Consider the following 72089-nt stretch of genomic DNA (forward strand, 5'->3'; position numbering starts at 1 on the left):
CATCCGGTCCCGGCGATTTCCTCAGAGGAGATTTGCAGATGATTCTGTGGATATCTTCGTTAGTACACTCAACGAGAAGGTCTTCGTTTTCCTCGTCCGAGACCTGTGGAGCTATGGAACGAAGGAACTCATCGAAGGACTCTTCACATACCGGGTTGGCAGTGTATAGGTCTTCGTAATATTTGTGCACCGCATTGACGATGTCTCTCTGAGTCGTGAGTGTCTCGCCAGTTTCAGACTGAAGTCCATCAATGAAGGTGCGTCTCCTGTTTCTTTCGTGCTTCAGTAGATGGTACAAGGAAGCATGTTCATCCTCCACGACTGTCTTAGCCTTGGATTTTAATTTCAGACCCTCCATCTGCTGTCTTTTAAGACTGAGCAATTTGGCCTTAGTTTGCTTGATATCTGCCAGACGGACGTTGGAAGTGTTTGCCTGCTCATATAAATTTCGCAGCATGGTATAATAAAATTCTATGGAATTTTTCAAGTCTTTCGATCGTTGTACACTATACTGGATGAGAACTTTTCTCAGTTTAGGCTTTGCCCTGTTGCACCACCAGTCTAGTACTGAGACGTGTCTATCTGCAGAGCGGAGGCACAATGCCCACGCTTCTGTCAAACTTTCTTCTAATCCGTCGTCCTGCATCAGTGACGTATTAAGGTGCCATGAACTTCTAAAACGGCGAGTGGGTTGCGCAGTAAGGTTGATGGAAACTAGCACGGAGCTATGATCAGAAAAGTAAACTGGAATCGTCTCTGCTTTAATGAAGGAGCTAACTAGACTTTGCGATATGTAGAGTCTGTCGATCCTGCTACGTGAGTGAGGACCTAGGAATGTAAATGCCACAAATGTGGGATACATTATTTCCCAAGCATCTTTAAGCTGTAAAACAGTGACGAAACGCTTCAGTTCAATGCAGTTATTAAAATTCGGAACCTGGTCTTTCTTATTTATCACACAATTAAAATCACCGCCTATTATAAGATCTTTTGGGTTTTTCCGTAATAAATAAATGATTTCTTCTTTATAGAACTGTGCTCTTTCCATTCTATTGGATGTGCCAGAAGGGGCATACAGATTGATAAGGGTAGAACCAAAGACTTTTATACCTATCGCTCTGCCGGAGTCCAACCTCTCGATATCCGAGACAGGAATCCCCTCCCTGACTAAAATTGCTGTACCGACGTTGGTGTCAAGTGAGACATTTAAAATCGCCAAATATCCAGGCACTGTAAGATTAGTCAGCACTACTTCCTGTAGGAAAGCAATGTCCGTCCCTGACTCATATAAATAATCCTTGAGCGCTGTAACTTTAGTCACGGATGTAATCCTGTTAATATTGATAGTCGTAATTGTATATGCCTGGGACATTTAGTTTGCATAAAAAGTAAATAAGTGATTAAAAAGATAACAAAATATTAATAAAAAAAAAGAGATGTGCAGCTTCTAGAAGGGAGAAACGACTCTGCTTAAACAAACATCTAAAAGAATAGTCAGTATTTGAAGCTCGGTAAACACTTCATCTGGTTCCTCTGAAATATGACTAAGACAGTAGTACAATTAGAAATGAAACTGGTTCAACAAAATCCTTTTTTTTTTTCATCTTACAGCCTCATTTTGGTGCAGGATTCCGAACATCTCGGGTTTTAGTTTTACCGAGGGGCTTTGCATCACTAATGTCACTTGAAGGTACCTCCTTAGGTCTTTCCGTGATGATTTCATACAGGACGTTCTTGGCCGTCGCTTCCTCTTGTGCTGGTTGTTGTTTGCTTTGGTTACGGGAAGCTTTGAGATTAGGTTGCGGTTTGAGTCGGCGTCTTCGGACATCTTGGTTCAACGCGCCGTCATTCGGATTGTCTATCTTTACCACCGTTGTGACCGAAGCTGCCTCAACAGCGTCCTTTTTAAGAGTGCCATTTCCTTGTTCTTCCGTCACTAGCTCCAGAGCACTGACTGAGTCGGCGGTTTGTGGGTCTGTAAGTTCTTGAGTTGGGTTCCGCTCCGTCACCTCTTGTGCTTCGGAGTGCGCCTCTTCCGTCTCCGCGACAATCGTTACTGCGTCCCCTCCGTGGACCGTTTGTACCTGATCAGCCGCCGACAGCGGCCGGGTTGCCTCAGCGGCTGTCGTCACGTCAATACATGTACTGTTTGTTTCCTCGAGCACATCCGCATTACACTGCTTCTGCTTGCGGGTGGAAGGCGAATTACGGGCGGACTCGCCGTCCGAGCCGTCATCGGTCATTTCCAACGGTCGCTTCTTATTCTGGAGATCGCAATCGGGAACAGAAGGGTGTGATGTAATGACGCTCAGGGGAGGGAACTCCGTAGTAGTTATGGCGGGCACTGCAGAAGTACATGCACCACTGTCGTTAACCGAAAGAAGGGAAGTGCTATTTGGTAAGACATCGCTGAGGGTCAGTTTTTGACGCTGTGTTAGATTGTTCCGAAGAACAAAAACACGGCGCGGACAATCTTGTCGGAAATGACCTGTCTCATTGCAAATATTGCACGTGCGCTCCTGACCAGAATACACAACATGTGCTTTATGGCCTGCAACGGATATATGGGACGGAATGTTGGCTTTCACCTCCATTTCAACGGATCTAATGCCATTAAAACACTGTATCTTGTATAGCTTCGACCATCTTTCGTTATAGATAGATTTAACTTCGCCATATTTAGATAGAGCGTCCTTGATCAACTGATTATCAATTTCAATTGGAACATTCAAAATCCTGACATTGGTGTACATGATATCAGCTTTTCGTACAGAGACATTACTTTTTGAACCGTCTCGATGAACAAATTCGACGGAATTACCCCATTTTGCAAGCAACTTATCGACTGTCACTGAGTTCAGAAATTTAACAAAAACACAGTATTTTTCAGCATCTAATTGCGTGGTATGAACAGAGTCAGAATTTATACCGATTACCTCAGTCAGCCAATCGTGGATTTCCAGCGCAGTGGGTTGGACCGGCGGTGTTTCTTTCTCGAACGAGAAGACTAAAGTATTCTTCCTGACGGTGTCAGACATGGTCGTCGGTTCCGACGAAATTCCGGCAACAACCGAAATTGCGGCGAAGCACGAGACGTGGAACGGACGAAAGCACTATAAAAACACTTATCAGAGACACCACTCAAAAAATAACAGCGAAAATGTACAGCTAACTTCACGTAAACACCAAACACCGTCGAGAGCGCTAACGTACGCGGAGTAAACAACAAGCACGTCCGACCGCGGCGACGGCTAAAGCCAGAAATATCCATTCGGCCACACGGTCACTAGCGACCAAGTAAAACTTGTATACGGCTCATCTCGTAACGCTCACACCCCTGAGGAATAGTGTTTCCGTTCCACACAGCCGCTGCCCATTGCTCTTTCCCACCCAAACGTTACATTCAACCTCTTACGAGACCGACCAAATATAGACTGGGAAACAGGACCACACACTTTGTGCATTCGGAATCGAAGGCAGGGCGTCCCTCGCCGCATTTGCTACCATTGCCATTTGCTACTTCTGCAGAAGCGGCGGCGGCGACGACGACGACGACGACGACGACGACGACGACGACGACGACGACGACGACGACCGCGAGAGGCTCTGAGATATGTAAGAAATTCATCTATAAAATGTAATTCAGACTGCCTCGTCCCACCTTATGCTGTACCGCTTTGGCAAATGCTTTATCTGCGCCATTCGCCTTAATCACATCTGAGCGTAATTCTTAATAAAACGCTTGTCGCTAATTGTTCGTCATCACAGATACTGTTTGCTATACGGCCACGACGCGCAACTGATTTCCAAAACGCGTCTTCCTCCTCTGAGGATGGGAACTCACGACCCCTGGTTTACTAGACCAGTGCTCTACCACTGAGCTAAAGAGGCGCAGCCTAGCGGTACTCTTGCGTACTTCGTCCTTACGGTCGTCTGGATCATCAGACTTGAGCTGACAACACTTCATATTACCGACTACTATTTGCAGCTATGGCGATCCATTACTGCTTGACTACACATCTGACACGTAACCGATGTGCTCTCCAAACAACAACACTTGCATTTCAGAACATGTCTTTCACACATGTCTACAAAATCACCTTTACCTTCAAATACAGTTTTCTTGCGACTGACAGAGACGTAGGCAAAGTTAAAAGTTGCTATTTCCACTACATCACGTTAATCAGAAAAACGGTAATTTACATCTGCAGCAGAATAAAATTCCGTTCCGCCCAGCGTGGGGCTCGAACCCTCGACCCTGGGATTAAGAATATCATGCTCTACCGACTGAGCTAGCCGGCTGCCTGGGTGAATAAATGCCGGTCTAGCACGTCACACAGTACTCGTTTGGGTTGGGTGGTTCCATACAGAATCTCTCCATGCTGCCTAATGTTTTCCTAACGTCACACTCGTCACGTACTTCACTTTTATTTCATAATCATTTCTGAGAGGTAAAGGAACTGCATGACAACCTGCAGAGCTAGTGGCGTCAAAATTAACACACATACTTGATGTGACTCAAAAGCCGAACGAGTTACTTTCCGACGTTGTTTTAGATGTGCAAGTGCTAGTCAAAACTCGCGGTGACGGCACTCTGCCGACCATTTCGCTAGTTAACACCGGTCTTGTTGTGTGTGTTTCAAGCTCAAGAGCATCTCCAAGCAGAAAATGGTCAACAGCAACATTCAGACGGTTTCGTACTGCTCAATTGCTACATTAAAACGGTATGTTTCTTTTTCAGAACTGGAAAAGAAACCGAGCGTGACAGCATTCGAACCTGTAACATACAGATCCGAAGTCGGACGCCTTATCCATTCGGCCACACGGTCACTAGCGACCAAGTACAACTTGTATACGAGTCATCTCGTAACGCTCACACCCCTGAGGAATAGTGTTTTTGTTCCACACAGCCGCTGCCCATTGCTCTTTCCCACCCAAACGTTACATTCAACCTCTTACGAGACCGACCAAATATAGACTGGGAAACAGGACCACACACTTTGTGCATTCGGAATCGAAAGCAGGGCGTCCCTCGCCGCATTTGCTACCATTGCCATTTGCTACTTCTGCAGAAGCGACGACGACGACGACGACGACGACGACGACGACCGCAAGAGGCTCTGAGATATGTAAGAAATTCATCTATAAAATGTAATTCAGACTGCCTCGTCCCACCTTATGCTGTACCTCTTTGGCAAATGCTTTATCTGCGCCATTCGCCTTAATCACATCTGAGCGTAATTCTTAATAAAACGCTTGTCGCTAGTTGTTCGTCATCACAGATACTGTTTGCTATACGGCCACGACGCGCAACTGATTTCCAAAACGCGTCTTCCTCCTCTGAGGATGGGAACTCACGACCCCTGGTTTACTAGACCAGTGCTCTACCACTGAGCTAAAGAGGCGCAGCCTAGCGGTACTCTTGCGTACTTCGTCCTTACGGTCGTCTGGATCATCAGACTTGAGCTGACAACACTTCATATTACCGACTACTATTTGCAGCTATGGCGATCCATTACTGCTTGGCTACACATCTGACACGTAACCGATGTGCTCTCCAAACAACAACACTTGCATTTCAGAACATGTCTTTCACACATGTCTACAAAATCACCTTTACCTTCAAATACAGTTTTCTTGCGACTGACAGAGACGTAGGCAAAGTTAAAAGTTGCTATTTCCATTACATCACGTTAATCAGAAAAACGGTAATTTACATTTGCAGCGGAATAAAATTCGGTTCCGCCCAGCGTGGGGCTCGAACCCTCGACCCTGGGATTAAGAATATCACGCTCTACCGACTGAGCTAGCCGGCTGCCTCAGTGAATACCTGCCGGTCTAGCACGTCACACAGTACTCGTTTGGGTTGGGTGGTCCCATACAGAATCTCTCCATGCTGCCTAATGTTTTCCTAACGTCACACTCGTCACGTACTTCAATTTTATTTCATAATCATTTCTGAGAGGTAAAGGAACTGCATGACAACCTGCAGAGCTAGTGGCGTCAAAATTAACACACATACTTGATGTGACTCAAAAGCCGAACGAGTTACTTTCCGACGTTGTTTTAGATGTGCAAGTGCTAGTCAAAACTCGCGGTGATGGCACTCTGCCGACCATTTCGCTAGTTAACACCGGTCTTGTTGTGTGTGTTTCAAACTCAAGAGCATCTCCAAGCAGAAAATGGTCAACAGCAACATTCAGACGGTTTCGTACTGCTCAATTGCTACATTAAAACGGTATGTTTCTTTTTCAGAACTGGAAAAGAAACAGAGCGTGACAGCATTCGAACCTGTAATCTACAGATCGGAAGTCGGACGCCTTATCCATTCGGCCACACGGTCACTAGCGACCAAGTACAACTTGTATACGACTCATCTCGTAACGCTCACACCCCTGAGGAATAGTGTTTTCGTTCCACACAGCCGCTGCCCATTGGTCTTTCCCACCCAAACGTTACATTCAACCTCTTACGAGACCGACCAAATATAGACTGGGAAACAGGACCACACACTTTGTGCATTCGGAATCGAAGGCAGGGCGTCCCTCGCCGCATTTGCTACCATGGCCATTTGCTACTTCTGCAGAAGCGGTGGCGGCGGCGTCGACGACGACGACGGACGACGACGACGACGACGACGACGACGACCGCGAGAGGCTCTGAGATATGTAAGAAATTCATCTATAAAATGTAATTCAGACTGCCTCGTCCCACCTTATGCTGTACCGCTTTGGCAAATGCTTTATCTGCGCTTTTCGCCTTAATCACATCTGAGCGTAATTCTTAATAAAACGCTTGTCGCTAATTGTTCGTCATCACAGATACTGTTTGCTATACGGCCACGACTCACAACTGATTTCCAAAACGCGTCTTCCTCCTCTGAGGATGGGAACTCACAACCCCTGGTTTACTAGACCAGTGCTCTACCACTGAGCTAAAGAGGCGCAGCCTAGCGGTACTCTTGCGTACTTCGTCCTTACGGTCGTCTGGATCATCAGACTTGAGCTGACAACACTTCATATTACCGACTACTATTTGCAGCTATGGCGATCCATTACTGCTTGACTACACATCTGACACGTAACCGATGTGCTCTCCAAACAACAACACTTGCATTTCAGAACATGTCTTTCACACATGTCTACAAAATCACCTTTACCTTCAAATACAGTTTTCTTGCGACTGACAGAGACGTAGGCAAAGTTAAAAGTTGCTATTTCCATTACATCACTTTAATCAGAAAAACGGTAATTTACATCTGCAGCGGAATAAAATTCCGTTCCGCCCAGCGTGGGGCTCGAACCCTCGACCCTGGGATTAAGAATATCATGCTCTACCGACTGAGCTAGCCGGCTGCCTCGGTGAATGCCTGCCGGTCTAGCACGTCACACAGTACTCGTTTGGGTTGGGTGGTTCCATACAGAATCTCTCCATGCTGCCTAATGTTTTCCTAACGTCACACTCGTCACGTACTTCACTTTTATTTCATAATCATTTCTGAGAGGTAAAGGAACTGCATGACAACCTGCAGAGCTAGTGGCGTCAAAATTAACACACATACTTGATGTGACTCAAAAGCCGAACGAGTTACTTTCCGACGTTGTTTTAGATGTGCAAGTGCTAGTCAAAACTCGCGGTGACGGCACTCTGCCGACCATTTCGCTAGTTAACACCGGTCTTGTTGTGTGTGTTTCAAGCTCAAGAGCATCTCCAAGCAGAAAATGGTCAACAGCAACATTCAGACGGTTTCGTACTGCTCAATTGCTACATTAAAACGGTATGTTTCTTTTTCAGAACTGGAAAAGAAACCGAGCGTGACTGCATTCGAACCTGTAATCTTCAGATCCGAAGTCCGACGCCTTATCCATTCGGCCACACGGTCACTAGCGACCAAGTACAACTTGTATACGAGTCATCTCGTAACGCTCACACCCCTGAGGAATAGTGTTTTTGTTCCACACAGCCGCTGCCCATTGCTCTTTCCCACCCAAACGTTACATTCAACCTCTTACGAGACCGACCAAATATAGACTGGGAAACAGGACCACACACTTTGTGCATTCGGAATCGAAGGCAGGGCGTCCCTCGCCGCATTTGCTACCATGGCCATTTGCTACTTCTGCAGAAGCGGCGGCGGCGGCGTCGACGACGACGACGGACGACGACGACGACGACAGGCTCTGAGATATGTAAGAAATTCATCTATAAAATGTAATTCAGACTGCCTCGTCCCACCTTATGCTGTACCGCTTTGGCAAATGCTTTATCTGCGCCATTCGCCTTAATCACATCTGAGCGTAATTCTTAATAAAACGCTTGTCGCTAATTGTTCGTCATCACAGATACTGTTTGCTATACGGCCACGACTCACAACTGATTTCCAAAACGCGTTCCTCCTCTGAGGATGGGAACTCACGACCCCTGGTTTACTAGACCAGTGCTCTACCACTGAGCTAAAGAGGCGCAGCCTAGCGGTACTCTTGCGTACTTCGTCCTTACGGTCGTCTGGATCATCAGACTTGAGCTGACAACACTTCATATTACCGACTACTATTTGCAGCTATGGCGATCCATTACTGCTTGGCTACACATCTGACACGTAACCGATGTGCTCTCCAAACAACAACACTTGCATTTCAGAACATGTCTTTCACACATGTCTACAAAATCACCTTTACCTTCAAATACAGTTTTCTTGCGACTGACAGAGACGTAGGCAAAGTTAAAAGTTGCTATTTCCATTACATCACGTTAATCAGAAAAACGGTAATTTACATTTGCAGCGGAATAAAATTCCGTTCCGCCCAGCGTGGGGCTCGAACCCTCGACCCTGGGATTAAGAATATCATGCTCTACCGACTGAGCTAGCCGGCTGCCTCAGTGAATACCTGCCGGTCTAGCACGTCACACAGTACTCGTTTGGGTTGGGTGGTCCCATACAGAATCTCTCCATGCTGCCTAATGTTTTCCTAACGTCACACTCGTCACGTACTTCACTTTTATTTCATAATCATTTCTGAGAGGTAAAGGAACTGCATGACAACCTGCAGAGCTAGTGGCGTCAAAATTAACACACATACTTGATGTTACTCAAAAGCCGAACGAGTTACTTTCCGACGTTGTTTTAGATGTGCAAGTGCTAGTCAAAACTCGCGGTGACGGCACTCTGCCGACCATTTCGCTAGTTAACACCGGTCTTGTTGTGTGTGTTTCAAGCTCAAGAGCATCTCCAAGCAGAAAATGGTCAACAGCAACATTCAGACGGTTTCGTACTGCTCAATTGCTACATTAAAACGGTATGTTTCTTTTTCAGAACGGGAAAAGAAACAGAGCGTGACAGCATTCGAACCTGTAATCTACAGATCGGAAGTCGGACGCCTTATCCATTCGGCCACACGGTCACTAGCGACCAAGTACAACTTGTATAAGACTCATCTCGTAACGCTCACACCCCTGAGGAATAGTGTTTTCGTTCCACACAGCCGCTGCCCATTGCTCTTTCCCACCCAAACGTTACATTCAACCTCTTACGAGACCGACCAAATATAGACTGGGAAACAGGACCACACACTTTGTGCATTCGGAATCGAAGGCAGGGCGTCCCTCGCCGCATTTGCTACCATTGCCATTTGCTACTTCTGCAGAAGCGGCGGCGGCGACGACGACGACGACGACGACGACGACCGCGAGAGGCTCTGAGATATGTAAGAAATTCATCTATAAAATGTAATTCAGACTGCCTCGTCCCATCTTATGCTGTACCGCTTTGGCAAATGCTTTATCTGCGCCATTCGCCTTAATCACATCTGAGCGTAATTCTTAATAAAACGCTTGTCGCTAATTGTTCGTCATCACAGATACTGTTTGCTATACGGCCACGACGCGCAACTGATTTCCAAAACGCGTCTTCCTCCTCTGAGGATGGGAACTCACGACCCCTGGTTTACTAGACCAGTGCTCTACCACTGTGCTAAAGAGGCGCAGCCTAGCGGTACTCTTGCGTACTTCGTCCTTACGGTCGTTTGGATCATCAGACTTGAGCTGACAACACTTCATATTACCGACTACTATTTGCAGCTATGGCGATCCATTACTGCTTGACTACACATCTGACACGTAACCGATGTGCTCTCCAAACAACAACACTTGCATTTCAGAACATGTCTTTCACACATGTCTACAAAATCACCTTTACCTTCAAATACAGTTTTCTTGCGACTGACAGAGACGTAGGCAAAGTTAAAAGTTGCTATTTCCATTACATCACTTTAATCAGAAAAACGGTAATTTACATCTGCAGCGGAATAAAATTCCGTTCCGCCCAGCGTGGGCCTGAACCCTCGACCCTGGGATTAAGAATATCATGCTCTACCAACTGAGCTTGCCGGCTGCCTGGGTGAATACCAGCCGGTCTAGCACGTCACACAGCACTCGTTTGGGTTGGGTGGTTCCATACAGAATCTCTCCATGCTGCCTAATGTTTTCCTAACGTCACACTCGTATCATACTTCACTTTTATTTCATAATCATTTCTGAGAGGTAAAGGAACTGCATGACAACCTGCAGAGCTAGTGGCGTCAAAATTAACACACATACTTGATGTGACTCAAAAGCCGAACGAGTTACTTTCCGACGTTGTTTTAGATGTGCAAGTGCTAGTCAAAACTCGCGGTGACGGCACTCTGCCGACCATTTCGCTAGTTAACACCGGTCTTGTTGTGTGTGTTTCAAGCTCAAGAGCATCTCCAATCAGAAAATGGTCAACAGCAACATTCAGACGGTTTCGTACTGCTCAATTGCTACATTAAAACGGTATGTTTCTTTTTCAGAACTGGAAAAGAAACCGAGCGTGACAGCATTCGAACCTGTAATCTACAGATCCGAAGTCGGACGCCATATCCATTCGGCCACACGGTCACTAGCGACCAAGTACAACTTGTATACGACTCATCTCGTAACGCTCACACCCCTGAGGAATAGTGTTTTCGTTCCACACAGCCGCTGCCCATTGCTCTTTCCCACCCAAACGTTACATTCAACCTCTTACGAGACCGACCAAATATAGACTGGGAAACAGGACCACACACTTTGTGCATTCGGAATCGAAAGCAGGGCGTCCCTCGCCGCATTTGCTACCATTGCCATTTGCTACTTCTGCAGAAGCGGCGGCGGCGACGACGACGACGACTGCGAGAGGCTCTGAGATATGTGAGAAATTCATCTATAAAATGTAATTCACACTGCCTCGTCCCACCTTATGCTGTACCGCTTTGGCAAATGCTTTATCTGCGTCATTCGCCTTAATCACATCTGAGCGTAATTCTTAATAAAACGCTTGTCGCTAATTGTTCGTCATCACAGATACTGTTTGCTATACATCCACGACGCGCAACTGATTTCCAAAACGCGTCTTCCTCCTCTGAGGATGGGAACTCACGACCCCTGGTTTACTAGACCAGTGCTCTACCACTGAGCTAAAGAGGCGCAGCCTAGCGGTACTCTTGCGTACTTTGTCCTTACGGTCGTCTGTATCATCAGACTTGAGCTGACAACACTTCATATTACCGACTACTATTTGCAGCTATGGCGATCCATTACTGCTTGGCTACACATCTGACACGTAACCGATGTGCTCTCCAAACAACAACACTTGCATTTCAGAACATGTCTTTCACACATGTCTACAAAATCACCTTTACCTTCAAATACAGTTTTCTTGCGACTGACAGAGACGTAGGCAAAGTTAAAAGTTGCTATTTCCATTACATCACGTTAATCAGAAAAACGGTAATTTACATCTGCAGCGGAACAAAATTCCGTTCCTCCCAGCGTGGGGCTCGAACCCTCGTCCCTGGGATTAAGAATATCATGCTCTACCGACTGAGCTAGCCGGCTGCCTCGGTGAAAACCTGCCGGTCTAGCACGTCACACAGTACTCGTTTGGGTTGGGTGGTCCCATACAGAATCTCTCCATGCTGCCTAATGTTTTCCTAACGTCACACTCGTCACGTACTTCACTTTTATTTCATAATCATTTCTGAGAGGTAAAGGAACTGCATGACAACCTGCAGAGCTAGTGGCGTCAAAATTAACACACATACTTGATGTGACTCAAAAGCCGAACGAGTTACTTTCCGACGTTGTTTTAGATGTGCAAGTGCTAGTCAAAACTCGCGGTGACGGCACTCTGCCGACCATTTCGCTAGTTAACACCGGTCTTGTTGTGTGTGTTTCAAGCTCAAGAGCATCTCCAAGCAGAAAATGGTCAACAGCAACATTCAGACGGTTTCGTACTGCTCAATTGCTACATTAAAACGGTATGTTCCTTTTTCAGAACTGGAAGAAAACTGAGCGTGACAGCATTCGAACCCGTAATCTACAGATCCGAAGTCGGACGCCTTATCCATTGGGCCACACGGTCACTAGCGACCAAGTACAACTTGTATACGACTCATCTCGTAACGCTCACACCCCTGAGGAATAGTGTTTTTGTTCCACACAGCCGCTGCCCATTGCTCTTTCCCACCCAAACGTTACATTCAACCTCTTACGAGACCGACCAAATATAGACTGGGAAACAGGACCACACACTTTGTGCATTCGGAATCGAAAGCAGGGCGTCCCTCGCCGCATTTGCTACCATTGCCATTTGCTACTTCTGCAGAAGCGACGACTCATCTCGTAACGCTCACACCCCTGAGGTATAGTGTTTTCGTTCCACACAGCCGCTGCCCATTGCTCTTTCCCACCCAAACGTTACATTCAACCTCTTACGAGACCGACCAAATATAGACTGGGAAACAGGACCACACACTTTGTGCATTCGGAATCGAAGGCAGGGCGTCCCTCGCCGCATTTGCTACCATTGCCATTTGCTACTTCTGCAGAAGCGGCGGCGGCGGCGTCGACGACGACGGACGACGACGACGACGACGACGACGACGACGACGACCGCGAGAGGCTCTGAGATATGTAAGAAATTCATCTATAAAATGTAATTCAGACTGCCTCGTCCCACCTTATGCTGTACCGCTTTGGCAAATGCTTTATCTGCGCCATTCGCCTTAATCACATCTGAGCGTAATTCTTAATAAAACGCTTGTCGCTAATTGTTCGTCATCACAGATACTGTTTGCTATACGGCCACGACGCGCAACTGATTTCCAAAACGCGTCTTCCTCCTCTGAGGATGGGAACTCACGACCCCTGGTTTACTAGACCAGTGCTCTACCACTGAGCTAAAGAGGCGCAGCCTAGCGGTACTCTTGCGTACTTCGTCCTTACGGTCGTCTGGATCATCAGACTTGAGCTGACAACACTTCATATTACTGACTACTATTTGCAGCTATGGCGATCCATTACTGCTTGGCTACACATCTGACACGTAACCGATGTGCTCTCCAAACAACAACACTTGCATTTCAGAACATGTCTTTCACACATGTCTACAAAATCACCTTTACCTTCAAATACAGTTTTCTTGCGACTGCCAGAGACGTAGGCAAAGTTAAAACTTGCTGTTTCCATTACATCACGTTAATCAGAAGAACGGTAATTTACATCTGCAGCGGAACAAAATTCCGTTCCGCCCAGCGTGGGGCTCGAACCCTCGACCCTGGCATTAAGAATATCATGCTCTACCAACTGAGCTAGCCGGCTGCCTGGGTGAATACCTGCCGGTCTAGCACGTCACACAGTACTCGTTTGGGTTGGGTGGTTCCATACAGAATCTCTCCATGCTGCCTAATGTTTTCCTAACGTCACACTCGTCACGTACTTCACTTTTATTTCATAATCATTTCTGAGAGGTAAAGGAACTGCATGACAACCTGCAGAGCTAGTGGCGTCAAAATTAACACACATACTTGATGTGACTCAAAAGCCGAACGAGTTACTTTCCGACGTTGTTTTAGATGTGCAAGTGCCAGTCAAAACTCGCGGTGACGGCACTCTGCCGACCATTTCGCTAGTTAACACCGGTCTTGTTGTGTGTGTTTCAAGCTCAAGAGCATCTCCAAGCAGAAAATGGTCAACAGCAACATTCAGACGGTTTCGTACTGCTCAACTGCTACATTAAAACGGTATGTTTCTTTTTCAGATCTGGAAAAGAAACCGAGCGTGACAGCATTCGAACCTGTAATCTACAGATCCGAAGTCGGACGCCTTATCCATTCGGCCACACGGTCACTAGCGACCAAGTACAACTTGTATACGACTCATCTCGTAACGCTCACACCCCTGAGGAATAGTGTTTTCGTTCCACACAGCCGCTGCCCATTGCTCTTTCCCACCCAAACGTTACATTCAACCTCTTACGAGACCGACCAAATATAGACTGGGAAACAGGACCACACACTTTGTGCATTCGGAATCGAAAGCAGGGCGTCCCTCGCCGCATTTGCTACCATTGCCATTTGCTACTTCTGCAGAAGCGGCGGCGGCGGCGTCGACGACGACGACGACTGCGAGAGGCTCTGAGATATGTGAGAAATTCATCTATAAAATGTAATTCAGACTGCGTCGTCCCACCTTATGCTGTACCGCTTTGGCAAATGCTTTATCTGCGCCATTCGCCTTAATCACATCTGAGCGTAATTCTTAATAAAACGCTTGTCGCTAATTGTTCGTCATCACAGATACTGTTTGCTATACGGCCACAACGCGCAACTGATTTCCAAAACGCGTCTTCCTCCTCTGAGGATGGGAACTCACGACCCCTGGTTTACTAGACCAGTGCTCTACCACTGAGCTAAAGAGGCGCAGCCTAGCGGTACTCTTGCGTACTTCGTCCTTACGGTCGTCTGTATCATCAGACTTGAGCTGACAACACTTCATATTACCGACTACTATTTGCAGCTATGGCGATCCATTACTGCTTGGCTACACATCTGACACGTAACCGATGTGCTCTCCAAACAACAACACTTGCATTTCAGAACATGTCTTTCACACATGTCTACAAAATCACCTTTACCTTCAAATACAGTTTTCTTGCGACTGACAGAGACGTAGGCAAAGTTAAAAGTTGCTATTTCCATTACATCACGTTAATCAGAAAAACGGTAATTTACATCTGCAGCGGAACAAAATTCCGTTCCTCCCAGCGTGGGGCTCGAACCCTCGACCCTGGGATTAAGAATATCATGCTCTACCGACTGAGCTAGCCGGCTGCCTCGGTGAATACCTGCCGGTCTAGCACGTCACACAGTACTCGTTTGGGTTGGGTGGTTCCATACAGAATCTCTCCATGCTGCCTAATGTTTTCCTAACGTCACACTCGTCACGTACTTCACTTTTATTTCATAATCATTTCTGAGAGGTAAAGGAACTGCATGACAACCTGCAGAGCTAGTGGCGTCAAAATTAACACACATACTTGATGTGACTCAAAAGCCGAACGAGTTACTTTCCGACGTTGTTTTAGATGTGCAAGTGCCAGTCAAAACTCGCGGTGACGGCACTCTGCCGACCATTTCGCTAGTTAACACCGGTCTTGTTGTGTGTGTTTCAAGCTCAAGAGCATCTCCAAGCAGAAAATGGTCAACAGCAACATTCAGACGGTTTCGTACCGCTCAATTGCTACATTAAAACGGTATGTTTCTTTTTCAGAACTGGAAAAGAAACCGAGCGTGACAGCATTCGAACCTGTAATCTACAGATCCGAAGTCGGACGCCTTATCCATTCGGCCACACAGTCACTAGCGACCAAGTACAACTTGTATACGACTCATCTCGTAACGCTCACACCCCTGAGGAATAGTGTTTTCGTTCCACACAGCCGCTGCCCATTGCTCTTTCCCACCCAAACGTTACATTCAACCTCTTACGAGACCGACCAAATATAGACTGGGAAACAGGACCACACACTTTGTGCATTCGGAATCGAAAGCAGGGCGTCCCTCGCCGCATTTGCTACCATTGCCATTTGCTACTTCTGCAGAAGCGGCGGCGGCGGCGTCGACGACGACGACGACTGCGAGAGGCTCTGAGATATGTGAGAAATTCATCTATAAAATGTAATTCAGACTGCGTCGTTCCACCTTATGCTGTACCGCTTTGGCAAATGCTTTATCTGCGCCATTCGCCTTAATCACATCTGAGCGTAATTCTTAATAAAACGCTTGTCGCTAATTGTTCGTCATCACAGATACTGTTTGCTATACGGCCACGACGCGCAACTGATTTCCAAAACGCGTCTTCCTCCTCTGAGGATGGGAACTCACGACCCCTGGTTTACTAGACCAGTGCTCTACCACTGAGCTAAAGAGGCGCAGCCTAGCGGTACTCTTGCGTACTTCGTCCTTACGGTCGTCTGTATCATCAGACTTGAGCTGACAACACTTCATATTACCGACTACTATTTGCAGCTATGGCGATCCATTACTGCTTGGCTACACATCTGACACGTAACCGATGTGCTCTCCAAACAACAACACTTGCATTTCAGAACATGTCTTTCACACATGTCTACAAAATCACCTTTACCTTCAAATACAGTTTTCTTGCGACTGACAGAGACGTAGGCAAAGTTAAAAGTTGCTATTTCCATTACATCACGTTAATCAGAAAAACGGTAATTTACATCTGCAGCGGAACAAAATTCCGTTCCTCCCAGCGTGGGGCTCGAACCCTCGACCCTGGGATTAAGAATATCATGCTCTACCGACTGAGCTAGCCGGCTGCCTCGGTGAATACCTGCCGGTCTAGCACGTCACACAGTACTCGTTTGGGTTGGGTGGTCCCATACAGAATCTCTCCATGCTGCCTAATGTTTTCCTAACGTCACACTCGTATCATACTTCACTTTTATTTCATAATCATTTCTGAGAGGTAAAGGAACTGCATGACAACCTGCAGAGCTAGTGGCGTCAAAATTAACACACATACTTGATGTGACTCAAAAGCCGAACGAGTTACTTTCCGACGTTGTTTTAGATGTGCAAGTGCTAGTCAAAACTCGCGGTGACGGCACTCTGCCGACCATTTCGCTAGTTAACACCGGTCTTGTTGTGTGTGTTTCAAGCTCAAGAGCATCTCCAAGCAGAAAATGGTCAACAGCAACATTCAGACGGTTTCGTACTGCTCAATTGCTACATTAAAACGGTATGTTTCTTTTTCAGAACTGGAAAAGAAACAGAGCGTAACAGCATTCGAACCTGGAATCTACAGATCCGAAGTCCGACGCCTTATCCATTCGGCCACACGGTCACTAGCGACCAAGTACAACTTGTATACGACTCATCTCGTAACGCTCACACCCCTGAGGAATAGTGTTTTCGTTCCACACAGCCGCTGCCCATTGCTCTTTCCCACCCAAACGTTACATTCAACCTCTTACGAGACCGACCAAATATAGACTGGGAAACAGGACCACACACTTTGTGCATTCGGAATCGAAGGCAGGGCGTCCCTCGCCGCATTTGCTACCATTGCCATTTGCTACTTCTGCAGAAGCGGCGGCGGCGGCGGCGGCGGCGACGACGACGACGACGACGACGACGACGACCGCGAGAGGCTCTGAGATATGTGAGAAATTCATCTATAAAATGTAATTCAGACTGTCTCGTCCCACCTTATGCTGTACCGCTTTGGCAAATGCTTTATCTGCGCCATTCGCCTTAATCACATCTGAGCGTAATTCTTAATAAAACGCTTGTCGCTAATTGTTCGTCATCACAGATACTGTTTGCTATACGGCCAGGACGCGCAACTGATTTCCAGAATTCGTCTTCCTCCTCTGAGGATGGGAACTCACGACCCCTGGTTTACTAGACCAGTGCTCTACCACTGAGCTAAAGAGGCGCAGCCTAGCAGTACTCTTGCGTACTTCCTCCTTACGGTCGTCTGGATCATCAGACTTGAGCTGACAACACTTCATATTACCGACTACTATGTGCAGCTATGGCGATCCATTACTGCTTGGCTACACATCTGACACGTAACCGATGTGCTCTCCAAACAACAACACTTGCATTTCAGAACATGTCTTTCACACATGTCTACAAAATCACCTTTACCTTCAAATACAGTTTTCTTGCGACTGACAGAGACGTAGGCAAAGTTAAAACTTGCTATTTCCATTACATCACGTTAATCAGAAAACCGGTAATTACATCTGCAGCGGAACAAATTTCCGTTCCTCCCAGAGTGGGGCTCGAACCCCTCGACCCTGGCTTTAAGAATATCATGCTCTACCGACTGAGCTAGCCGGCTGCCTCAGTGAATACCTGCCGGTCTAGCACGTCACACAGTACTCGTTTGGGTTGTGTGGTCCCATACAGAATCTCTCCATGCTGCCTAATGTTTTCCTAACGTCACACTCGTCACGTACTTCACTTTTATTTCATAAACATTTCTGAGAGGTTAAGGAATTGCATGACAACCTGCAGAGCTAGTGGCGTCAAAATTAACACACATACTTGATGTGACTCAAAAGCCGAACGAGTTACTTTCCGACGTTGTTTTAGAGGTGCAAGTGCTACTCAAAACTCGCGGTGACGGCACTCTGCCGACTATTTCGCTAGTTAAAACCGGTCTTGTTGTGTGTGTTTCAAGCTCAAGAGCATCTCCAAGCAGAAAATGGTCAACAGCTACATTCAGACGGTTTCGTACTGCTCAATTGCTACATTAAAACGGTATGTTTCTTTTTCTGAACTGGAAAAAAAAACCGAGCGTGACAGAATTCGAACCTGTAATCTTCAGATCCGAAGTCCGACGCCTCATCCATTCGGCCACACGGTCAGTAGCGACCATGTATAACTTGTATACGACTCATCTCGTAACGCTCACACCCCTGAGGAATAGTGTTTTCGTTCCACACAGCCGCTGCCCCTTGCTCTTTCCCACCCAAACGTTACATTCAACCTCTTACGAGACCGACCAAATATAGACTGGGAAACAAGACAACACACTTTGTGCATTCGGAATCGAAGGCAGGGCGTCCCTCGCCGCATTTGCTACCATGGCCATTTGCTACTTCTGCAGAAGCCGCGGCGGCGGCGACGACGACGACGACGACGACGACGACGACCGCGAGAGGCTCTGAGATATGTAGAAATTCATCTGTAAAATGTAATTCAGACTGCCTCGTCCCACCTTATGCTGTACTGCTTTTGCAAATGCTTTATCTGCGCCATTCACCTTAATCACATCTGAGCGTAATTCTTAATAAAACGCTTGTCGCTAATTGTTCGTCATCACAGATACTGTTTGCTATATGGCCAGGACGCGCAACTGATTTCCAAAATTCGTCTTCCTCTTCGAGGATGGGAACTCACGACCCCTGGTTTACTAGACCAGTGCTCTACCACTGAGCTAAAGAGGCGCGGCCTAGCGGTACTCTTGCGTACTTCGTCCTTACGGTCGTCTGAGTCATCAGACTTGTGCTGACAACACTTCATATTACCGACTACTATTTGCAATTATGGCGACCCATTACTGCTTGGCTACACATCTGACACGTAACCGATGTGCTCTCCAAACAACAACACTTGCATTTCAGAACATGTCTTTCACACATGCCTACAAAATCACCTTTACCTTCAAATACAGTTTTCTTGCTACTGACAGAGACGTAGGCAAAGTTAAAAGTTGCTATTTCCATTACATCACGTTAATCAGAAAACCGGTAATTTACATCTGCAGCGGAACAAAATTCCATTCCGCCCAGCGTGGGGCCGAACCCTCGAACCTGGGATTAAGAATATCATGCTCTACCGACTGAGCTAGCCGGCTGCCTGGGTGAATACCTGCTGGTCTAGCACGTCACACGGTACTCGTTTGGGTTGGGTGGTCCCATACAGAATCTCTCCATGCTGCCTAATGTTTTCCTAACGTCACACTCGTCACGTACTTCACTTGTAATTCATAATCATTTCTGAGAGGTAAAGGAATTGCATGACAACCTGCAGAGGTAGTGGCGTCAAAATTAACACACATACTTGATGTGACTCAAAAGCCGAACGAGTTACTTTCCGACGTTGTTTTAGATGTGCAAGTGCCAGTCAAAACTCGCGGTGACGGCACTCTGCCGAACATTTCGCTAGTTAACACCGGTCTTGTTGTGTGTGTTTCAAGCTCAAGAGCATCTCCAAGCAGAAAATGGTCAACAGAAACATGCAGACGGTTTCGTACTGCTCAATTGCTACATTAAAACGGTATGTTTCTTTTTCAGAACTGGAAAAAAACCGAGAGTGACAGCAATCGAACCTGTAATCTTCAGATCTGAAGTCCGACGCCTTATCCATTCGGCCACACGGTCACTAGCGCCCAAGTATAACTTGTATACGACTCATCTCGTAACGCTCACACCCCTGAGGAATAGTGTTTTCGTTCCACACAGCCGCTGCCCCTTGCTCTTTCCCACCCAAACGTTACATTCAACCTCTTACGAGACCGACCAAATCTAGACTGGGAAACAAGACCACACACTTTGTGCATTCGGAATCGAAGGCAGGGCGTCCCTCGCCGCATTTGCTACCATGGCCATTTGCTACTTCTGCAGAAGCGGCGGCGGCGACGACGACGACGACGACGACGACGACGACCGCGAGAGGCTCTGAGATATGTGAGAAATTCATCTATAAAATGTAATTCAGACTGCCTCGTCCCACCTTATGCTGTACCGCTTTGCAAATGCTTTATCTGCGCCATTCGCCTTAATCAAATCTGAGCGTAATTCTTAATAAAACGCTTGTCGCTAATTGTTCGCTATCACAGATACTGTTTGCTATACGGCCACGACGCGCAACTGATTTCCAAAATTCGTCTTCCTCCTCTGAGGATGGGAACTCACGACCCCTGGTTTACTAGACCAGTGCTCTACCACTGAGCTAAAGAGGCGAGGCCTAGCGGTACTCTTGCTTACTTCGTCCTTACGGTCGTCTGGGTCATCAGACTTGAGCTGACAACACTTCATATTACCGACTACTTTTGCAGCTATGGCGATCCATTACTGCTTGGCTACACATCTGACACGTAACCGATGTGCCCTCCAAACAACAACACTTGCATTTCAGAACATGTCTTTCACACATGTCTACAAAATCACCTTTTCCTTCAAATACAGTTTTCTTGCGACTGACAGAGACGTAGGCAAAGTTAAAAGTTGCTATTTCCATTACATCACGTTAATCAGAAAAACGGTAATTTACATCTGCAGCGGAACAAAATTCCGTTCCGCCCAGCGTGGGGCTCGGACCCTCGACCCTGGGATTAAGAAAATCATTCTCTACCGACTGAGCTAGCCGGCTACCTCGGTGAATACCTGCGGGTTAGCACGTCACACAGTACTCGTTTGGGTTGGGTGGTCCCATACAGAATCTCTCCATGCTGCCTAATGTTTTCCTAACGTCACACTCGTCACGTACTTCACTATTATTTCATAATCATTTCTGAGAGGTAAAGGAATTGCAGGACAACCTGCAGAGCTAGTGGCGTCAAAATTAACACACATACTTGATGTGACTCAAAAGCCGAACGAGCTACTATCCGACGTTGTTTTAGATGTGCAAGTGCCAGTCAAAACTCTCGGTGACGGCACTCTGCCGACCATTTCGCTAGTTAACACCGGTCTTGTTGTGTGTGTTTCGAGCTCAAGAGCATCTCCAAGCAGAAAATGGTCAACAGAAACATTCAGACGGTTTCGTACTGCTCAATTGCTACATTAAAACGGTATGTTTCTTTTTCAGAACTGGAAAAAAACCGAGCGTGACAGCATTCGAACCTGTAATCTTCAGATCCGAAGTCGGACGCCTTATTCACTCGGCCACACGGTCACTAGCGACCAAGTATAACTTGTATACGACTCATCTCGTAACGCTCACACCCCTGAGGAATACTGTTTTCGTTCCACACAGCCGCTGCCTCTTGCTCTTTCCCACCCAAACCTTACATTCAACCTCTTACGAGACCGACCAAATATAGACTGGGAAACAAGACCACACACTTTGTGCATTCGGAATCGAAGGCAGGGCGTCCCTCGCCGCATTTGCTACCATGGCCATTTGCTACTTCTGCAGAAGCGGCGGCGACGACGACGACGACGACGACGACGACGACGACGACGACGACGACGACCGCGAGAGGCTCTGAGATATGTGAGAAATTCATCTATAAAATGTAATTCAGACTGCCTCGTCCCACCTTATGCTGTACCGCTTTGGCAAATGCTTTATCTGCGCCATTCGCCTTAATCACATCTGAGCGTAATTCTTAATAAAACGCTTGTCGCTAATTGTTCGTCATCACGGATACTGTTTGCTATACGGCCACGACGCGCAACTGATTTCCAAAATTCGTCTTCCTCCTCTGAGGATGGGAACTCACGACCCCTGGTTCACTAGACCAGTGCTCTACCACTGAGCTAAAGGGGCGCGGCCTAGCGGTACTCTTGCGTACTTCGTCCTTACGGTCGTCTGGGTCATCAGACTTGAGCTGACAACACTTCATATTACCAACTACTATTTGCAGCTATGGCGATCTATTACTGCTTGGCTACACATCTGACACGTAACCGATGTGCTCTCCAAACAACAACACTTGCATTTAAGAACATGTCTTTCACACATGTCTACAAAATCACCTTTACCTTCAAATACTGTTTTCTTGCGACTGACAGAGACGTAGGCAAAGTTAAAAGTTGCTATTTCCATTACATCACGTTAATCAGAAAACCGGTAATTATATCTGCAGCGGAACAAACTTCCGTTCCGCCCAGCGTGGGGCTCGAACCCTCGACCCTGGGATTAAGAATGTCATGCTCTACCGACTGAGCTAGCCGGCTGCCTCGGTGAATACCTGCGAGTTAGCACGTCACACAGTACTCGTTTGGGTTGGGTGATCCCATACTGAATCTCTCCATGCTGCCTAATGTTTTCCTAACGTCACACTCGTCACGTACTTCAGTTTTATTTCATAATCATTTCTGAGAGGTAAAGGAATTGCATGACAACCTGCAGAGCTAGTGGCGTCAATATTAACACACATATTTGATGTGACTCAAAAGCCGAACGAGTTACTTTCCGACGTTGTTTTAGATGTGCAAGTGCCAGTCAAAACTCGCGGTGACGGCACTCTGCCGACCATTTCGCTAGTTAACACCGGTCTTGTTGTGTGTGTTTCAAGCTCAAGAGCATCTCCATGCAGAAAACGGTCAACAGAAACATTCAGACGGTTTCGTACTGCTCAATTGCTACATTAAAACGGTATGTTTCTTTTTCAGAACTGGAAAAAAACCGAGCGTGACAGCATTCGAACCTGTAATCTTCAGATCCGAAGTCAGACGCCTTATCCATTCGGCCACACGGTCACTAGCGACCAAGTATAACTTGTATACGACTCATCTCGTAACGCTCACACCCCTGAGGAATTGTGTTTTCGTTCCACACAGCCGCTGCCCCTTGCTCTTTCCCACCCAAACGTTACATTCAACCTCTTACGAGACCGACCAAATATAGACTGGGAAACAAGACCACACACTTTGTGCATTCGGAATCGAAGGCAGGGCGTCCCTCGCCGCATTTGCTACCATGGCCATTTGCTACTTCTGCAGAAGCGGCGGCGGCGACGACGACGACGACGACGACGACCGCGAGAGGCTCTGAGATATGTGAGAAATTCATCTATAAAATGTAATTCAGCCTGCCTCGTCCCACCTTATGCTGTACCGCTTTGGCAAATGCTTTATCTGCGCCATTCGCCTTAATCACATCTGAGCTTAATTCTTAATAAAACGCTTGTCGCTAATTGTTCGTCATCACAGATACTGTTTGCTATACGGCCACGACGCGCAACTGATTTCCAAAATTCGTCTTCCTCCTCTGAGGATGGGAACTCACGACCCCTGGCTCACTAGACCAGTGCTCTACCACTGAGCTAAAGAGGCGCGGCCTAGCGGTACTCTTGCGTACTTCGTCCTTACGGTCGTCTGGGTCATCAGACTTGAGCTGACAACACTTCATATTACCAACTACTATTTGCAGCTATGGCGATCTATTACTGCTTGGCTACACATCTGACACGTAACCGATGTGCTCTCCAAACAACAACACTTGCATTTAAGAACACGTCTTTCACACATGTCTACAAAATCACCTTTACCTTCAAATACAGTTTTCTTGCGACTGACAGAGACGTAGGCAAAGTTAAAAGTTGCTATTTCCATTACATCACGTTAATCAGAATACCGGTAATTATATCTGCAGCGGAACAAACTTCCGTTCCGCCCAGCGTGGGGCTCGAACCCTCGACCCTGGGATTAAGAATGTCATGCTCTACCGACTGAGCTAGCCGGCTGCCTCGGTGAATACCTGCGAGTTAGCACGTCACACAGTACTCGTTTGGGTTGGGTGGTCCCATACTGAATCTCTCCATGCTGCCTAATGTTTTCCTAACGTCACACTCGTCACGTACTTCAGTTTTATTTCATAATCATTTCTGAGAGGTAAAGGAATTGCATGACAACCTGCAGAGCTAGTGGCGTCAATATTAACACACATATTTGATGTGACTCAAAAGCCGAACGAGTTACTTCCCGACGTTGTTTTAGATGTGCAAGTGCCAGTCAAAACTCGCGGTGACGGCACTCTGCCGACCATTTCGCTAGTTAACACCGGTCTTGTTGTGTGTGTTTCAAGCTCAAGAGCATCTCCATGCAGAAAATGGTCAACAGAAACATTCAGACGGTTTCGTACTGCTCAATTGCTACATTAAAACGGTATGTTTCTTTTTCAGAACTGGAAAAAAAACGAGCGTGACAGCATTCGAACCTGTAATCTTCAGATCCGAAGTCCGACGCCTTATCCATTGGGCCACACGGTCACTAGCGACCAAGTACAACTTGTATACGACTCATCTCGTAACGCTCACACCCCTGAGGAATTGTGTTTTCGTTCCACACAGCCGCTGCCCCTTGCTCTTTCCCACCCAAACGTTACATTCAACCTCTTACGAGACCGACCAAATATAGACTGGGAAACAAGACCACACACTTTGTGCATTCGGAATCGAAGGCAGGGCGTCCCTCGCCGCATTTGCTACCATGTCCATTTGCTACTTCTGCAGAAGCGGCGGCGGCGACGACGACTACGACCGCGAGAAGCTCAGAGATATGTGAGAAATTCATCTATAATATGTAATTCAGACTGCCTCGTCCCACCTTATGCTGTACCGCTTTGGCAAATGCTTTATCTGCGCCATTCGCCTTAATCACGTCTGAGCGTAATTCTTAATAAAACCCTTGTCGCTAATTGTTCGTCATCACAGATACTGTTTGCTATACGGCCACGACGCGCAACTGATTTCCAAAATTCGTCTTCCTCCTCTGAGGATGGGAACTAGCGACACCTGGTTTACTAGACCAGTGCTCTACCACTGAGCTAAAGAGGCGCGGCCTAGCGGTACTCTTGTGTACTTCGTCCTTACGGTCGTCTGGGTCATCAGACTTGAGCTGACAACACTTCATATTACCGACTACTATTTGCAGCTATGGCGATCCATTACTGCTTGGCTACACATCTGACACGTAACCGATGTGCTCTCCAAACAACAACACTTGCATTTCAGAACATGTCTTTCACACATGTCTACAAAATCACCTTTACCTTCAAATACAGTTTTCTTGCGACTGACAGAGACGTAGGCAAAGTTAAAACTTGCTATTTCCATTACATCACGTTAATCAGAAAAACGGTAATTTACATCTGCAGCGGAACAAAATTCCGTTCCGCCCAGCGTGGGGCTCGAACCCACGACCCTGAGATTAAGAATATCATACTCTACCGACTGAGCTAGCCGGCTGCCTCCGTGAATACCTGCGGGTTAGCACGTCACACAGTACTCGTTTGGGTTGGGTGGTCCCATACAGAATCTCTCCATGCTCCCTAATGTTTTCCTAACTTCACACTCGTCACGTACTTCACATTTATTTCATAATAATTTCTGAGAGGTAAAGGAATTGCATGACAACCTGCAGTGCTAGTGGCGTCAAAATTAACACACATACTTGATGTGACTCAAAAGCCGAACGAGTTACTTTCCGACGTTGTTTTAGATGTGCAAGTGCCAGTCAAAACTCGCGGTGACGGCACTCTGCCGACCATTTCGCTAGTTAACACCGGTCTTGTTGTGTGTGTTTCAAGCTCAAGAGCATCTCCAAGCAGAAAATGGTCAACAGAAACATTCAGACGGTTTCGTACTGCTCAATTGCTACATTAAAACAGTATGTTTCTTTTTCAGAACTGGAAAAAAACCGAGCGTGAAAGCATTCGAACCTGTAATCTTCAGATCCGAAGTCCGACGCCTTATCCATTGGGCCACACGGTCACTAGCGACCAAGTATAGCTTGTACACGACTCATCTCGTAACGCTCACACCCCCTGAGGAATAGTGTTTTCGTTCCACACAGCCGCTGCCCCTTGCTCTTTCCCACCCAAACGTTACATTCAACCTCTTACGAGACCGACCAAATCTAGACTGGCAAACAAGACCACACACTTTGTGCATTCGGAATCGAAGGCAGGGCGTCCCTCGCCGCATTTGCTACCATGTCCATTTGCTACTTCTGCAGAAGCGGCGGCGGCGACGACGACTACGACCGCGAGAAGCTCAGAGATATGTGAGAAATTCATCTATAATATGTAATTCAGACTGCCTCGTCCCACCTTATGCTGTACCGCTTTGGCAAATGCTTTATCTGCGCCATTCGCCTTAATCACGTCTGAGCGTAATTCTTAATAAAACCCTTGTCGCTAATTGTTCGTCATCACAGATACTGTTTGCTATACGGCCACGACGCGCAACTGATTTCCAAAATTCGTCTTCCTCCTCTGAGGATGGGAACTCGCGACACCTGGTTTACTAGACCAGTGCTCTACCACTGAGCTAAAGAGGCGCGGCCTAGCGGTACTCTTGTGTACTTCGTCCTTACGGTCGTCTGGGTCATCAGACTTGAGCTGACAACACTTCATATTACCGACTACTATTTGCAGCTATGGCGATCCATTACTGCTTGGCTACACATCTGACACGTAACCGATGTGCTCTCCAAACAACAACACTTGCATTTCAGAACATGTCTTTCACACATGTCTACAAAATCACCTTTACCTTCAAATACAGTTTTCTTGCGACTGACAGAGACGTAGGCAAAGTTAAAACTTGCTATTTCCATTACATCACGTTAATCAGAAAAACGGTAATTTACATCTGCAGCGGAACAAAATTCCGTTCCGCCCAGCGTGGGGCTCGAACCCACGACCCTGAGATTAAGAGTATCATACTCTACCGACTGAGCTAGCCGGCTGCCTCCGTGAATACCTGCGGGTTAGCACGTCACACAGTACTCGTTTGGGTTGGGTGGTCCCATACAGAATCTCTCCATGCTCCCTTATGTTTTCCTAACTTCACACTCGTCACGTACTTCACTTTTATTTCATAATCATTTCTGAGAGGTAAAGGAATTGCATGACAACCTGCAGTGCTAGTGGCGTCAAAATTAACACACATACTTGATGTGACTCAAAAGCCGAACGAGTTACATTCCGACGTTGTTTTAGATGTGCAAGTGCCAGTCAAAACTCGCGGTGACGGCACTCTGCCGACCATTTCGCTAGTTAACACCGGTCTTGTTGTGTGTGTTTCAAGCTCAAGAGCATCTCCAAGCAGAAAATGGTCAACAGAAACATTCAGACGGTTTCGTACTGCTCAATTGCTACATTAAAACAGTATGTTTCTTTTTCAGAACTGGAAAAAAACCGAGCGTGACAGCATTCGAACCTGTAATCTTCAGATCCGAAGTCCGACGCCTTATCCACTTTTTTTTTTTTTTTTTTTTTTTTTTAAATTCATTTTGTTCGCTTCATCTGCTCGGGGCGGACGTCGTAAGACATCCATTTATGTTCGTTTTTGATCGATTGACTCAGTTTTTTTATTACAGAGGGCGCGTAACCCTCTGACCGAACACGCTGAGCTACCGTGCCGGCTAAAATTCGTCTTCCTCCCCTGAGGATGGGAAGTCACGATCCCTGGATTACTAGACCAGTGCTCTACCACTGAGCTAAAGAGGCGCGGCCTAGCGGTACTCTTGCGTACTTCGTCCTTACGGTCGTCTGGGTCATCAGACTTGAGCTGACAACACTTCAAATTACCGACTACTATTTGCAGCTATGGCGATCCATTACTGCTTGGCTACACATCTGACACGTAACCGATGTGCTCTCCAAACAACAACACTTGCATTTCAGAACATGTCTTTCACACATGTCTACAAAATCACCTTTACCTTCAAATACAGTTTTCTTGCGACTGACAGAGACGTAGGCAAAGTTAAAACTTGCTATTTCCATTACATCACGTTAATCAGAAAAACGGTAATTTACATCTGCAGCGGAACAAAATTCCGTTCCGCCCAGCGTGGGGCTCGAACCCACGACCCTGAGATTAAGAATATCATACTCTAACGACTGAGCTAGCCGGCTGCCTCCGTGAATAGCTGCGGGTTAGCACGTCACACAGTACTCGTTTGGGTTGGGTGGTCCCATACAGAATCTCTCCATGCTCCCTAATGTTTTCCTAACTTCACACTCGTCACGTACTTCACTTTTATTTCATAATCATTTCTGAGAGGTAAAGGAATTGCATGACAACCTGCAGTGCTAGTGGCGTCAAAATTAACGAGTTACTTTCCGACGTTGTTTTAGATGTGCAAGTGCCAGTCAAAACTCGTGGTGACGGCACTCTGCCGACCATTTCGCTAGTTAACGCCGGTCTTGTTGTGTGTGTTTCAAGCTCAAGAGCATCTCCAAGCAGAAAATGGTCAACAGAAACATTCAGACGGTTTCGTACTGCTCAATTGCTACATTAAAACAGTATGTTTCTTTTTCAGAACTGGAAAAAAACCGAGCGTGACAGCATTCGAACCTGTAATGTTCAGATCCGAAGTCCGACGCCTTATCCATTGGGCCACACGGTCACTAGCGACCAAGTATAACTTGTATACGACTCATCTCGTAACGCTCACACCCCCTGAGGAATAGTGTTTTCGTTCCACACAGCCGCTGCCCCTTGCTCTTTCCCACCCAAACGTTACATTCAACCTCTTACGAGACCGACCAAATATAGACTGGGAAACAAGACCACACACTTTGTGCATTCGGAATCGAAGGCAGGGCGTCCCTCGCCGCATTTGCTACCATGGCCATTTGCTACTTCTGCAGAAGTGGCGGCGGCGACGACGACGACGACGACGACGACGACGACGACCGCGAGAGGCTCAGAGATATGTGAGAAATTCATCTATAATATGTAATTCAGACTGCCTCGTCCCACCTTATGCTGTACCGCTTTGGCAAATGCTTTATCTGCGCCATTCGCCTTAATCACGTCTGAGCGTAATTCTTAATAAAACGCTTGTCGCTAATTGTTCGTCATCACAGATACTGTTTGCTATACGGCCACGACGCGCTACTGATTTCCAAAATTCGTCTTCCTCCTCTGAGGATGGGAACTCGCGACGCCTGGTTTACTAGACCAGTGCTCTACCACTGAGCTAAAGAAGCGCGGCCTAGCGGTACTCTTGTGTACTTCGTCCTTTCGGTCGTCTGGGTCATCAGACTTGAGCTGACAACACTTCATATTACCGACTACTATTTGCAGCTATGGCGATCCATTACTGCTTGGCTACACATCTGACACGTAACCGATGTGCTCTCCAAACAACAACACTTGCATTTCAGAACATGTCTTTCACACATGTCTACAAAATCACCTTTACCTTCAAATACAGTTTTCTTGCGACTGACAGAGACGTAGGCAAAGTTAAAACTTGCTATTTCCATTACATCACGTTAATCAGAAAAACGGTAATTTACATCTGCAGCGGAACAAAATTCCGTTCCGCCCAGCGTGGGGCTCGAACCCACGACCCTGAGATTAAGAATATCATACTCTACCGACTGAGCTAGCCGGCTGCCTCCGTGAATACCTGCGGGTTAGCACGTCACACAGTACTCGTTTGGGTTGGGTGGTCCCATACAGAATCTCTCCATGCTCCCTAATGTTTTCCTAACTTCACACTCGTCACGTACTTCACTTTTATTTCATAAACATTTCTGAGAGGTAAAGGAATTGCATGACAACCTGCAGAGCTAGTGGCGTCAAAATTAACACACATACTTGATGTGACTCAAAAGCCGAACGAGTTACTTTCCGACGTTGTTTTAGATGTGCAAGTGCCAGTCAAAACTCGCGGTGACGGCACTCTGCCGACCATTTCGCTAGTTGACACCGGTCTTGTTGTGTGTGTTTCAAGCTCAAGAGCATCTCCAAGCAGAAAATGGTCAACAGAAACATTCAGACGGTTTCGTACTGCTCAATTGCTACATTAAAACAGTATGTTTCTTTTTCAGAACTGGAAAAAAACCGAGCGTGACAGCATTCGAACCTGTATTCTTCAGATCCGAAGTCCGACGCCTTATCCATTGGGCCACACGGTCACTAGCCACCAAGTGTAACTTGTATACGACTCATCTCGTAACGCTCACACCCCCTGAGGAATAGTGTTTTCGTTCCACACAGCCGCTGCCCCTTGCTCTTTCCCACCCAAACGTTACATTCAACCTCTTACGAGACCGACCAAATATAGACTGGGAAACAAGACCACACACTTTGTGCATTCGGAATCGAAGGCAGGGCGTCCCTCGCCGCATTTGCTACCATGTCCATTTGCTACTTCTGCAGAAGCGGCGGCGGCGACGACGACGACGACGACGACGACTACGACCGCGAGAAGCTCAGAGATATGTGAGAAATTCATCTATAATATGTAATTCAGACTGCCTCGTTCCACCTTATGCTGTACCGCTTTGGCAAATGCTTTATCTGCGCCATTCGCCTTAATCACGTCTGAGCGTAATTCTTAATAAAACGCTTGTCGCTAATTGTTCGTCATCACAGATACTGTTTGCTATACGGCCACGACGCGCAACTGATTTCCAAAATTCGTCTTCCTCCTCTGAGGATGGGAACTCGCGACGCCTGGTTTACTAGACCAGTGCTCTACCACTGAGCTAAAGAGGCGCGGCCTAGCGGTACTCTTGTGTACTTCGTCCTTACGGTCGTCTGGGTCATCAGACTTGAGCTGACAACACTTCATATTACCGACTACTATTTGCAGCTATGGCGATCCATTACTGCTTGGCTACACATCTGACACGTAACCGATGTGCTCTCCAAACAACAACACTTGCATTTCAGAACATGTCTTTCACACATGTCTACAAAATCACCTTTACCTTCAAATACAGTTTCCTTGCGACTGACAGAGACGTAGGCAAAGTTAAAACTTGCTATTTCCATTACATCACGTTAATCAGAAAAACGGTAATTTACATCTGCAGCGGAACAAAATTCCGTTCCGCCCAGCGTGGGGCTCGAACCCACGACCCTGAGATTAAGAATATCATACTCTACCGACTGAGCTAGCCGGCTGCCTCCGTGAATACCTGCGGGTTAGCACGTCACACAGTACTCGTTTGGGTTGGGTGGTCCCATACAGAATCTCTCCATGCTCCCTAATGTTTTCCTAACTTCACACTCGTCACGTACTTCACTTTTATATCCTAATCATTTCTGAGAGGTAAAGGAATTGCATGACAACCTGCAGTGCTAGTGGCGTCAAAATTAACACACATACTTGATGTGACTCAAAAGCCGAACGAGTTACTTTCCGACGTTGTTTTAGATGTGCAAGTGCCAGTCAAAACTCGTGGTGACGGCACTCTGCCGACCATTTCGCTAGTTAACGCCGGTCTTGTTGTGTGTGTTTCAAGCTCAAGAGCATCTCCAAGCAGAAAATGGTCAACAGAAACATTCAGACGGTTTCGTACTGCTCAATTGCTACATTAAAACAGTATGTTTCTTTTTCAGAACTGGAAAAAAACCGAGCGTGACAGCATTCGAACCTGTAATGTTCAGATCCGAAGTCCGACGCCTTATCCATTGGGCCACACGGTCACTAGCGACCAAGTATAACTTGTATACGACTCATCTCGTAACGCTCACACCCCCTGAGGAATAGTGTTTTCGTTCCACACAGCCGCTGCCCCTTGCTCTTTCCCACCCAAACGTTACATTCAACCTCTTACGAGACCGACCAAATATAGACTGGGAAACAAGACCACACACTTTGTGCATTCGGAATCGAAGGCAGGGCGTCCCTCGCCGCATTTGCTACCATGGCCATTTGCTACTTCTGCAGAAGTGGCGGCGGCGACGACGACGACGACGACGACGACGACGACGACGACCGCGAGAGGCTCAGAGATATGTGAGAAATTCATCTATAATATGTAATTCAGACTGCCTCGTCCCACCTTATGCTGTACCGCTTTGGCAAATGCTTTATCTGCGCCATTCGCCTTAATCACGTCTGAGCGTAATTCTTAATAAAACGCTTGTCGCTAATTGTTCGTCATCACAGATACTGTTTGCTATACGGCCACGACGCGCTACTGATTTCCAAAATTCGTCTTCCTCCTCAGAGGATGGGAACTCGCGACGCCTGGTTTACTAGACCAGTGCTCTACCACTGAGCTAAAGAGGCGCGGCCTAGCGGTACTCTTGTGTACTTCGTCCTTTCGGTCGTCTGGGTCATCAGACTTGAGCTGACAACACTTCATATTACCGACTACTATTTGCAGCTATGGCGATCCATTACTGCTTGGCTACACATCTGACACGTAACCGATGTGCTCTCCAAACAACAACACTTGCATTTCAGAACATGTCTTTCACACATGTCTACAAAATCACCTTTACCTTCAAATACAGTTTTCTTGCGACTGACAGAGACGTAGGCAAAGTTAAAACTTGCTATTTCCATTACATCACGTTAATCAGAAAAACGGTAATTTACATCTGCAGCGGAACAAAATTCCGTTCCGCCCAGCGTGGGGCTCGAACCCACGACCCTGAGATTAAGAATATCATACTCTACCGACTGAGCTAGCCGGCTGCCTCCGTGAATACCTGCGGGTTAGCACGTCACACAGTACTCGTTTGGGTTGGGTGGTCCCATACAGAATCTCTCCATGCTCCCTAATGTTTTCCTAACTTCACACTCGTCACGTACTTCACTTTTATTTCATAATCATTTCTGAGAGGTAAAGGAATTGCATGACAACCTGCAGTGCTAGTGGCGTCAAAATTAACACACGTACTTGATGTGACTCAAAAGCCGAACGAGTTACTTTCCGACGTTGTTTTAGATGTGCAAGTGCCAGTCAAAACTCGCGGTGACGGCACTCTGCCGACCATTTCGCTAGTTAACACCGGTCTTGTTGTGTGTGTTTGAAGCTCAAGAGCATCTCCAAGCAGAAAATGGTCAACAGAAACATTCAGACGGTTTCGTACTGCTCAATTGCTACATTAAAATAGTATGTTTCTTTTTCAGAACTGGAAAAAAACCGAGCGTGACAGCATTCGAACCTGTAATCTTCAGATCCGAAGTCCGACGCCTTATCCATTGGGCCACACGGTCACTTGCGACCAAGTATAACTTGTATACGTCTCATCTCGTAACGCTCACACCCCCTGAGGAATAGTGTTTTCGTTCCACACAGCCGCTGCCCCTTGCTCTTTCCCACCCAAACGTTACATTCAACCTCTTACGAGACCGACCAAATCTAGACTGGGAAACAAGACCACACACATTGTGCATTCGGAATCGAAGGCAGGGCGTCCCTCGCCGCATTTGCTACCATGGCCATTTGCTACTTCTGCAGAAGCGGCGACGGCGGCGACGACGACGCCGACGACGACGACGACGACCGCGAGAGGCTCTGAGATATGTGAGAAATTCATCTATAATATGTAATTCAGACTGCCTCGTCCCACATTATGCTGTACCGCTTTGGCAAATGCTTTATCTGCGCCATTCGCCTTAATCACGTCTGAGCGTAATTCTTAATAAAACGCTTGTCGCTAATTGTTCGTCATCACAGATACTGTTTGCTATACGGCCACGACGCGCAACTGAATTCCAAAATTCGTCTTCCTCCTCTGAGGATGGGAACTCGCGACGCCTGGTTTACTAGACCAGTGCTCTACCACTGAGCTAAAGAGGCGCGGCCTAGCGGTAATCTTGTGTACTTCGTCCTTACGGTCGTCTGGGTCATCAGACTTGAGCTGACAACACTTCAAATTACCGACTACTATTTGCAGCTATGGCGATCCATTACTGCTTGGCTACACATCTGACACGTAACCGATGTGCTCTCCAAACAACAACACTTGCATTTCAGAACATGTCTTTCACACATGTCTACAAAATCACCTTTACCTTCAAATACAGTTTTCTTGCGACTGCCAGAGACGTAGGCAAAGTTAAAACTTGCTGTTTCCATTACATCACGTTAATCAGAAGAACGGTAATTTACATCTGCAGCGGAACAAAATTCCGTTCCGCCCAGCGTGGGGCTCGAACCCACGACCCTGAGATTAAGAATATCATGCTCTACCGACTGAACTAGCCGGCTGCCTCCGTGAATACCTGCGGGTTAGCACGTCACACAGTACTCGTTTGGGTTGGGTGGTCCCATACAGAATCTCTCCATGCTCCCTAATGTTTTCCTAACTTCACACTCGTCACGTACTTCACTTTTATTTCATAATCATTTCTGAGAGGTAAAGGAATTGCATGACAACCTGCAGTGCTAGTGGCGTCAAAATTAACACACATACTTGATGTGACTCAAAAGCCGAACGAGTTACTTTCCGACGTTGTTTTAGATGTGCAAGTGCCAGTCAAAACTCGCGGTGACGGCACTCTGCCGACCATTTCGCTAGTTAACATCGGTCTTGTTGTGTGTGTTTCAAGCTCAAGAGCATCTCCAAGCAGAAAATGGTCAACAGAAACATTCAGACGGTTTCGTACTGCTCAATTGCTACATTAAAACAGTATGTTTCTTTTTCAGAACTGGAAACAAACCGAGCGTGACAGCATTCGAACCTGTAATCTTCAGATCCGAAGTCCGACGCCTTATCCTTTGGGCCACACGGTCACTAGCGACCAAGTATAACTTGTATACGACTCATCTCGTAACGCTCACACCCCCTGAGGAATAGTGTTTTCGTTCCACACAGCCGCTGCCCCTTGCTCTTTCCCACCCAAACGTTACATTCAACCTCTTACGAGACCGACCAAATATAGACTGGGAAACAAGACCACACACTTTGTGCATTCGGAATCGAAGGCAGGGCGTCCCTCGCCGCATTTGCTACCATGTCCATTTGCTACTTCTGCAGAAGCGGCGGCGGCGACGACGACGACTACGACCGCGAGAAGCTCAGAGATATGTGAGAAATTCATCTATAATATGTAATTCAGACTGCCTCGTCCCACCTTATGCTGTACCGCTTTGGCAAATGCTTTATCTGCGCCATTCGCCTTAATCACGTCTGAGCGTAATTCCTAATAAAACGCTTGTCGCTAATTGTTCGTCATCACAGATACTGTTTGCTATACGGCCACGACGCGCAACTGATTTCCAAAATTCGTCTTCCTCCTCTGAGGATGGGAACTCGCGACGCCTGGTTTACTAGACCAGTGCTCTACCACTGAGCTAAATAGGCGCGGCCTAGCGGTACTCTTGTGTACTTCGTCCTTACGGTCGTCTGGGTCATCAGACTTGAGCTGACAACACTTCATATTACCGACTACTATTTGCAGCTATGGCGATCCATTACTGCTTGGCTACACATCTGACACGTAACCGATGTGCTCTCCAAACAACAACACTTGCATTTCAGAACATGTCTTTCACACATGTCTACAAAATCACCTTTACCTTCAAATACAGATTTCTTGCGACTGACAGAGACGTAGGCAAAGTTAAAACTTGCTATTTCCATTACATCACGTTAATCAGAAAAACGGTAATTTACATCTGCAGCGGAACAAAATTCCGTTCCGGCCAGCGTGGGGCTCGAACCCACGACCCTGGGATTAAGAATATCGTACTCTACCGACTGAGCTAGCCGGCTTCCTCCGTGAATACCTGCGGGTTAGCACGTCACACAGTACTCGTTTGGGTTGGGTGGTCCCATACAGAATCTCTCCATGCTCCCTAATGTTTTCCTAACTTCACACTCGTCACGTACTTCACTTTTATTTCATAATCATTTCTGAGAGGTAAAGGAATTGCATGACAACCTGCAGAGCTAGTGGCGTCAAAATTAACACCCATACTTGATGTGACTCAAAAGCCGAACGAGTTACTTTCCGACGTTGTTTTAGATGTGCAAGTGCCAGTCAAAACTGGCGGTGACGGCACTCTGCCGACCATTTCGCTAGTTAACACCGGTCTTGTTGTGTGTGTTTCAAGCTCAAGATCATCTCCAAGCAGAAAATGGTCAACAGAAACATTCAGACGGTTTCGTACTGCTCAATTGCTACATTAAAACAGTATGTTTCTTTTTCAGAACTGGAAAAAAACCGAGCGTGACAGCATTCGAACCTGTAATCTTCAGATCCGAAGTCCGACGCCTTATCCATTGGGCCACACGGTCACTAGCGACCAAGTGTAACTTGTATACGACTCATCTCGTAACGCTCACACCCCTGAGGAATAGTGTTTTCGTTCCACACAGCCGCTGCCCCTTGCTCTTTCCCACCCAAACGTTACATTCAACCTCTTACGAGACCGACCAAATATAGACTGGGAAACAAGACCACACACTTTGTGCATTCGGAATCGAAGGCAGGGCGTCCCTCGCCGCATTTGCTACCATGGCCATTTGCTACTTCTGCAGAAGCGGCGGCGGCGACGACGACGACGACGACAACGACGAACGCGAGAGGCTCAGAGATATGTGAGAAATTCATCTATAATATGTAATTCAGACTGCCTCGTCCCACCTTATGCTGTACCGCTTTGGCAAATGCTTTATCTGCGCCATTTGCCTTAATCACGTCTGAGCGTAATTCTTAATAAAACGCTTGTCGCTAATTGTTCGTCATCACAGATACTGTTTGCTATACGGCCACGACGCGCAACTGATTTCCAAAATTCGTCTTCCTCCTCTGAGGATGGGAACTCGCGACGCCTGGTTTACTAGACCAGTGCTCTACCACTGAGCTAAAGAGGCGCGGCCTAGCGGTACTGTTGTGTACTTCGTCCTTACGGTCGTGTGGGTCATCAGACTTGAGCTGACAACACTTCATATTACCGACTACTATTTGCAGCTATGGCGATCCATTACTGCTTGGCTACACATCTGACACGTAACCGATGTGCTCTCCAAACAACAACACTTGCATTTAAGAACATGTCTTTCACACTTGTCTACAAAATCACCTTTACCTTCAAATACAGTTTTCTTGCGACTGACAGGGACGTAGGCAAAGTTATAAGTTGCTATTTCCATTACATCACGTTAATCAGAAAAACGGTAATTTACATCTGCAGCGGAACTAAATTCCGTTCCGCCCAGCGTGTGGCTCGAACCCTCAACCCTGGGATTAAGAATATCATGCTCTACCGGCTGAGCTAGCCGGCTGCCTCGAAGAATACCTGCGGGTTAGCACGTCACACAGTACTCGTTTGGTTTGGGTGGTCCCATACAGAATCTCTCCATGCTGCCTAATGTTTTCCTAACGTCACACTCGTCACGTACTACACTTTTATTTCATAATCATTTCTGAGAGGTAAAGGAATTCCATGACAACCGGCAGAGCTAGTGGCGTCAAAATTAACACACATACTTGATGTGACTCAAAAGCCGAACGAGTTACTTTCCGACGTTGTTTTAGATGTGCAAGTGCTTGTCAAAACTCGCGGTGACGGCACTCTGCCGACCATTTCGCTAGTTAACACCGGTCTTGTTGTGTGTGTTTCAAGCTCAAGAGCATCTCCAAGCAGAAAATGGTCAACAGAAACATTCAGACGGTTTCGTACTGCTCAATTGCTACATTAAAACAGTATGTTTCTTTTTCAGAACTGGAAAAAAACCGAGCGTGACAGCATTCGAACCTGTTATCTTCACATCCGAAGTCCGACGCCTTATCCATTCGGCCATACGGTCACTAGCGATCAAGTATAACTTGTATACGACTCATCTCGTAACGCTCACACCCCTCAGGAATAGTGTTTTCGTTCCACACAGCCGCTGCCCCTTGCTCTTTCCCACCCAAACCTTACATTCAACCTCTTACGAGACCGACCAAATATAGACTGGGAAACAAGACCACACACTTTGTGCATTCGGAATCGAAGGCAGGGCGGCCCTCGCCGCATTATCTACCATGGCCATTTGCTACTTCTGCAGAAGCGGCTGCGGCGGCGACGACGACGACGACGACGACGACGACGACGACGACGACCGCGAGAGGCTCTGAGATATGTGAGAAATTCATCTATAAAATGTATTTCAGACACCCTCGTCCCACCTTATGCTGTACCACTTTGGCAAATGCTTTATCTGCGCCATTCGCCTTAATCACATCTGAGCGTAATTCTTAATAAAACGCTTGTCGCTAATTGTTCGTCATCACAGATACTGTTTGCTATACGGCCACGACGCGCAACTGATTTCCAAAATTCGCCTTCCTCCTCTGAGGATGGGAACTCACGACCCCTGGTTTACTAGACCAGTGCTCCACCACTGAGCTAAAGAGGCGCGGCCTAGCGGTACTCTTGCTTACTTCGTCCTTAAGGTCGTCTGGATCATCAGACTTGAGCTGACAACACTTCATATTACCGACTACTATTTGCAGCTATGGCGATCCATTACTGCTTGGCTACACATCTGACACGTAACAGATGTGCTCTCCAAACAACAACACTTGCATTTCAGAACATGTCTTTCACACTTGTCTACAAAATCACCTTTACCTTCAAATACAGTTTTCTTGCGACTGACAGAGACGTAGGCAAAGGTAAAACTTGCTATTTCCATTACATCACGTTAATCAGAATAACGGTAATTTACATCTGCAGCGGAACAAAATTCCGTTCCGCCCAGCGTGGGGCTCGAACCATCGACCCTGGGATTAAGAATATCATGCTCTACCGACTGAGGTAGCCGGCTGCCACAGTGAATACCTCCGGTTTGGCACGTCACACAGTACTCGTTTGGGTTGGGTGGTCCCATACAGAATCTCTCCATGCTCCCTAATGTTTTCCTAACGTCACACTCGTCACGTACTTCACTTTTATTTCGTAATCATTTCTGAGAGGTAAAGGAATTGCTTGACAACCTGCAGAGCTAGTAGCGTTAAAATTAACACTCATACTTGTTGTGACTCAAAAGCCGAACGAGTTACTTTCCGACGTTGTTTTAGATGTGCAAGTGCCAGTCAAAACTCGCGGTGACGGCTCTCTGCCGACCATTTCGCTAGTTAACACAGGTCTTGTTGTGTGTGTTTCAAGCTCAAGAGCATCTCCAAGCAGAAAATGGTCTACAGAAACATTCAGACGGTTTCGTACTGCTCAATTGCTACATTAAAACGGTATGTTTCTTTTTCAGAACTGGAAAAAAACCGAGCATGACAGCATTCGAACCTGTAATCTTCAGATCTGAAGTCCGACGCCTTATCCATTCGGCCACACGGTCACGAGCGACCAACTGTAACTTGTATACGACTCATCTCGTAACGCTCACACCCCTGAGGAATAGTGTTTTCGTTCCACACAGCCGCTGCCCCTTGCTCTTTCCCACCCAAACGTTACATTCAACCTCTTACGAGACCGACCAAATATAGACTGGGAAACAAGACCACACACTTTGTGCATTCGGAATCGAAGGCAGGGCGTCCCTCGCCGCATTTGCTACCATGGCCATTTGCTACTTCTGGAGAAGCGGCTGCGGCGGCGACGACGACGACGACGACGACGACGACGACGACGACGACCGCAAGAGGCTCTGAGATATGTGAGAAATTCATCTATAAAATGTAATTCAGACTGCCTCGTCCCACCTTATGCTGTACCGCTTTGGCAAATGCTTTATCTGCGCCATTCGCCTTAATCACATCTGAGCGTAATTCTTAATAGAACGCTTGTCGCTAATTGTTCGTCATCACAGATACTGTTTGCTATACGGCCACGACGCGCAACTGATTTCCAAAATTCGTCTTCCTCAACTGAGGATGGGAACTCAAGACCCCTGGTTTACTAGACCAGTGCTCTACCACTGAGCTAAAGAGGCGCGGCCTAGCGGTACTCTTGCGTACTTCGTCCTTACGGTCGTCCGGATCATCAGACTTGAGCTGACAACACTTCATATTACCGACTACTATTTGCAGCTATGGCGATCCATTACTGCTTGGCTACACATCTGACACGTAACCGATGTGCTCTCCAAACAACAACACTTGCATTTCAGAACATGTCTTTCACACATGTCTACAAAATCACCTTTACCTTCATATACAGTTTTCTTGCGACTGCCAGAGACGTAGGCAAAGTTAAAAGTTGCTATTTCCATTACATCACGTTAATCAGAAAAACGGTAATTTACATCTGCAGCGGAACAAAATTCCGTTCCGCCCAGCGTGGGGCTCGAACCCTCGACCCTGGGATTAAGAATATCATGCTCTACTGACTGAGCTAGCCGGCTGCCTCGGTGAATACCTGCGGGTTAGCACGTCACACAGTACTCTTTTGGGTTGGGTGGTCCCATAAAGAATCTCTCCATGCTGCCTAATGTTTTCCTAACGTCACACTCGTCACGTACTTCACTTTTATTTCATAATCATTTCTGAGAGGTAAAGGAATTGCATGACAACCTGCAGAGCTAGTGGCGTCAAAATTAACACACATGCTTGATGTGACTCAAAAGCCGAACGAGTTACTTTCCGACGTTGTTTTAGATGTGCAAGTGCCAGTCAAAACTCGCGGTGACGGCACTCTGCCGACCATTTCGCTAGTTAACACCGGTCTTGTTCTGTGTGTTTCAAGCCCAAGAGCATCTCCAAGCAGAAAATGGACAACAGAAACATTCAGACGGTTTCGTACTGCTCAATTGCTACATTAAAACGGTATGTTTCTTTTTCAGAACTGGAAAAAAACCGAGCGTGACAGCATTCGAACCAGTAATCTATAGATCCGAAGTCCGACGCCTTATCCATTCGGCCACATGGTCACTAGCGACCAAGTGTAACTGGTATACGACTCATCTCGTAACGCTCACACCCCTGAGGAATAGTGTTTTCGTTCCACACAGCCGCTGCCCCTTGCTCTTTCCCACCCAAACGTTACATTCAACCTCTTACGAGACCGACCAAATATAGACTGGGAAACAATACCACACACTTTGTGCATTCGGAATCGAAGGCAGGGCGTCCCTCGCCGCATTTGCTACCATGGCCATTTGCTACTTCTGCAGAAGCGGCTGCGGCGGCGACGACGACGACGACGACGACGACCGCGAGAGGCTCTGAGATATGTGAGAAATTCATCTATAAAATGTAATTCAGACTGCCTCGTCCCACCTTATGCTGTACCGCTTTGGCAAATGCTTTATCTGCGCCATTCGCCTTAATCACATCTGAGCGTAATTCTTAATAAAACGCTTGTCGCCAATTGTTCGTCATCACAGATACTGTTTGCTATACGGCCACGACGCGCAACTGATTTCCAAAATTCGTCTTCATCCTCTGAAAATGGGAACTCACGACCCCTGGTTTACTAGACCAGTGCTCTACCACTGAGCTAAAGAGGCGCAGCCTAGCGGTACTCTTGCGTACTTCGTCCTTACGGTCGTCTGGGTCATCAGACTTGAGCTGACAACACTTCATATTACCTACTACTATTTGCAGCTATGGCGATCCATTACTGCTTGGCTACACATCTGACACGTAACCGATGTGCTCTCCAAACAACAACACTTGCATTTCAGAACATGTCTTTCACACATGTCTACAAAATCACCTTTACCTTCAAATACAGTTTTCTTGCGACTGACAGGGACGTAGGCAAGATAAAAGTTGCTATGTCCATTACATCACGTTAATCAGAAAAACGGTAATTTACATCTGCAGCGGAACAAAATTCCGTTCCGCCCAGCGTAGGGCTAGAAGCCACGACCCTGGGATTAAGAATATCATGCTCTACCGACTGTGCTAGCCGGCTGCCTTGGTGAATACCTGCCGGTCTAGCACGTCACACAGTAGTCGTTTGGGTTGGGTGGTCCCATACAGAATCTCTCCATGCTGCCTAATGTTTTCCTAACGTCACACTCGTCACGTACTTCACTTTTATTTCATAATCATTTCTGAGAGGTAAAGGAATTGCATGACAACCTGCAGAGCTAGTAACGTTAAAATTAACACTCATACTTGTTGTGACTCAAAAGCCGAACGAGTTACTTTCCGACGTTGTTTTAGATGTGCAAGTGCCAGTCAAAACTCGCGGTGACGGCTCTCTGCCGACCATTTCGCTAGTTAACACCGGTCTTGTTGTGTGTGTTTCAAGCTCAAGAGCATCTCCAAGCAGAAAATGGTCTACAGAAACATTCAGACGGTTTCGTACTGCACAATTGCTACATTAAAACGGTATGTTTCTTTTTCAGAACTGGAAAAAAACCGAGCATGACAGCATTCGAACCTGTAATCTTCAGATCTGAAGTCCGACGCCTTATCCATTCGGCCACACGGTCACGAGCGACCAACTGTAACTTGTATACGACTCATCTCGTAACGCTCACACCCCTGAGGAATAGTGTTTTCGTTCCACACAGCCGCTGCCCCTTGCTCTTTCCCACCCAAACGTTACATTCAACCTCTTACGAGACCGACCAAATATAGACTGGGAAACAAGACCACACACTTTGTGCATTCGGAATCGAAGGCAGGGCGTCCCTCGCCGCATTTGCTACCATGGCCATTTGCTACTTCTGGAGAAGCGGCTGCGGCGGCGACGACGACGACGACGACGACGACGACGACGACCGCAAGAGGCTCTGAGATATGTGAGAAATTCATCTATAAAATGTAATTCAGACTGCCTCGTCCCACCTTATGCTGTACCGCTTTGGCAAATGCTTTATCTGCGCCATTCGCCTTAATCACATCTGAGCGTAATTCTTAATAGAACGCTTGTCGCTAATTGTTCGTCATCACAGATACTGTTTGCTATACGGCCACGACGCGCAACTGATTTCCAAAATTCGTCTTCATCCTCTGAAAATGGGAACTCACGACCCCTGGTTTACTAGACCAGTGCTCTACCACTGAGCTAAAGAGGCGCAGCCTAGCGGTACTCTTGCGTACTTCGTCCTTACGGTCGTCTGGGTCATCAGACTTGAGCTGACAACACTTCATATTACCTACTACTATTTGCAGCTATGGCGATCCATTACTGCTTGGCTACACATCTGACACGTAACCGATGTGCTCTCCAAACAACAACACTTGCATTTCAGAACATGTCTTTCACACATGTCTACAAAATCACCTTTACCTTCAAATACAGTTTTCTTGCGACTGATAAGGACGTAGGCAAGATAAAAGTTGCTATGTCCATTACATCACGTTAATCAGAAAAACGGTAATTTACATCTGCAGCGGAACAAAATTCCGTTCCGCCCAGCGTAGGGCTAGAAGCCACGACCCTGGGATTAAGAATATCATGCTCTACCGACTGTGCTAGCCGGCTGCCTTGGTGAATACCTCCCGGTCTAGCACGTCACACAGTAGTCGTTTGGGTTGGGTGGTCCCATACAGAATCTCTCCATGCTGCCTAATGTTTTCCTAACGTCACACTCGTCACGTACTTCACTTTTATTTCATAATCATTTCTGAGAGGTAAAGGAATTGCATGACATCCTGCAGAGCTAGTAGCGTTAAAATTAACACTCATACTTGTTGTGACTCAAAAGCCGAACGAGTTACTGTCCGACGTTGTTTTAGATGTGCAAGTGCCAGTCAAAACTCGCGGTGACGGCTCTCTGCCGACCATTTCGCTAGTTAACACCGGTCTTGTTGTGTGTGTTTCAAGCTCAAGAGCATCTCCAAGCAGAAAATGGTCTACAGAAACATTCAGACGGTTTCGTACTGCTCAATTGCTACATTAAAACGGTATGTTTCTTTTTCAGAACTGGAAAAAAACCGAGCATGACAGCATTCGAACCTGTAATCTTCAGATCTGAAGTCCGACGCCTTATCCATTCGGCCACACGGTCACGAGCGACCAACTGTAACTTGTATACGACTCATCTCGTAACGCTCACACCCCTGAGGAATAGTGTTTTCGTTCCACACAGCCGCTGCCCCTTGCTCTTTCCCACCCAAACGTTACATTCAACCTCTTACGAGACCGACCAAATATAGACTGGGAAACAAGACCACACACTTTGTGCATTCGGAATCGAAGGCAGGGCGTCCCTCGCCGCATTTGCTACCATGGCCATTTGCTACTTCTGGAGAAGCGGCTGCGGCGGCGGCGACGACGACGACGACGACGACGACGACGACGACGACGACGACGACGACGACCGCAAGAGGCTCTGAGATATGTGAGAAATTCATCTATAAAATGTAATTCAGACTGCCTCGTCCCACCTTATGCTGTACCGCTTTGGCAAATGCTTTATCTGCGCCATTCGCCTTAATCACATCTGAGCGTAATTCTTAATAGAACGCTTGTCGCTAATTGTTCGTCATCACAGATACTGTTTGCTATACGGCCACGACGCGCAACTGATTTCCAAAATTCGTCTTCCTCAATTGAGGATGGGAACTCAAGACCCCTGGTTTACTAGACCAGTGCTCTACCACTGAGCTAAAGAGGCGCGGCCTAGCGGAACTCTTGCGTACTTCGTCCTTACGGTCGTCTGGATCATCAGACTTGAGCTGACAACACTTCATATTACCGACTACTATTTGCAGCTATGGCGATCCATTACTGCTTGGCTACACATCTGACACGTAACCGATGTGCTCTCCAAACAACAACACTTGCATTTCAGAACATGTCTTTCACACATGTCTACAAAATCACCATTACCTTCATATACAGTTTTCTTGCGACTGACAGAGACGTAGGCAAAGTTAAAAGTTGCTATTTCCATTACATCACGTTAATCAGAAAAACGGTAATTTACATCTGCAGCGGAACAAAATTCCGTTCCGCCCAGCGTGGGGCTCGAACCCTCGACCCTGGGATTAAGAATATCATGCTCTACTGACTGAGCTAGCCGGCTGCCTCGGTGAATACCTGCGGGTTAGCACGTCACACAGTACTCTTTTGGGTTGGGTGGTCCCATAAAGAATCTCTCCATGCTGCCTAATGTTTTCCTAACGTCACACTCGTCACGTACTTCACTTTTATTTCATAATCATTTCTGAGAGGTAAAGGAATTGCATGACAACCTGCAGAACTAGTGGCGTCAAAATTAACACACATACTTGATGTGACTCAAAAGCCGAACGAGTTACTTTCCGACTTTGTTTTAGATGTGCAAGTGCCAGTCAAAACTGGCGGTGACGGCACTCTGCCGACCATTTCGCTAGTTAACACCGGTCTTGTTCTGTGTGTTTCAAGCCCAAGAGCATCTCCAAGCAGAAAATGGACAACAGAAACATTCAGACGGTTTCGTACTGCTCAATTGCTACATTAAAACGGTATGTTTCTTTTTCAGAACTGGAAAAAAACCGAGCGTGACAGCATTCGAACCAGTAATCTATAGATCCGAAGTCCGACGCCTTATCCATTCGGCCACATGGTCACTAGCGACCAAGTGTAACTGGTATACGACTCATCTCGTAACGCTCACACCCCTGAGGAATAGTGTTTTCGTTCCACACAGCCGCTGCCCCTTGCTCTTTCCCACCCAAACGTTACATTCAACCTCTTACGAGACCGACCAAATATAGACTGGGAAACAAGACCACACACTTTGTGCATTCGGAATCGAAGGCAGGGCGTCCCTCGCCGCATTTGCTACCATGGCCATTTGCTACTTCTGCAGAAGCGGCTGCGGCGGCGACGACGACGACGACTACGACGACGACCGCGAGAGGCTCTGAGATATGTGAGAAATTCATCTATAAAATGTAATTCAGACTGCCTCGTCCCACCTTATGCTGTACCGCTTTGGCAAATGCTTTATCTGCGCCATTCGCCTTAATCACATCTGAGCGTAATTCTTAATAAAACGCTTGTCGCTAATTGTTCGTCATCACAGATACTGTTTGCTATACGGCCACGACGCGCAACTGATTTCCAAAATTCGTCTTCATCCTCTGAAAATGGGAACTCACGACCCCTGGTTTACTAGACCAGTGCTCTACCACTGAGCTAAAGAGGCGCAGCCTAGCGGTACTCTTGCGTACTTCGTCCTTACGGTCGTCTGGGTCATCAGACTTGAGCTGACAACACTTCATATTACCTACTACTATTTGCAGCTATGGCGATCCATTACTGCTTGGCTACACATCTGACACGTAACCGATGTGCTCTCCAAACAACAACACTTGCATTTCAGAACATGTCTTTCACACATGTCTACAAAATCACCTTTACCTTCAAATACAGTTTTCTTGCGACTGACAGGGACGTAGGCAAGATAAAAGTTGCTATGTCCATTACATCACGTTAATCAGAAAAACGGTAATTTACATCTGCAGCGGAACAAAATTCCGTTCCGCCCAGCGTAGGGCTAGAAGCCACGACCCTGGGATTAAGAATATCATGCTCTACCGACTGTGCTAGCCGGCTGCCTTGGTGAATACCTGCCGGTCTAGCACGTCACACAGTAGTCGTTTGGGTTGGGTGGTCCCATACAGAATCTCTCCATGCTGCCTAATGTTTTCCTAACGTCACACTCGTCACGTACTTCACTTTTATTTCATAATCATTTCTGAGAGGTAAAGGAATTGCATGACAACCTGCAGAGCTAGTGGCGTCAAAATAAACACACATACTTGATGTGACTCAAAAGCCGAACGAGTTTCTTTCCGACGTTGTTTTAGATGTGAAAGTGCCTGTCATAACTCGCAGTGACAGCACTCTGCCGACCACTTCGCTAGTTAACACCGGTCTTGTTGTGTGTGTTGCAAGCTCAAGAGCATCTCCAAGCAGAAAATGGTCTACAGAAACATTCAGACGGTTTCGTACTGCTCAATTGCTACATTAAAACGGTATGTTTCTTTTTCAGAACTGGAAAAAAACCGAGCATGACAGCATTCGAACCTGTAATCTTCAGATCCGAAGTCCGACGCCTTATCCATTCGGCCACACGGTCACTAGCGACCAAGTATAACTTGTATACGACTCATCTCGTAACGCTCACACCCCTGAGGAATAGTGTTTTCGTTCCACACAGCGGCTGCCCCTTGCTCTTTCCCACCCAAACGTTACATTCAACCTCTTACGAGACCGACCAAATATAGACTGGGAAACAAGACCACACACTTTGTGCATTCGGAATAAAAGGCACGGCGTCCCTCGCCGCATTAGCTACCATGGCCATTTGCTACTTCTGCAGAAGCGGCAGCGGCGACGAAATTCATCTATAAAATGTAATTCAGACTGCCTCGTCCCACCTTATGCTGTACCGCTTTATCAAATGCTTTATCTGTTCCATTCGCCTTAATCACATCTGAGCGTAATTCTTAATAAAACGCTTGTCGCTAATTGTTCGTCATCACAGATACTGTTTGCTATACGGCCACGACGCACAACTGATTTCCAAAATTCGTCTTCCTCCTCTGAGGATGGGAAGTCACGACCCCTGGTTTACTAGACCAGTGCTCTACCACTGAGCTAAAGAGGCGCGGCCTAGCGGTACTCTTGCGTACTTCGTCCTTACGGTCGTCCGGATCATCAGACTTGAGCTGACAACACTTCATATTACCGACTACTATTTGCAGCTATGGCGATCCATTACTGCTTGGCTACACATCAGACACGTAACCGATGTGCTCTCCAAACAACAACACTTGCATTTCAGAACATGTCTTTCACACATGTCTACAAAATCACCTTTACCTTCATATACAGTTTTCTTGCGACTGACAGAGACGTAGGCAAAGTTAAAGCTTGTTATTTCCATTACATCACGTTAATCAGAAAAACGGTAATTTACATCTGCAGCGGAACAAAATTCCGTTCCGCCCAGCGTGGGGCTCGAACCCTCGACCCTGGGATTAAGAATATCATGCTCTACTGACTGAGCTAGCCGGCTGTCTTGGTGATACCTGCGGGTTAGCACGTCACACGGTACTCGTTTGGGTTGGGAGGTCCCATACAGAATCTCTCCATGCTACCTAATGTTTTCCTAACGTCACACTCGTCACGTACTTCACTTTTATTTCGTAATCATTTCTGAGAGGTAAAGGAATTGCATGACAACCTGCAGAACTAGTGGCGTCAAAATTAACACACATACTTGATGTGACTCAAAAGCCGAACGAGTTACTTTCCGACGTTGTTTTAGATGTGCAAGTGCCAGTCAAAACTGGTGGTGACGGCACTCTGCCGACCATTTCGCTAGTTAACACCGGTCTTGTTGTGTGTGTTTCAAGATCAAGAGCATCTCTAAGCAGAAAATGGACAACAGAAACATTCAGACGGTTTCGTACTGCTCAATTGCTACATTAAAACGGTATGTTTCTTTTTCAGAACTGGAAAAAAACCGAGCGTGACAGCATTCGAACCTGTAATCTTAAGATACGAAGTCCGACGCCTTATCTATTCGGCCACACGGTCACAAGCGACCAAGTATAACTTGTATACGACTCATCTCGTAACGCTCACACCCCTGAGGAGTAGTGTTTTCGTTCCACATAGCCGCTGCCCCTTGCTCTTTCCCACCCAAACGTTACATTCAACCTCTTACGAGACCGACCAAATATAGACTGTGAAACAAGACCACACACTTTGTGCATTCGGAATCGAAGGCAGGGCGTCCCTCGCCGCATTTGCTACCATGGCCATTTGCTACTTCTGCAGAAGCGGCGACGACGACGACGACGACGACGACGACGACGACGACCGCGAGAGGCTCTGAGATATGTGAGAAATTCATCTATAAAATGTAATTCAGACTGCCTCGTCCCACCTTATGCTGTACCGCTTTGGCAAATGCTTTATCTGCGCCATTCGCCTTAATCACATCTGAGCGTAATTCTTAATAAAACGCTTGTCGCTAATTGTTCGTCATCACAGATACTGTTTGCTATACGGCCACGACGCGCAACTGATTTCCAAAATTCGTTTTCCTCCTCTGAGGATGGGAACTCACGACCCCTGGTTTACTAGACCAGTGCTCTACCACTGAGCTAAATAGGCGCAGCCTAGCGGTACTCTTGCGTACTTCGTCCTTACGGTCGTCTTGGTCATCAGACTTGAGCTGACAACACTTCATATTACCTACTACTATTTGCAGCTATGGCGATCCATTACTGTTTGGCTACACATCAACACGTAACCGATGTGCTCTCCAAACAACAACACTTGCATTTCAGAACATGTCTTTCACACATGTCTACAAAATCACCTTTACCTTCAAATACAGTTTTCTTGCGACTGACAGAGACGTAGGCAAAGTTAAAAGTTGCTATTTCCATTACACCACGTTAATCAGAAAAACGGTAATTTACATCTGCAGCGGAACAAAATTCCGTTCCGCCCAGCGTGGGGCTCGAACCCTCGACCCTGGGATTAAGAATATCATGCTCTACCGACTGAGCTAGCCGGCTGCCTTGGTGAATACCTGCCGGTTTAGCACGTCACACTGTACTCGTTTGGGTTGGGTGGTCCCATACAGAATCTCTCCATGCTGCCTAATGTTTTCTTAACGTCACACTCGTCACGTACTTCACTATTATTTCATAATCATTTCTGAGAGGTAAAGGAATTGCATGACAACCTGCAGAGCTAGTGGCGTCAAAATTAACACACATACTTGATGTGACTCAAAAGCCGAACGAGTTACTTTCCGACGTTGTTTTAGTTGTGCAAGTGCCAGTCATAACTCGCGGTGACGGCACTCTGCCGACCATTTCGCTAGTTAACACCGGTCTTGTTGTGTGTGTTTGAAGCTCAAGAGCATCTCCAAGCAGAAAATGGTCAACAGAAACATTCAGACGGTTTCGTACTGCTCAATTGCTACATTAAAACGGTATGTTTCTTTTTCAGAACTGGAAAAAAACCGAGCGTGACAGCATTCGAACCTGTAATCTTCAGATCCGAAGTCAGACGCCTTATCCATTCGGCCACACGGTCACTAGCGACCAAGTATAACTTGTATACGACACATCTCGTAACGCTCACACCCCTGAGGAATAGTGTTTTCGTTCCACACAGCGGCTGCCCCTTGCTCTTTCCCACCCAAACGTTACATTCAACCTCTTACGAGACCGACCAAATATAGACTGGGAAACAAGACCACACACTTTGTGCATTCGGAATCGAAGGCAGGGCGTCCCTCGCGGCCTTTGCTACCATGGCCATTTGCTACTTCTGCAGAAGCGGCGGCGACGACGACGACGACGACGACGACGACCGCGAGAGGCTCAGAGATATGTGAGAAATTCATCTATAAAATGTAATTCAGACTGCCTCGTCCCACCTTATGCTGTACCGCTTTGGCAAATGCTTTATCTGCGCCATTCGCCTTAATCACATCTGAGCGTAATTCTTAATAAAACGCTTGTCGCTAATTGTTCGTCATCACAGATACTGTTTGCTATACGGCCACGACGCGCAACTGATTTCCAAAATTCGTCTTCCTCCTCTGAGGATGGGAACTCACGACCCCTGGTTTACTAGACCAGTGCTCTACCACTGAGCTAAAGAGGCGCGGCCTAGCGGTACTCTTGCGTACTTCGTCCTTACGGTCGTCTGGATCATCAGACTTGAGCTGACAACGCTTCATATTACCGACTACTATTTGCAGCTATGGCGATCCATTACTGCTTGGCTACACATCTGACACGTAACCGATGTGCTCTCCAAACAACAACACTTGCATTTCAGAACATGTCTTTCACACATGTCTACAAAATCACCTTTACCTTCATATACAGTTTTCTTGCGACTGACAGAGACGTAGGCAAAGTTAAAAGTTGCTATTTCAATTACATCACGTTAATCAGAAAAACGGTAATTTACATCTGCAGCGGAACAAAATTCCATTCAGCCCAGCGTGGGGCTATATCCCTCGACCCTGGGATTAAGAATATCATGCTCTACTGACTGAGCTAGCGGCCTGCATCGGTGAATACCTGTGGGTTAGCACGTCACACAGTACTCGTTTGGGTTGGGTGGTCCCATACAGAATCTCTCCATGCTACCTAATGTTTTCCTAACGTCACACTCGTCACGTACTTCACTTTCATTTCATAATCATTTCTGAGAGGTAAAGGAATTGCATGACAACCTGCAGAACTAGTGGCGTCAAAATTAACACACATACTTGATGTGACTCAAAAGCCGAACGAGTTACTTTCCGACGTTGTTTTAGATGTGCAAGTGCCAGTCAAAACTCGCGGTGACGGCTCTCTGCCGACCATTTCGCTAGTTAACACCGGTCTTGTTGTGTGTGTTTCAAGCTCAAGAGCATCTCCAAGCAGAAAATGGTCTACAGAAACATTCAGACGGTTTCGTACTGCTCAATTGCTACATTAAAACGGTATGTTTCTTTTTCAGAACTGGAAAAAAACCGAGCATGACAGCATTCGAACCTGTAATCTTCAGATCTGAAGTCCGACGCCTTATCCATTCGGCCACACGGTCACGAGCGACCAACTGTAACTTGTATACGACTCATCTCGTAACGCTCACACCCCTGAGGAATAGTGTTTTCGTTCCACACAGCCGCTGCCCCTTGCTCTTTCCCACCCAAACGTTACATTCAACCTCTTACGAGACCGACCAAATATAGACTGGGAAACAAGACCACACACTTTGTGCATTCGGAATCGAAGGCAGGGCGTCCCTCGCCGCATTTGCTACCATGGCCATTTGCTACTTCTGGAGAAGCGGCTGCGGCGGCGGCGACGACGACGACGACGACGACGACGACGACGACGACGACGACGACCGCAAGAGGCTCTGAGATATGTGAGAAATTCATCTATAAAATGTAATTCAGACTGCCTCGTCCCACCTTATGCTGTACCGCTTTGGCAAATGCTTTATCTGCGCCATTCGCCTTAATCACATCTGAGCGTAATTCTTAATAGAACGCTTGTCGCTAATTGTTCGTCATCACAGATACTGTTTGCTATACGGCCACGACGCGCAACTGATTTCCAAAATTCGTCTTCCTCAACTGAGGATGGGAACTCAAGACCCCTGGTTTACTAGACCAGTGCTCTACCACTGAGCTAAAGAGGCGCGGCCTAGCGGAACTCTTGCGTACTTCGTCCTTACGGTCGTCTGGATCATCAGACTTGAGCTGACAACACTTCATATTACCGACTACTATTTGCAGCTATGGCGATCCATTACTGCTTGGCTACACATCTGACACGTAACCGATGTGCTCTCCAAACAACAACACTTGCATTTCAGAACATGTCTTTCACACATGTCTACAAAATCACCATTACCTTCATATACAGTTTTCTTGCGACTGACAGAGACGTAGGCAAAGTTAAAAGTTGCTATTTCCATTACATCACGTTAATCAGAAAAACGGTAATTTACATCTGCAGCGGAACAAAATTCCGTTCCGCCCAGCGTGGGGCTCGAACCCTCGACCCTGGGATTAAGAATATCATGCTCTACTGACTGAGCTAGCCGGCTGCCTCGGTGAATACCTGCGGGTTAGCACGTCACACAGTACTCTTTTGGGTTGGGTGGTCCCATAAAGAATCTCTCCATGCTGCCTAATGTTTTCCTAACGTCACACTCGTCACGTACTTCACTTTTATTTCATAATCATTTCTGAGAGGTAAAGGAATTGCATGACAACCTGCAGAACTAGTGGCGTCAAAATTAACACACATACTTGATGTGACTCAAAAGCCGAACGAGTTACTTTCCGACTTTGTTTTAGATGTGCAAGTGCCAGTCAAAACTGGCGGTGACGGCACTCTGCCGACCATTTCGCTAGTTAACACCGGTCTTGTTCTGTGTGTTTCAAGCCCAAGAGCATCTCCAAGCAGAAAATGGACAACAGAAACATTCAGACGGTTTCGTACTGCTCAATTGCTACATTAAAACGGTATGTTTCTTTTTCAGAACTGGAAAAAAACCGAGCGTGACAGCATTCGAACCAGTAATCTATAGATCCGAAGTCCGACGCCTTATCCATTCGGCCACATGGTCACTAGCGACCAAGTGTAACTGGTATACGACTCATCTCGTAACGCTCACACCCCTGAGGAATAGTGTTTTCGTTCCACACAGCCGCTGCCCCTTGCTCTTTCCCACCCAAACGTTACATTCAACCTCTTACGAGACCGACCAAATATAGACTGGGAAACAAGACCACACACTTTGTGCATTCGGAATCGAAGGCAGGGCGTCCCTCGCCGCATTTGCTACCATGGCCATTTGCTACTTCTGCAGAAGCGGCTGCGGCGGCGACGACGACGACGACGACGACGACCGCGAGAGGCTCTGAGATATGTGAGAAATTCATCTATAAAATGTAATTCAGACTGCCTCGTCCCACCTTATGCTGTACCGCTTTGGCAAATGCTTTATCTGCGCCATTCGCCTTAATCACATCTGAGCGTAATTCTTAATAAAACGCTTGTCGCTAATTGTTCGTCATCACAGATACTGTTTGCTATACGGCCACGACGCGCAACTGATTTCCAAAATTCGTCTTCATCCTCTGAAAATGGGAACTCACGACCCCTGGTTTACTAGACCAGTGCTCTACCACTGAGCTAAAGAGGCGCAGCCTAGCGGTACTCTTGCGTACTTCGTCCTTACGGTCGTCTGGGTCATCAGACTTGAGCTGACAACACTTCATATTACCTACTACTATTTGCAGCTATGGCGATCCATTACTGCTTGGCTACACATCTGACACGTAACCGATGTGCTCTCCAAACAACAACACTTGCATTTCAGAACATGTCTTTCACACATGTCTACAAAATCACCTTTACCTTCAAATACAGTTTTCTTGCGACTGACAGGGACGTAGGCAAGATAAAAGTTGCTATGTCCATTACATCACGTTAATCAGAAAAACGGTAATTTACATCTGCAGCGGAACAAAATTCCGTTCCGCCCAGCGTAGGGCTAGAAGCCACGACCCTGGGATTAAGAATATCATGCTCTACCGACTGTGCTAGCCGGCTGCCTTGGTGAATACCTGCCGGTCTAGCACGTCACACAGTAGTCGTTTGGGTTGGGTGGTCCCATACAGAATCTCTCCATGCTGCCTAATGTTTTCCTAACGTCACACTCGTCACGTACTTCACTTTTATTTCATAATCATTTCTGAGAGGTAAAGGAATTGCATGACAACCTGCAGAGCTAGTGGCGTCAAAATAAACACACATACTTGATGTGACTCAAAAGCCGAACGAGTTTCTTTCCGACGTTGTTTTAGATGTGAAAGTGCCTGTCATAACTCGCAGTGACAGCACTCTGCCGACCACTTCGCTAGTTAACACCGGTCTTGTTGTGTGTGTTGCAAGCTCAAGAGCATCTCCAAGCAGAAAATGGTCTACAGAAACATTCAGACGGTTTCGTACTGCTCAATTGCTACATTAAAACGGTATGTTTCTTTTTCAGAACTGGAAAAAAACCGAGCATGACAGCATTCGAACCTGTAATCTTCAGATCCGAAGTCCGACGCCTTATCCATTCGGCCACACGGTCACTAGCGACCAAGTATAACTTGTATACGACTCATCTCGTAACGCTCACACCCCTGAGGAATAGTGTTTTCGTTCCACACAGCGGCTGCCCCTTGCTCTTTCCCACCCAAACGTTACATTCAACCTCTTACGAGACCGACCAAATATAGACTGGGAAACAAGACCACACACTTTGTGCATTCGGAATAAAAGGCACGGCGTCCCTCGCCGCATTAGCTACCATGGCCATTTGCTACTTCTGCAGAAGCGGCAGCGGCGACGAAATTCATCTATAAAATGTAATTCAGACTGCCTCGTCCCACCTTATGCTGTACCGCTTTATCAAATGCTTTATCTGTTCCATTCGCCTTAATCACATCTGAGCGTAATTCTTAATAAAACGCTTGTCGCTAATTGTTCGTCATCACAGATACTGTTTGCTATACGGCCACGACGCACAACTGATTTCCAAAATTCGTCTTCCTCCTCTGAGGATGGGAACTCACGACCCCTGGTTTACTAGACCAGTGCTCTACCACTGAGCTAAAGAGGCGCGGCCTAGCGGTACTCTTGCGTACTTCGTCCTTACGGTCGTCCGGATCATCAGACTTGAGCTGACAACACTTCATATTACCGACTACTATTTGCAGCTATGGCGATCCATTACTGCTTGGCTACACATCAGACACGTAACCGATGTGCTCTCCAAACAACAACACTTGCATTTCAGAACATGTCTTTCACACATGTCTACAAAATCACCTTTACCTTCATATACAGTTTTCTTGCGACTGACAGAGACGTAGGCAAAGTTAAAGCTTGTTATTTCCATTACATCACGTTAATCAGAAAAACGGTAATTTACATCTGCAGCGGAACAAAATTCCGTTCCGCCCAGCGTGGGGCTCGAACCCTCGACCCTGGGATTAAGAATATCATGCTCTACTGACTGAGCTAGCCGGCTGCCTTGGTGATACCTGCGGGTTAGCACGTCACACGGTACTCGTTTGGGTTGGGAGGTCCCATACAGAATCTCTCCATGCTACCTAATGTTTTCCTAACGTCACACTCGTCACGTACTTCACTTTTATTTCGTAATCATTTCTGAGAGGTAAAGGAATTGCATGACAACCTGCAGAACTAGTGGCGTCAAAATTAACACACATACTTGATGTGACTCAAAAGCCGAACGAGTTACTTTCCGACGTTGTTTTAGATGTGCAAGTGCCAGTCAAAACTGGTGGTGACGGCACTCTGCCGACCATTTCGCTAGTTAACACCGGTCTTGTTGTGTGTGTTTCAAGATCAAGAGCATCTCTAAGCAGAAAATGGACAACAGAAACATTCAGACGGTTTCGTACTGCTCAATTGCTACATTAAAACGGTATGTTTCTTTTTCAGAACTGGAAAAAAACCGAGCGTGACAGCATTCGAACCTGTAATCTTAAGATCCGAAGTCCGACGCCTTATCTATTCGGCCACACGGTCACAAGCGACCAAGTATAACTTGTATACGACTCATCTCGTAACGCTCACACCCCTGAGGAGTAGTGTTTTCGTTCCACATAGCCGCTGCCCCTTGCTCTTTCCCACCCAAACGTTACATTCAACCTCTTACGAGACCGACCAAATATAGACTGTGAAACAAGACCACACACTTTGTGCATTCGGAATCGAAGGCAGGGCGTCCCTCGCCGCATTTGCTACCATGGCCATTTGCTACTTCTGCAGAAGCGGCGGCGGCGGCGACGACGACGACGACGACGACGACGACGACGACGACGACCGCGAGAGGCTCTGACATATGTGAGAAATTCATCTATAAAATGTAATTCAGACTGCCTCGTCCCACCTTATGCTGTACCGCTTTGGCAAATGCTTTATCTGCGCCATTCGCCTTAATCACATCTGAGCGTAATTCTTAATAAAACGCTTGTCGCTAATTGTTCGTCATCACAGATACTGTTTGCTATACGGCCACGACGCGCAACTGATTTCCAAAATTCGTCTTCATCCTCTGAAAATGGGAACTCACGACCCCTGGTTTACTAGACCAGTGCTCTACCACTGAGCTAAAGAGGCGCAGCCTAGCGGTACTCTTGCGTACTTCGTCCTTACGGTCGTCTGGGTCATCAGACTTGAGCTGACAACACTTCATATTACCTACTACTATTTGCAGCTATGGCGATCCATTACTGCTTGGCTACACATCTGACACGTAACCGATGTGCTCTCCAAACAACAACACTTGCATTTCAGAACATGTCTTTCACACATGTCTACAAAATCACCTTTACCTTCAAATACAGTTTTCTTGCGACTGACAGGGACGTAGGCAAGATAAAAGTTGCTATGTCCATTACATCACGTTAATCAGAAAAACGGTAATTTACATCTGCAGCGGAACAAAATTCCGTTCCGCCCAGCGTAGGGCTAGAAGCCACGACCCTGGGATTAAGAATATCATGCTCTACCGACTGTGCTAGCCGGCTGCCTTGGTGAATACCTGCCGGTCTAGCACGTCACACAGTAGTCGTTTGGGTTGGGTGGTCCCATACAGAATCTCTCCATGCTGCCTAATGTTTTCCTAACGTCACACTCGTCACGTACTTCACTTTTATTTCATAATCATTTCTGAGAGGTAAAGGAATTGCATGACAACCTGCAGAGCTAGTGGCGTCAAAATAAACACACATACTTGATGTGACTCAAAAGCCGAACGAGTTTCTTTCCGACGTTGTTTTAGATGTGAAAGTGCCTGTCATAACTCGCAGTGACAGCACTCTGCCGACCACTTCGCTAGTTAACACCGGTCTTGTTGTGTGTGTTGCAAGCTCAAGAGCATCTCCAAGCAGAAAATGGTCTACAGAAACATTCAGACGGTTTCGTACTGCTCAATTGCTACATTAAAACGGTATGTTTCTTTTTCAGAACTGGAAAAAAACCGAGCATGACAGCATTCGAACCTGTAATCTTCAGATCCGAAGTCCGACGCCTTATCCATTCGGCCACACGGTCACTAGCGACCAAGTATAACTTGTATACGACTCATCTCGTAACGCTCACACCCCTGAGGAATAGTGTTTTCGTTCCACACAGCGGCTGCCCCTTGCTCTTTCCCACCCAAACGTTACATTCAACCTCTTACGAGACCGACCAAATATAGACTGGGAAACAAGACCACACACTTTGTGCATTCGGAATAAAAGGCACGGCGTCCCTCGCCGCATTAGCTACCATGGCCATTTGCTACTTCTGCAGAAGCGGCAGCGGCGACGAAATTCATCTATAAAATGTAATTCAGACTGCCTCGTCCCACCTTATGCTGTACCGCTTTATCAAATGCTTTATCTGTTCCATTCGCCTTAATCACATCTGAGCGTAATTCTTAATAAAACGCTTGTCGCTAATTGTTCGTCATCACAGATACTGTTTGCTATACGGCCACGACGCACAACTGATTTCCAAAATTCGTCTTCCTCCTCTGAGGATGGGAAGTCACGACCCCTGGTTTACTAGACCAGTGCTCTACCACTGAGCTAAAGAGGCGCGGCCTAGCGGTACTCTTGCGTACTTCGTCCTTACGGTCGTCCGGATCATCAGACTTGAGCTGACAACACTTCATATTACCGACTACTATTTGCAGCTATGGCGATCCATTACTGCTTGGCTACACATCAGACACGTAACCGATGTGCTCTCCAAACAACAACACTTGCATTTCAGAACATGTCTTTCACACATGTCTACAAAATCACCTTTACCTTCATATACAGTTTTCTTGCGACTGACAGAGACGTAGGCAAAGTTAAAGCTTGTTATTTCCATTACATCACGTTAATCAGAAAAACGGTAATTTACATCTGCAGCGGAACAAAATTCCGTTCCGCCCAGCGTGGGGCTCGAACCCTCGACCCTGGGATTAAGAATATCATGCTCTACTGACTGAGCTAGCCGGCTGCCTTGGTGATACCTGCGGGTTAGCACGTCACACGGTACTCGTTTGGGTTGGGAGGTCCCATACAGAATCTCTCCATGCTACCTAATGTTTTCCTAACGTCACACTCGTCACGTACTTCACTTTTATTTCGTAATCATTTCTGAGAGGTAAAGGAATTGCATGACAACCTGCAGAACTAGTGGCGTCAAAATTAACACACATACTTGATGTGACTCAAAAGCCGAACGAGTTACTTTCCGACGTTGTTTTAGATGTGCAAGTGCCAGTCAAAACTGGTGGTGACGGCACACTGCCGACCATTTCGCTAGTTAACACCGGTCTTGTTGTGTGTGTTTCAAGATCAAGAGCATCTCTAAGCAGAAAATGGACAACAGAAACATTCAGACGGTTTCGTACTGCTCAATTGCTACATTAAAACGGTATGTTTCTTTTTCAGAACTGGAAAAAAACCGAGCGTGACAGCATTCGAACCTGTAATCTTAAGATCCGAAGTCCGACGCCTTATCTATTCGGCCACACGGTCACAAGCGACCAAGTATAACTTGTATACGACTCATCTCGTAACGCTCACACCCCTGAGGAGTAGTGTTTTCGTTCCACATAGCCGCTGCCCCTTGCTCTTTCCCACCCAAACGTTACATTCAACCTCTTACGAGACCGACCAAATATAGACTGTGAAACAAGACCACACACTTTGTGCATTCGGAATCGAAGGCAGGGCGTCCCTCGCCGCATTTGCTACCATGGCCATTTGCTACTTCTGCAGAAGCGGCGGCGGCGGCGACGACGACGACGACGACGACGACGACGACGACGACGACGACCGCGAGAGGCTCTGACATATGTGAGAAATTCATCTATAAAATGTAATTCAGACTGCCTCGTCCCACCTTATGCTGTACCGCTTTGGCAAATGCTTTATCTGCGCCATTCGCCTTAATCACATCTGAGCGTAATTCTTAATAAAACGCTTGTCGCTAATTGTTCGTCATCACAGATACTGTTTGCTATACGGCCACGACGCGCAACTGATTTCCAAAATTCGTTTTCCTCCTCTGAGGATGGGAACTCACGACCCCTGGTTTACTAGACCAGTGCTCTACCACTGAGCTAAATAGGCGCAGCCTAGCGGTACTCTTGCGTACTTCGTCCTTACGGTCGTCTTGGTCATCAGACTTGAGCTGACAACACTTCATATTACCTACTACTATTTGCAGCTATGGCGATCCATTACTGTTTGGCTACACATCAACACGTAACCGATGTGCTCTCCAAACAACAACACTTGCATTTCAGAACATGTCTTTCACACATGTCTACAAAATCACCTTTACCTTCATATACAGTTTTCTTGCGACTGACAGAGACGTAGGCAAAGTTAAAAGTTGCTATTTCAATTACATCACGTTAATCAGAAAAACGGTAATTTACATCTGCAGCGGAACAAAATTCCATTCAGCCCAGCGTGGGGCTATATCCCTCGACCCTGGGATTAAGAATATCATGCTCTACTGACTGAGCTAGCCGCCTGCATCGGTGAATACCTGTGGGTTAGCACGTCACACAGTACTCGTTTGGGTTGGGTGGTCCCATACAGAATCTCTCCATGCTACCTAATGTTTTCCTAACGTCACACTCGTCACGTACTTCACTTTCATTTCATAATCATTTCTGAGAGGTAAAGGAATTGCATGACAACCTGCAGAACTAGTGGCGTCAAAATTAACACACATACTTGATGTGACTCAAAAGCCGAACGAGTTACTTTCCGACGTTGTTTTAGATGTGCAAGTGCCAGTCAAAGCTGGCGGTGACGGCACTCTGCCGACCATTTCGCTAGTTAACACCGGTCTTGTTGTGTGTGTTTCAAGCTCAAGAGCATCTCCAAGCAGAAAATGGTCAACAGAAACATTCAGACGGTTTCGTACTGCTCAATTGCTACATTAAAACGGTATGTTTCTTTTTCAGAACTGGAAAAAAACCGAGCGTGACAGCATTCGATCCTGTAATCTTCAGATCCGAAGTCCGACGCCTTATCCATTCGGGCACACGGTCACTAGCGACCAAGTATAACTTGTATAAGACTCATCTCGTAACGCTCACACCCCTGAGGAATAGTGTTTTCGTTCCACACAGCCGCTGCCCCTTGCTCTTTCCAACCCAAACGTTACATTCAACCTCTTACGAGACCGACCATATATAGACTGGGAAACAAGACCACACACTTTGTGCATTCGGAATCGAAGGCAGGGCGTCCCTCGCCGCATTTGCTACCATGGCCATTTGCTACTTCTGCAGAAGCGGCGACGACGACGACGACGACGACGACGACGACGACGACGACGACGACCGCGAGAGGCTCAGAGATATGTGAGAAATTCATCTATAAAATGTAATTCAGACTGCCTCGTCCCACCTTATGCTGTACCGCTTTGGCAAATGCTTTATCTGCGCCATTCGCCTTAATCACATCTGAGCGTAATTCTTAATAAAACGCTTGTCGCTAATTGTTCGTCATCACAGATACTGTTTGCTATACGGCCACGACGCGCAACTGATTTCCAAAATTCGTCTTCCTTCTCTGAGGATGGGAACTCACGACCCCTGGTTTACTAGACCAGTGCTCTACCACTGAGCTAAATAGGCGCAGCCTAGCGGTACTCTTGCGTACTTCGTCCTTACGGTCGTCTGGGTCATCAGACTTGAGCTGACAACACTTCATATTACCTACTACTATTTGCAGCTATGGCGATCCATTACTGCTTGGCTACACATCTGACACGTAACCGATGTGCTCTCCAAACAACAACACTTGCATTTCAGAACATGTCTTTCACACATGTCTACAAAATCACATTTACCTTCAAATACAGTTTTCTTGCGACTGACAGAGACGTAGGCAAAGTTAAAAGTTGCTATTTCCATTACATCACGTTAATCAGAAAAACGGTAATTTACATCTGCAGCGGAACAAAATTCCGTTCCGCCCAGCGTAGGGCTCGAAGCCACGACCCTGGGATTAAGAATATCATGCTCTACCGACTGAGCTAGCCGGCTGCCTCCGTGAATACCTGCGGGTTAGCACGTCACACAGTACTCGTTTGGGTTGGGTGGTCCCATACAGAATCTCTCCATGCTGCCTAATGTTTTCCTAACGTCACACTCGTCACGTACTTCACTTTTATTTCATAATCATTTCTGAGAGGTAAAGGAATTGCATGACAACCTGCAGAGCTAGTGGCGTCAAAATAAACACACATACTTGATGTGACTCAAAAGCCGAACGAGTTTCTTTCCGACGTTGTTTTAGATGTGAAAGTGCCTGTCATAACTCGCAGTGACAGCACTCTGCCGACCACTTCGCTAGTTAACACCGGTCTTGTTGTGTGTGTTTCAAGCTCAAGAGCATCTCCAAGCAGAAAATGGTCAACAGAAACATTCAGACGGTTTCGTACTGCTCAATTGCTACATTAAAACGGTATGTTTCTTTTTCAGAACTGGAAAAAAACCGAGCGTGACAGCATTCGAACCTGTAATCTTCAGATCCGAAGTTCGACGCCTTATCCATTCGGCCACACGGTCACTAGCGACCAAGTATATCTTGTATACGACTCATCTCGTAACGCTCACACCCCTGAGGAATAGTGTTTTCGTTCCACACAGCCGCTGCCCCTTGCTCTTTCCCACCCAAACGTTACATTCAACCTCTTACGAGACCGACCAAATATAGACTGGGAAACAAGACCACACACTTTGTGCATTCGGAATCGAAGGCAGGGCGTCCCTCGCGGCCTTTGCTACCATGGCCATTTGCTACTTCTGCAGAAGCGGCGGTGGGGACGACGACGACGACGACGACGACGACGACGACGACGACGACGACGACGACGACGACGACCGCGAGAGGCTCTGAGATATGTGAGAAATTCATCTATAAAATGTAATTCAGACTGCCTCGTCCCACCTTATGCTGTACCGCTTTGGCAAATGCTTTATCTGCGCCATTCGCCTTAATCACATCTGAGCGTAATTCTTAATAAAACGCTTGTCGCTAATTGTTCGTCATCACAGATACTGTTTGCTATACGGCCACGACGCGCAACTGATTTCCAAAATTCGTCTTCCTCCTCTGAGGATGGGAACTCACGACCCCTGGTTTACTAGACCAGTGCTCTACCACTGAGCTAAAGAGGCGCGGCCTAGCGGTACTCTTGCGTACTTCGTCCTTACGGTCGTCCGGATCATCAGACTTGAGCTGACAACACTTCATATTACCGACTACTATTTGCAGCTATGGCGATCCATTACTGCTTGGCTACACATCTGACACGTAACCGATGTGCTCTCCAAACAACAACACTTGCATTTCAGAACATGTCTTTCACACATGTCTACAAAATCACCTTTACCTTCAAATACAGTTTTCTTGCGACTGACAGAGACGTAGGCAAAGTTAAAAGTTGCTATTTCCATTACATCGCTTTAATCAGAAAAACGGTAATTTACATCTGCAGCGGAACAAAATTCCGTTCCGCCCAGCGTGGGGCTCGAACCCTCGACCTTGGGATAAAGAATATCACGCTCTACCGACTGAGCTAGCCGGCTGCCTTGGTGAATACCTGCCGGTCTAGCACGTCACACAGTACTCGTTTGGGTTGGGTGGTTCCATACAGAATCTCTCTATGCTGCTTAATGTTTTCCTAACGTCACACTCGTCATGTACTTCACTTTTATTTCATAATCATTTCTGAGAGGTAAAGGAATTGCATGACAACCTGCAGAGCTAGTGGCGTCAAAATTAACACACATACTTGATGTGACTCAAAAGCCGAACGAGTTACTTTCCGACGTTGTTTTAGATGTGCAAGTGCCAGTCAAAACTCGCGGTGACGGCACTCTGCCGACCATTTCGCTAGTTAACACCGGTCTTGTTGTGTGTGTTTCAAGCTCAAGAGCATCTCCAAGCAGAAAGTGGTCAACAGAAACATTCAGACGGTTTCGTACTGCTCAATTGCTACATTAAAACGGTATGTTTCTTTTTCAGAACTGGAAAAAAACCGAGCGTGACAGGATTCGAACCTGTAATCTTCAGATCCGAAGTCCGACGCCTTATCCATTCGGCCACACGGTCACTACCCACGAAGTATAACTTGTACACGACTCATCTCGTAACGCTCACACCCCTGAGGAATAGTGTTTTCGTTCCACACAGCCGCTGCCCCTTGCTCTTTCCCACCCAAACGTTACATTCATCCTCTTACGAGACCGACCAAATATAGACTGGGAAACAAGACCACACACTTTGTGCATTCGGAATCGAAGGCAGGGTGTCCCTCGCCGCCTTTGCTACCATGGCCATTTGCTACTTCTGCAGAAGCGGCGGCGGCGACGACGACGACGACGACGACTGCGAGAGGCTCAGAGATATGTGAGAAATTTATCTATAAAATGTAATTCAGACTGCCTCGTCCCACCTTATGCTGTACCGCTTTGGCATATGCTTTATCTGCGCCATTCGCCTTAATCACATCTGACCGTAATTCTTAATAAAACGCTTGTCGCTAATTGTTCGTCATCACAGATACTGTTTGCTATACGGCCACGACGCGCAACTGATTTCCAAAATTCGTCTTCCTCCTCTGAGGATTGGAACTCACGACCCCTGGTTTACTGGACCAGTGCTCTACCACTGAGCTAAAGAGGCGCGGCCTAGCGGTACTCTTGCGTACTTCGTCCTTACGGTCGTCTGGGTCATCAGACTTGAGCTCACAACACTTCATATTACCGACTACTACTTGCAGCTATGGCGATCCATTACTGCTTGGCTACACATCTGACACGTAACCGATGTGCTCTCCAAACAACAACACTTGCATTGCAGAACATGTCTTTCACACATGTCTACAAAATCACCTTTACCTTCAAATACAGTTTTCTTGCGACTGACAGAGACGTAGGCAAAGTTAAAACTTGCTATTTCCATTACATCACGTTAATCAGAAAAACGGTAATTTACATCTGCAGCGGAACAAAATTCCGTTCCACCCAGCGTGGGGCTCGAAACCACGACCCTGTGGTTAAGAATATCATGCTGTACCGCCTGAGCTAGCCGGCTGCCTCGGTGAATACCTCCGGGTTAGCACGTCACACAGTACTCGTTTGGGTTGTGTGGTCCCATACTGAATCTCTCCATGCTGCCTAATGTTTTCCTAACGTCACACTCGTCACGTACTTCACTTTTATTTCATAATCATTTCTGAGAGGTAAAGGAATTGCATGACAACCTGCAGAGCTAGTGGCGTCAAAATTAACACACATACTTGATGTGACTCAAAAGCCGAACGAGTTACTTTCTGACGTTGTTTTAGATGTGCAAGTGCCAGTCAAAACTCGGGGTGACGGCACTCTGCCGACCATTTCGCTAGTTAACACCGGTCTTGTTGTGTGTGTTTCAAGCTCAAGAGCATCTCCAAGCAGAAAATGGTCAACAGAAACATTCAGACGGTTTCGTACTGCTCAATTGCTACATTAAAACGGTATGTACCTTTTTCAGAACTGAAAAAAAACTGGGCGTGACAGCATTCGAACCTTTAATCTTCAGATCCGAAGTCCGACGCCTTTTCCATAATGCCACACGGTCACTGACGACTAAGTACAACTTGTATACGACTCATCTCGTAACGCTCACACCCCTGAGGAATAGTGTTTTCGTTACACACAGCCGCTGCCCCTTGCTCTTTCCCACCCAAACATTGCATTCAACCTCTTACGAGACCGACCAAATATAGACTGGGAAACAAGACCACACACTTTGAGCATTCGGAATCGAAGGCAGGGCGTCCCTCGCCGCATTTGCTACCATGGCCATTTGCTACTTCTGCAGAAGCGGCGGCGGCGGCGGTGACGACGACGACGACGACCGCGAGAGGTTCTGAGATATGTGAGAAATTCATCTATAAAATGTAATTCAGACTGCCTCGGCCTACCTTATGCTGTACCGCTTTGGCAAATGCTTTATCTGCGCCATTCGCCTTAATCACATCTGAGCGTAATTCTTAATAAAACGCTTGTCGCTAATTGTTCGTCATCACAGATACTGTTTGCTATACGGAAACGACGCGCCACTGATTTCCAAAATTCGTCTTCCTCCTCTGAGGACGCGAACTCACGACCCCTGGTTTACTAGACCACTGCTCTACCACTGAGCTAAAGAGGCGCGGCCTAGCGGTACTCTTGCGTACTTCCTCCTTACGGTCGTCTGGATCATCAGACTTGAGCTGACAACACTTCATATTACCGACTACTATTTGCAGCTATGGCGATCCATTACTGCTTGGCTACACATCTGACACGTGACCGATGTGCTCTCCAAACAACAACACTTGCATTTCAGAACATGTCTTTCACACATGTCTACAAAATCACCTTTACCTTTAAATACAGTTTTCTTGCGACTGACAGAGACGTAGGCAAAGTTAAAAGTTGCTATTTCCATTACATCACGTTAATCAGAAAAACGGTAATTTACATCTGCAGCGGAACAAAATTCCGTTTCGCCCGGCGTGCGGCTCGAACCCTTGACCTTGGGATTAAGAACAACATGTTCTACCGACTGAGCTAGCACGCAGCCTCCGTGAATACCTGGCAAACTAGCACGTCACACAGTACTCGTTTGGGTTGGGTGGTCCCATACAGAATCTCTCCATGCTGCCTAATGTTTTCCTAACGTCACACTCGTCAGGTACTTCACTTTTATTTCATAATTATTTCTGAGAGGTAAAGGAATTGCATAACAACCTGCAGATCTAGTGGCGTCAAAATTAACACACATACTTGATGTGACTCAAAAGCCGAACGAGTTACTTGCCGACGTTGTTTTAGATGTGCAAGTGCTAGTCAAAACTCGCGGTGACGGCACTCTGCCGACCATTTCGCTAGTTAACACCGGTCTTGTTGTGTGTGTTTCAAGCTAAAGAGCATCTCCAAGCAGAAAATGGTCAACAGAAACATTCAGACGGTTTCGTACTGCTCAATTGCTACATTAAAACGGTATGTTTCTTTTTCAGAACTGGAAAAAAAAACCGAGCATGACAGCATTCGAACCTGTAATCTACAGATCCGAAGTCCGACGCCTTAGCCATTCGGCCACATTTTTTTTTTTTTTTTTTTTTTTTTAAATCTCATTTTGTTCGCATTTGTTCGTTGAGTCTGCTCGGCGGACGTCGTAAGACATCCGTTAAAGTTCGTTGATGATCGATTAACTCAGTTTTTTTATTACAGAGGGCACGTAACCCTCTGACCGAACACGCTGAGCTACCGTGCCGGCAGGCCACACGGTCACTAGCGACCAAGTATAACTTGTATACGACTCATCTCGTAACGCTCACACCCCTGAGGAAATAATGTTTTCGTTCCACACAGCCGCTGCCCCTTGCTCTTTCCCACCCAAACGTTACATTCAACCTCTTACGAGACCGACCAAATATAGAATGGGAAACAAGACCACACACTTTGTGCATTCGGAATCGAAGGCAGGGCGTCCCTCGCCGCATTTGCTACCATGGCCATTTGCTACTTCTGCAGAAGCGGCGGCGGCGGCGGCGGCGACGACAACGACGACGACGACGACCGCGAGAGGCTCTGAGATATGTGAGAAATTCATCTGTAAAATGTAATTCAGACTGCCTCGTCCCACCTTATGCTGTACCGCTTTGGCAAATGCTTTATCTGCACCATTCGCCTTAATCACATCTGAGCGTAATTCTTAATAAAACGCTTGTCGCTAATTGTTCGTCATCACAGATACTGTTTGCTATACGGCCACGACGCGCAACTGATTTCCAAAATTCGTCTTCCTCCTCTGAGGATAGGAACTCACGACCCCTGGTTTACTAGACCAGTGCTCTACCACTGAGCTAAAGAGGCGCGGCCTAGCGGTACTCTTGCGTACTTCCTCCTTACGGTCGTCTGGATCATCAGACTTGAGCTGACAACACTTCATATTACCGACTACTATTTGCAGCTGTGGCGATCCATTACTGCTTGGCTACACATCTGACACGTAACCGATGTGCTCTCCAAACAACAACACTTGCATTGCAGAACATGTCTTTCACACATGTCTACAATATCACCCTTACCTTCAAATACAGTTTTCTTGCGACTGACGGAGACGTAGGCAAAGTTAAAAGTTGCTATTTCCATTACATCACGTTAATCAGAAAAACGGTAATTTACATCTGCAGCGGAACAAAATTCCGTTCCGCCCAGCGTGGGGCTGGAACCCTCGACCCTGAGATTAAGAACATCATGCTCTACCGACTGAGCTAGCCGGCTGCCTCGGAGAATACCTGCGGGTTAGCACGTCACACAGTACTCGTTTGGGTTGGGTGGTTCCATACAGAATCTCTCCATGCTGCCTAATGTTTTCCTAACGTCACACTCGTCACGTACTTCACTTTTATTTCATAATCATTTCTGAGAGGTAAAGGAATTGCATGACTACCTGCAGAGCTAGTGGCGTCAAAATTAACACACATACTTGATGTGACTCAAAAGCCGAACGAGTTACTTTCCAACGTTGTTTTAGATGTGCAAGTGCCAGTCAAAACTCGCGGTGACGGCACTCTGCCGACCATTTCGCTAGTTAACACCGGTCTTGTTGTGTGTGTTTCAAGCTCAAGAGCATCTCCAAGCAGAAAATGGTCAACAGAAACATTCAGACGGTTTCGTACTGCTCAATTGCTACATTAAAACGGTATGTTTCTTTTTCAGAACTGGAAAAAAACCGAGGGTGACAGCATTCGAACCTGTAATCTTCAGATCCGAAGTCCGACGCCTTATCCATTCGGCCACACGGTCACTAGCGACCAAGTATAACTTGTATACGACTCATCTCGTAACGCTCACACCCCTGAGGAATAGTGTTTTCGTTCCACACAGCCGCTGCCCCTTGCTCTTTCCCACCCAAACCTTACATTCAACCTCTTACGATACCGACCAAATATAGACTGGGAAACAAGACCACACAGTTTGTGCATTCGGAATCGAAGGCAGGGCGTCCCTCGCCGCATTTGCTACCATGGGCATTTGCTACTTCTGCAGAAGCGGCGGCGGCGGCGACGACGACGACGACGACGACGACGACGACGACGACGACGACGACGACGACCGCGAGAGGCTCTGAGATATGTGAGAAATTCATCTATAAAATGTAATTCAGACTGCCTCGTCCCACCTTATGCTGTACCGCTTTGGCAAATGCTTTATCTGCACCATTCGCCTTAATCACATCTGAGCGTAATTCTTAATAAAACGCTTGTCGCTAATTGTTCGTCATCACAGATACTGTTTGCTATACAGCCACGACGCGAAACTGATTTCCAAAATTCGTCTTCCTCCCCTGAGGATTGGAACTCACGATCCCTGGTTTACTAGACCAGTGCTCTACCACTGAGCTAAAGAGGCGCGGCCTAGCGGTACTCTTGCGTACTTCGTCCTTACTGTCGTCTGGGTCATGAGACTTGAACTGACAACACTTCATATTACCGACTACTATTTGCAGCTATGGCGATCCATTACTGCTTGGCTACACATCTGACACGTAACCGATGTGCTCTCCAAACAACAACACTTGCATTTCAGAACATGTCTTTCACACATGTCTACAAAATCACCTTTACCTTCAAATACAGTTTTCTTGCGACTGACAGAGACGTAGGCAAAGTTAAAAGTTGCTATTTCCATTACATCACGTTAATCAGAAAAACGGTAATTTACATCTGCAGCGGAACAAAATTCCGTTCCGCCCAGCGTGGGGCTCGAACCCTCGACCCTGAGATTAAGAACATCATACTCTACCGACTGAGCTAGCCGACTGCCTCGGAGAATACCTGCGGGTTAGCACGTCACACAGTACTCGTTTTGGTTGGGTGGTTCCATACAGAATCTCTCCATGCTGCCTAATGTTTTCCTAACGTCACACTCGTCACGTACTTCACTTTTATTTCATAATCATTTCTGAGAGGTAAAGGAATTGCATGACAACCTGCAGAGCTAGTGGCGTCAAAATTAACACACATACTTGCTGTGACTCAAAAGCCGAACGAGTTACTTTCCGACGTTGTTTTAGATGTGCAAGTGCCAGTCAAAACTCGCGGTGACGGCACTCTGCCGACCATTTCGCTAGTTAACACCGGTCTTGTTGTGTGTGTTTCAAGCTCAAGAGCATCTCAAAGCAGAAAATGGTCAACAGAAACATTCAGACGGTTTCGTACTGCTCAATTGCTACATTAAAACGGTATGTTTCTTTTTGAGAATTGGAAAAAAATCGAGCGTGACAGCATTCGAACCTGTAATCTTCAGATCCGAAGTCCGACGCCTTATCCATTGGGCCACACGGTCACTAGCGACCAAGTATAACTTGTATACGACTCATCTCGTAACGCTCACACCCCTGAGGAATAGTGTTTTCGTTCCACACAGCCGCTGCCCCTTGCTCTTTCCCACCCAAACCTTACATTCAACCTCTTACGAGACCGACCAAATATAGACTGGGAAACAAGACCACACACTTTGTGCATTCGGAATCGAAGGCAGGGCGTCCCTCGCCGCATTTGGTACCATGGCCATTTGCTACTTCTGCAGAAGCGGCGGCGGCGACGACGACGACGACGACGACGACGACGACGACCGCGAGAGGCTCTGAGATATGTGAGAAATTCATCTATAAAATGTAATTCAGACTGCCTCGTCCCACCTTATGCTGTACCGCTTTGGCAAATGCTTTATCTGCGCCATTCGCCTTAATCACATCTGAGCGTAATTCTTAATAAAACGCTTGTCGCTAATTGTTCGTCATCACAGATACTGTTTGCTATACGGCCACGACGCGCAACTGATTTCCAAAATTCGTCTTCCTCCCCTGAGGATGGGAAGTCACAATCCCTGGTTTACTAGACCAGTGCTCTACCACTGAGCTAAAGATGCGCGGCCTAGCGGTACTCTTGCGTACTTCGTCCTTACTGTCGTCTGGATCATCAGACTTGAACTGACAACACTTCATATTACCGACTACTATTTGCAGCTATGGCGATCCATTACTGCTTGGCTACACATCTTACACGTAACCGATGTGCTCTCCAAACAACAACACTTGCATTTCAGAACATGTCTTTCACACATGTCTACAATATCACCTTTACCTTCAAATACAGTTTTCTTGCGACTGACTGAGACGTAGGCAAAGTTAAAAGTTGCTATTTCCATTACATCACGTTAATCAGAAAAACGGTAATTTACATCTGCAGCGGAACAAAATTCCGTTCCGCCCAGCGCGGGGCTCGAACCCTCGACCCTGAGATTAAGAACATCATGCTCTACCGACTGAGCTAGCCGGCTGCCTCGGAGATTACATGCGGGTTAGCACGTCACACAGTACTCGTTTGGGTTGGGTGGTTCCATACAGAATCTCTCCATGCTGCCTAATGTTTTCCTAACGTCACACTCGTCACGTACTTCACTTTTATTTCATAATCATTTCTGAGAGGTAAAGGAATTGCATGACAACCTGCAGAGCTAGTGGCGTCAAAATTAACACACATACTTGCTGTGACTCAAAAGCCGAACGAGTTACTTTCCGACGTTGTTTTAGATGTGCAAGTGCCAGTCAAAACTCGCGGTGACGGCACTCTGCCGACCATTTCGCTAGTTAACACCGGTCTTGTTGTGTGTGTTTCAAGCTCAAGAGCATCTCAAAGCAGAAAATGGTCAACAGAAACATTCAGACGGTTTCGTACTGCTCAATTGCTACATTAAAACGGTATGTTTCTTTTTGAGAATTGGAAAAAAATCGAGCGTGACAGCATTCGAACCTGTAATCTTCAGATCCGAAGTCGGACGCCTTATCCATTGGGCCACACGGTCACTAGCGACCAAGTATAACTTGTATACGACTCATCTCGTAACGCTCACACCCCTGAGGAATAGTGTTTTCGTTCCACACAGCCGCTGCCCCTTGCTCTTTCCCACCCAAACCTTACATTCAACCTCTTACGAGACCGACCAAATATAGACTGGGAAACAAGACCACACACTTTGTGCATTCGGAATCGAAGGCAGGGCGTCCCTCGCCGCATTTGGTACCATGGCCATTTGCTACTTCTGCAGAAGCGGCGGCGGCGGCGGCGACGACGACGACGACGACGACGACGACGACGACGACCGCGAGAGGCTCTGAGATATGTGAGAAATTCATCTATAAAATGTAATTCAGACTGCCTCGTCCCACCTTATGCTGTACCGCTTTGGCAAATGCTTTATCTGCGCCATTCGCCTTAATCACATCTGAGCGTAATTCTT

The 72089-nt window shown here is 46.8% G+C and overlaps 7 non-coding genes across 7 annotated transcripts; all 7 read right to left on the reverse strand.

The window, feature by feature from the left end:
• Positions 1 to 25724: 25724 nt before the first annotated feature.
• Positions 25725 to 25797, reverse strand: Trnak-cuu (transfer RNA lysine (anticodon CUU)). Its single transcript has one exon. It is a non-coding gene; the product is annotated as a tRNA-Lys (tRNA).
• A 1431-nt stretch (positions 25798 to 27228) lies between these two features.
• Positions 27229 to 27301, reverse strand: Trnak-cuu (transfer RNA lysine (anticodon CUU)). Its single transcript has one exon. It is a non-coding gene; the product is annotated as a tRNA-Lys (tRNA).
• Positions 27302 to 29893: 2592 nt separating this feature from the next.
• Positions 29894 to 29966, reverse strand: Trnak-cuu (transfer RNA lysine (anticodon CUU)). The gene has a single exon. It is a non-coding gene; the product is annotated as a tRNA-Lys (tRNA).
• A 1446-nt stretch (positions 29967 to 31412) lies between these two features.
• Trnak-cuu (transfer RNA lysine (anticodon CUU)) lies at positions 31413 to 31485 on the reverse strand. The gene has a single exon. It is a non-coding gene; the product is annotated as a tRNA-Lys (tRNA).
• Positions 31486 to 32937: 1452 nt separating this feature from the next.
• Trnak-cuu (transfer RNA lysine (anticodon CUU)) lies at positions 32938 to 33010 on the reverse strand. The gene has a single exon. It is a non-coding gene; the product is annotated as a tRNA-Lys (tRNA).
• Positions 33011 to 34459: 1449 nt separating this feature from the next.
• Trnak-cuu (transfer RNA lysine (anticodon CUU)) lies at positions 34460 to 34532 on the reverse strand. The gene has a single exon. It is a non-coding gene; the product is annotated as a tRNA-Lys (tRNA).
• A 29256-nt stretch (positions 34533 to 63788) lies between these two features.
• Trnar-ucg (transfer RNA arginine (anticodon UCG)) lies at positions 63789 to 63861 on the reverse strand. Its single transcript has one exon. It is a non-coding gene; the product is annotated as a tRNA-Arg (tRNA).
• Between the last annotated feature and the right edge of the window lie 8228 nt (positions 63862 to 72089).

Source organism: Schistocerca gregaria, chromosome 1, assembly GCF_023897955.1.
Source record: "Schistocerca gregaria isolate iqSchGreg1 chromosome 1, iqSchGreg1.2, whole genome shotgun sequence".
Classification (NCBI taxonomy): domain Eukaryota; kingdom Metazoa; phylum Arthropoda; class Insecta; order Orthoptera; family Acrididae; genus Schistocerca; species Schistocerca gregaria.